The 54,441-nt window shown below is 43.0% G+C and overlaps 2 protein-coding genes across 3 annotated transcripts; one reads left to right on the top strand and one right to left on the bottom strand.

The window, feature by feature from the left end:
* The first annotated feature begins 1,323 nt into the window (after window positions 1-1,323).
* Window positions 1,324-17,138, top strand: dpf2 (double PHD fingers 2). 2 transcript variants are annotated; one of them, XM_056284521.1, is made up of 12 exons: window positions 1,324-1,371; window positions 6,025-6,185; window positions 7,150-7,257; window positions 7,506-7,684; window positions 8,054-8,146; window positions 8,248-8,326; window positions 8,881-8,922; window positions 12,130-12,267; window positions 13,028-13,159; window positions 13,300-13,412; window positions 13,526-13,607; window positions 13,953-17,138. In XM_056284521.1, exons 1-12 carry the CDS (start codon window positions 1,340-1,342, stop codon window positions 14,033-14,035), a joined length of 1,242 nt encoding a protein of 413 aa, XP_056140496.1. In that variant the 5' UTR covers window positions 1,324-1,339; the 3' UTR covers window positions 14,036-17,138. The 2 variants fall into 2 exon arrangements, with proteins under 2 accessions (XP_056140496.1, XP_056140497.1); XM_056284522.1 differs by lacking the exon at window positions 8,881-8,922.
* Window positions 17,139-25,931: 8,793 nt separating this feature from the next.
* LOC130116528 (sodium/potassium/calcium exchanger 3) lies at window positions 25,932-53,219 on the bottom strand. The gene is made up of 17 exons (XM_056284452.1): window positions 52,755-53,219; window positions 48,327-48,437; window positions 39,619-39,695; window positions 39,411-39,485; window positions 39,154-39,238; window positions 37,241-37,344; window positions 37,019-37,093; window positions 36,877-36,902; window positions 32,970-33,023; window positions 32,704-32,846; window positions 32,292-32,452; window positions 31,896-32,148; window positions 30,566-30,732; window positions 28,826-28,940; window positions 28,555-28,667; window positions 27,899-27,964; window positions 25,932-26,203 (listed from the first exon to the last, which is right to left on the bottom strand). Exons 1-17 carry the CDS (start codon window positions 52,855-52,857, stop codon window positions 26,093-26,095), a joined length of 1,839 nt encoding a protein of 612 aa, XP_056140427.1. The 5' UTR covers window positions 52,858-53,219; the 3' UTR covers window positions 25,932-26,092.
* Window positions 53,220-54,441: the final 1,222 nt, after the last annotated feature.

Raw genomic sequence — 54,441 nt, 5'->3', positions numbered from 1 at the left:
TTGTTAACTATATCTAAGTTACAACTGAAAGCTCTTATTTTTGCCCCAAAGAGTGAATAAATGCTATAATGCAATTTAAAATGCAGTTTCTACTGTTTCTATCAAATTGCAACCCCCCTCCCCCAAGATCAGGTGGAGGGGTCCTCAGGGTAGATCAAAAATACGCAGGGGGTCCAGGACCCCAAAAAGGTTGAGAACCACTGCCCTAAAGGTCCCCTTCGAACGTCCGATAGACGTCATTGTGTAGGATTTCCATTACGTCACAGGTAACGTCCCGAGGACATCACAGGGACATTAGGGGAAGGTCCTGTAGACGTCCCCGTTACGTCACGGGGACGTTATTGCGCGACGTTCAGGGAATGCCCCGAGGACACTACAGGGGCGTTAGGGGAAAGTCCTCCAGACGTCCCGGGGACGTTGAGAACGTCCTGAGGACATTACAGGGACGTTAGGGGAACGTCTACTAGACATCCCCGTGACGTAATAAAACCCCTACACAATGACATGTAGCGGACATCCGGAGAGGCGCTTTAGGGGACGTGCTGGGGACGTTCTGTTGTTTGCTGGGTAAGTCCTGCAGCTACTGGATGCTAATTGGGCTGAATCGTTTACATGTGTACTCAGAAAAACGATATTCAGTCTTCAAAAATACTTATTTTCTCGCCAGTGTCCATCACTTCCAATAAGCTTTGAACACAAAGTTAAAACAAAAACAGCCGTACGATGTTGTCCAAGCACAGTCAAAAACTGTTTAGCCTGTTTCCAGTTTGCAAAACCTCTGATTACTGGCGTGAACTTCAATTTCCTGTGGCCACGCCTCAGCCTCTACCCATACGCTACCTGGTGCTCGGAGGACTATTACACTGAAACACAAATCAAATACATGGCTCCTACACAGTCTATTGGCAGACTTGTGTTGTATATATGTAATTACCGGGATACACCTTCTGTATACTCCCCGGATATTTTTCAACTTTTTTTTTTAAATTGTAATCTTGTTTTATTCTCAATTTATTGTTGTTGTTGTTCGTTTCTCTTGTTGCACGGTTTTGGAGTTGCCAAACAATTATTTCACTGCTTACTGCACTTGTACATGAAGTATGTGACAAATAAACCTTTGAATCTTGAAATCTTATCTGCCATCTGAGAATTTAATCGAGAATATGTTCTGACTGAACGCGACCAGGAAAGGGGTGTGTGCGTGTGTGTGTGTGCGTGTGTGTGTGTGTGTGTGTGTGTGTGTGTTTGTGTGTGTGTGCGCGCCTTCCAAGAAGCCTGCGAGTCAACACTCAGGGCTAAAAGAGCCCCGTGAGCGGGTTTCCCATTGTATTAAGGCAAGATGGCAGCTGTTGTTGAGAATGTTGTCAAACTGTAAGTGTTCCACTTTTTCTACATACGTTACGCATCGCGGCGCGACGCGGCGCAGCGGGACTTTAAAAGCCGTCACGTCTCGGAACCGACCGACGTTTTTACCCACTCGCCGAAAATTGCCACTCGATTTAACGAGCGTTAGTAAACGCTGGCGGAGCTCCGTCACGTCTCTCTCTACATCCTGGTCTGGAACTGGAAGTGTTACCAGTCAGAACTACCCGCACACACGTAGATGACATTTATATGTTTCCACATCTTTAAATTTAATCCGTTTCGTGCGTGTTCTGAGTGTGCCAAACACGCGTTCAAGCGAATAAGTGCCAAAGTTGTGTTTTGTTTTTGTTTTAATTGTAGCTAACTGGCTAGCGTTACCTTGCTAGTTACTGGGCGAGTTTTAGTCAACGTTAGTTGGGGCTTTGCGTGCTAACGTCACGACATTCTGATTCCGGCTAGCTTTAGAGCGGTGCGCGCGCGTCACCCTGGTTAGCGATAGCGCCACGCTGATAGCGCCAATCGCCGAGAATGAATGAAAGGCTGCTCGTAAACACGAACTTCACTCAATCCCGTTTTACTACAGACGGTTAATTACGTGTTCGTGGAGAAATCGATGCTTTGATTGGCGGAAAGCCTGTGCCTCGCTGGTATAACGCAGTTACAGTTCTCACAGAAGTACCCCCCCCCGCAACCTTTCGTATTTGCTTCAATTAAGATTCACTTTTGATTTGTTTTTCTTTTTTTTTTACGGCAATGTCAGCCATGCTGTTAGCCAGCCGTTGTTTCCTTGTCACTATGATAACTCGTTTCTGCGCGGTTCCCATGGCACCGGGGTTGACGTGGAAACCAATGAAGGTTTACTTGGTTTGAAATAACCCGGTTTCTTTAAAACCCAGGTGTTGCCTACGTTGCTTTTTATGTGTCATGGCACTTTCTTCCACAAAACTCTTGTCACTGGCCGATACTTTAAACAGCACAACAGTGTGGAAATTAATAATCTTAATCATAAACATAAATAAAGGCATTGGGTAATTTTTTTTGGTCAGGCTTTCAATTTATTTAAACAGACCGTCATTTTATAATTGCATTTTTGAAACTGCACGAAATGAAATGCAGTGGCAGTATCCATGAATCCAAACGGTTAACATGTGAACGACTTCTTCTTCGACTTTTACCACAGAGCCAGAATAGGAAAAGACGTGGCTGGAGAAAGGCAGAGGCTTCCCTTGATGGTTTTCAACATTGGTGAAGTGAAACGCTTGAAAAGGTGTTAGGAATGATTGCAGTCAAGAAACAAGACTGCACAGTGTTTTGTTGGTTTAGTTGACAGATTAATACAAACCTACATTGTGTTACTTCCTGATTACAGAGAATAATGTACCCTGTTACTGGCTACTCAGCCCACTTGGTATCCTGTCATTTGTTTTGTGATAACAAATTTGTGCACGTGTAGAGGTTAGATCAGAAATCCCCGGGGTTATATTTGTTTAATGTGGAATCCATGCTTCCACCTCTTCTCGTAATGGATGCTTTTCTGGCAGCTTCACAATTAAATAATGAGTAGTAGTTTAGTTTTAAACAGAAGAATAAGGGTAACATTACAAACAAACAAAAAAAATCTCTTGGGCAGTTCATCTTTAAACTTAGATTTATTATATTTAGGAACAGTTTGAGGCACATGCTCTTTTTTCATAACCACCTAGCTGCACAAATGGGAGATAACCAGGACAGCTACAGATTTTCAACCTTGTGTAGTGGTTATGGGGATACATAATTCCCCTTATTGAGCTAGTAGGAACATTGGTTTACAGCTGCTGTTTTCTCAGTTCGGGTTTGCAGTGATACACTTTCGCTGCGCGGGTTTTTGTTGTTGTTGTTGTAATGGTGGAAGGAATAAATGGTGCACGTTGTGTAGCCGAAAGAGAAAGTTGTCACGACTCCTGCTTGAGCTCCTCTACACTTGGGTCATTTTGGCTTCAAACTAAAAGTGCACTCAGTAGAGTGCCGCTCTCCACCAGGCGTGTCTCCCCTTCTCTGGTGCTCGGCACTTGGCGACAAACCACCGCTTTTTTCACCTAGCAGGAGAAGAGAAAATATGGAGGCGCTGCCTGCGTATCTCCCCTTCTCCAGTGCTGGGACTTAGGCAAAAATCCAGCTGAGGAATTGGCACTCGATTGCAGTATAAAACAGGTTTTTCAAAGGTTTTGAATCACAGCAACCATGAGAGGTCCTTGATCATACAGTCATAACTGCGCAAAAATTATTAGGGTAACCTAGCACTTCGTGAGATTAGCACCAACTAGATACACGCACACACAGAAGTCCTTTATAAGACTTTTGCACGGCGTCCACGTCGATTGAATGGGAAATATGGGGAAAAAATGTTTTAATATGCGGCGCTCAAGCTAAAAAACTCTACCCAATAAAAACGTTTTGCCTGTCAGTCTGTGGATGTACAGCCTCCTAGGCAGACCCTCGCACAAATGCGACCAAGTCTAATATGAATTCACACTTTCCAGAAGAAAGGATTTGCTATGTGAACATTTTGGTCTAACTCTAACCCTGTCTTTATTTTCATAATATAACAAAGCTGAGTAAACCGTCAACACTTGCACATACGTGACACATTTACATTTGACTCAGATCGGCAGTGAAATTAATATGCAACACTTCCTTTTTTGACTGCAACCTAGAGGAAGTTGTTCCTTTTATAACTTTCGCCCTTTTTTAGATTATCAGAATTCTTTTAATAACTTTTGATCATGTCGCTGCTTATCTCAGTCACCCGTAGATGTGAGTTGCACATGTGCGAGCGTAAGCGGTTTACCCAGCTTTATTATATTATGAAAGTAAAGACAAGAGGTTGTTATTTTTGGTTCATCCAGTGCTCTTCCAGTTCTCCTGTGCTGAGATCGGCAGTGAATTATTTGCTGACTTGTGAAATACAATCAACTTCTCGTTTACTTTCAAGACTCGTACCCGAATACATGATGTTTTGACACTATTACTACCCAATCTAAGTCAACCGTACGCATGCACAACTCACATCTACGGTGGACTCGGATTGGGCAGTGACAGAGCAGCATTGGTCGAGTGAGCTGGAGAGTGAATGAAGAGAGGGAGCAGTGGTAGCGAGAACAAACATTTTTCAAAGGTTTTGAATCACCGCAACCATGAGGTCCAGTAGTATGTGAGATTAGCTTTGGACAGATGCATACAAACACACGTGGCCAAATGCATAATCCTTTCCAGTCTACCGCCTGGCAGCGATAAAAAAAAAAAAACTTCACTTCATATGGAGGAGTGTAATGCAGAAGTACAGACAACTGGATTGCAAGTTCTCCGTGAGACCTGAGCATAGGTGTGGATTTAATGATGCTAATCAACTTGTTCAGCGCTTTAGGACACGCAACAAAGTCCTTGATAATACAATAAAGGCAGAATAATGACGTGTGAAAGAAAGAGACAGGCATCACACTGACCAAACAAATTCAAGTGTCATAGGTGAGGCGCGTAAAACAAACAAAAATCGAGTGCCATAACCTACTTCACTCACAAACACCCCACTCGGATTTCCCTAGGGATTTGAAGAAGTAGCCGTTTGGAAAAGGGCTCACTTCCCTCAACTGTACGCCATCGGCTCCCCTTTGTTCTCGTGAAAGTAGTTATCACAAAAATGGGGAAGCTGCAGCGTTGTACTGTATTTTTGCTTAAACTACGAGTCAACACAGCAGACGTGCGAGAGCATTCTCCACAGTGTTTATTGCAGTGATGTGCCACTGCCAATAAAAGGACGCCTGCTGTTGCATTCCCAACAGGGCACAGTGACATTATGGGCTGAGCTACTTCTGTGCTGGCCTGTGCCACAGAGACAACCAAAGGAGTTTAAAGCACTTGTCGTCATCACTTATTTGGGCTTTTAACGATAATTTCAACTCATACGTAGAAGTGCACAGTATCAAAGTGTTGATAACCGCAGGTTTTCATTGGGCTGGGTGATACTGACAAAATCAAATAACACTCTTATATTTTACTTGGTACCTTGATATTGATGTGACGATATTTTGGCGATGATTGCTAGTGCTTTCGTAAGACGTTATTTACACACAAGAAAATTCGGAGAAATTATCATTAGTAATGTGGGTATGACGACCAAGCAGGTAAAGGCGTACATTGTTTATTTCACTCAGCTAAAACAGTCTGATATGTTCAGGAAATTGTACCGCTTTACTGTAATGCAGCCTTTCAAACTGGTGAATGACAACATCGAGGCTGAGTTATTTCCCAATAATTACAATAACCAAAATCCCAGGTAATATCTACCAGGGGTGGGCAGTCTTATCCAGAAAGGGCCGGTGTGGGTGCAGGTCTTTGTTCCAACTAAGCAGTTAGTCACCTGTGTCTCCTAATTGAGTTCCTCAGCAAAGACTCTACTGGTTGATTAGTGGGATCAGGTGTGTAACTGCTTAGCTGGAACAAAAACCTGCACCTACACCGGCCCTTTCTGGATAAGATTGCCCACCCCTGATCTAGACTCATCATGATGTCGATATTACTATCAAGATATTGCCCAGCTTTAGGTTTTCATGAACAAGCAATGAGATTCTTTGTAAGGTGGGCTAATGAGTATTCCCCGTTTCTGGTTTTGTGTTGACCTAGGCTGGGAGAGCAGTATTACAGAGATGCCATGGAGCAGTGTCATAATTACAATGCCAGGCTTTGTGCTGAGAGGAGTGTCCGAATGCCGTTCCTCGATTCTCAGACAGGTGTGGCTCAGAGCAATTGCTACATCTGGATGGAAAAGAGGCACAGAGGACCAGGTGATTTACTCTCTCTCTCTCTCTCTCTCTCTCTCTCTCTCTCTCTCTCTCTCTCTCTCTCTCTCTCTCTCTCTCTCTCTCTCTCTCTCTCTCTCTCTCTCTCTCTCTCTCTCTCTCTCTCTCTCTCTCTCTCTCTCTCTCTCACACACACACACACACACCAATACAGACATACGTATATCCACACAGGTTTCAAAGAGAGTATTTGAGGGGCATCCAGGTAGCATAGCGGTCTATTCTGTTGCCTACCAACACGGGGTTCCCAGTTCGAATCCCCGTGTTTCCTCCGGCTTGACACATTCCTACAGACACAATTGGCCATGTCTGCGAGTGGGAAGCTGGATGTGGGTATGTGTCCTGGTCGCTGCACTAACACCTCCTCTGGTCAGTTGGGGTGCCTGTTCAGGGGGGAGGGGGAACTGGGGGGAATAGCATGATCCTCCCATGTGCTACGTCCCCCTGGTGAAACTCCTCACTGTCAGGTGAAAAGAAGCGGCTGGTGACTCCACATGTATCGGAGGAGGCATGTGGTAGTCTGCAGCCCTCCCTGGATCAGCAGAGGGGGTGGAGCAGCGACTGGGACGGCTTGGAAGAGTGGGGTAATTGGCCGGATACAACTGGGGAGAAAAAGGGTGGGGGGAGTATTTGAAAATGCTTTGTATTATAAAAGTGTCATCTAAAAATGTTGATTGGACAGGGTACAGTGCAGCCATCTTAGTCCCTGCACATTAAGAATTTTGACAATATAATGGAGGTGAAAAACATTATTTTGATAGTAGTTAGGGGGTGTATGGGGAGGCAAAGGATGAAGAACAAATGTATTTGTTTTACTTCACGAGACAAAACACAGTAGTGAGGTAAAACAAATAGCCACCCAAAAGTCCATATGTCCCGCTATCCATGTTTATTTGGACATGGTGTCATGCAGAGGAATGACGTTGGTTGTTTTTCTGACGTTCTTCAGGCATGGCTCCAGGACAGCTCTATACCTACCCATCCCGGAGGTGGAGGAAGAAACGGAGAGCCCACCCACCAGAGGATCCTCGACTCATCTTCCCTCCTCTGAAGTCAGGTGCCATGGGATCTAGCTCAGCTCATACACTGTTCTGCTATGGCAAATTTTAAACAATTACCCATGAGACCACAGTTGATGGTGATTATAGAACAGCCAAAAGGCCTGGTATTGTGCCTAGTAACACCTACAGTTCCCAAATAAAGATTTAAGTTCATCATTACCACTGTCAATGGTGCAATGAAACATGCATATGTATGAATTTTTCTTGCTGTATATTCATTTGTGTGTTTGGTATTTATACCTAGAGCTAGATTTGGGGTTGAAGAAAGATGCCATGTTGTCGTCAGATGGCAGCAGTCTAGAAGCCCTGTTGAAGGGGGAGTCCTTGGACAAGCGAGGTTCCACTGAGGTCCGGGGGTCTGAGGAAGAACCCAACCTGAGTGACTATAGTGGAGGCCTGAATCCTGCGTCCCGGATCAGAAAGGTTTGTTCGAGTTCAACAGAGGTGCTTTGAAAAAAAAAGAAGAAAAAAATTCCTTTGCTGCTTAGAAGTACATTAATTAGGCTTCAGTTGGAGGCTCCTTCAGTTGTTTACCGCTGCTAAACAGGTTAATGAACAAGCTTCGTCATGTTTCCAGTGAGACATTTTTAACCCGAGGGGGAGATTTTTGATAGGGGCTGGGCATTGGGTTATGAAACGGTCATGAAGTTATCCTGTTGTCTGATCTGCCTGACAGTTCTCAATAGGTTTTCATTTATATCCGCAACATCCTAAAAAGCATACAAAAAATGACTTAATTTCCACTTGTCTAAATTGGCTTTTTTTTTTCTTCTTCTTCTTCTGTCGACGTAGAGAATTCTGGAGCCAGATGACTTCCTGGATGACTTGGACGATGAAGACTATGAGGAGGACACACCTAAAAGAAGGGGCAAAGGAAAGGGGAAGGTAAGAGAGGATGTGTAAAGCAATATAAACCAGTGAATGCAGCTTTTAAGAGTTCAACCTATATATGTGCGTATGATTTATAATGACTGCTTCCTGCCCAGGGTCGAGGAGTGAGTGGCAACCGAAAGAAGCTGGATTCAGCAGCACTGGAGGACCGGGACAAGCCGTATGCCTGTGACAGTGAGTTCAGAGGATGGTGAACACAGCATTGTGGGGTAGGGGTGGTGCTGAGGTTATTCACGCCTACGGGACCCAATAGCAGTTCAGACTTAGGTCTCTATAACCTTCAGTCTCCATGACCTAAGCAGCAACTAACCAAACAAGACTAAACTCTTTCTTTACCCCTTTTAATTCCTCCCCCTTTTTTTGTGGTCTTATCTTAAATTTCACTTTTTATTTTGAAATCTTTTTGCCCTCTGTGCTTATTTGTTATTATTTCTATGTGTGGCTGTGAAGAAGCCAACCCGTGTTTGTCATGGGATCACACATTACCTGACCCTGGACTTCCATTGCATAGCATTCAGAGAAATCCTTCTTCCCCTTCTTCGGTGTCGTCAAACTACGTATCTGTATCGCTTAATGTTATTTTCCTCTTTGTGAATCATTTTCCCCTTCAGCCACATTTGCCAGGTAGGTCAATGCTGACAGTCTGATTTCTCTGCCCGTCTATGAGCCTGTTTCTCTGAGCCTCTCTCTGTCTGTGCTCTTTTCTCTTTCTCTCTTCTCCTTTTCAGACACTATCAAACAAAAGCATATTTCAAAACCTTCTGAAAGAGGTATATTTCTCTCGTTTCCTTTTTACTCCAGTCTGCCTGTCTTTTGTTGTCACTGCTTGTTTCGTTTTTGTTTTTTCTGTCCCTGTGTGTGAAGTCATAGCACATTTGTGTTAGTCTATAAAATTTTAATTTGAAATAGCTTATTTGTTCAAGTGTCTCAGTCAGCCAAATTTAGAGTTCAAGACCATTATTTGTGGAGCCAAATGGAAATTGTGGACATTAATCACTCTTAATAAGCTGCGTCAGTTTGCAGTGAAGAGATTAGCTTTGGGTTAGATGCCTGTTTTTTCATCCTGTCAGTTTAGACCTCATCTCCTCATCTCAGTGGCTTCAATCAACTGTGCTGGACCCTGCAGCTGTTTTTGTTTGTCTCTCTGTGCTTTGTCTTGTGTCTTTTAATTTGGCGTGTGTAATTTTGACTGCGTCAATGTTTGTTGCCTTGTTTTTTTCCCCCTGAAGACATTTGCATTTTGTCTAGACGTATTCCCCATTTCATTTTCTTTTTCCTTTCTTTTTTCATTAGAGCGAAATGGTGCCTCTGCTTGGTTTTGAACCGGCGTGTGTGTGTGTGCGTGCACGTACGCCCTTCCAGAGCACTAATCTGGCTGCCACTTTACACAGCCACTACGCATGCGACCGGCTGCTTCTCGGGAGCCTGGGCTGAGACAGTTTGGGGAGAGGGTTGACCAGCAGAGCAACTGCCCTCCTTTCCTTACCGGCTTAAGCAACAGCACGTTTGCCTTTCGGGAAATGAGAACGATGGTTAGGGCGTGAGAGAGGAAGTGTTTTGTCTGTGGGTGTTGTGCCTCGTCTCGTGATAGACCTTGCACCCTCACAAGGCGAGGGAGGGTACAGTGGCACCGTCGTTGTCCTATTCGAATGATGAATTTCTAAGGTTTTCCATTAAATAAGTGTCACACACTTAAGGGTAGAAGAAGTAGGATTTGTCTGTTGCGGTTTGTAAACACAACATTAAAGTTGGCCTCTCCCCCCCGGCTCAACGTCACCAGAAGGACATGCCCCCCGACCTCAGTTGCCAGAACACATCCCCGGTGTACAGGCCGACTCCGCGTCGCTCTTCACTCCCATCCTCTCCTTTAGTGCTCGCCAGCGGGTGAAAGCCGACCCCAGATTCACTCTCGTTTTGGAACAAGCTTTGTCCTCTTGGCGTTCCGCCTCGCTATATCTGCGTCTTTTCGGCACTGTGTCTGCCATTGTTGTAGCGTCCTCTTGGATGTGTGCTTACAATCTCCATCTGGCACCTGGTCGCTGCGTTTTTATGGCGTCCCGCTGCCCCAAAGGTTAATGCCCAGAGAGGTCCCATACACACCAAAATAAGAAAATACAGGCAGAGGACAGGGTCTCAGCAGATACAGACACCGCCACATACATCTAGCGCAGCGTTTCCCAACCCAGTCCTCAAGGAACCCCTATCCTGCAGATTTTCATTGTAACCCTGCATAAGAAGCCCTGCTTGTACTTACTCAACCAGTCATCTCACAGCACTTAATTATGCAAGGTGTGCAACGTCTGACATTTATTGCTGATTGGTTGAATAACTACAAACAGGTATTCAGGGTTGCAAAGAAAATCTGCAGGATAGGGGTTCCTTGAGGACTGGGTTGGGAAACACTGGTCTAGTGGGTCATAAGTGATGATTGACAGGGATTATTTTTACATTGATTTTATAGGAGAATCCTACTCATTCTACCTTTAAGGCCTGTCTTACTTCAATCTGATGATTCATAAGGATATTTATTTAGCAGGACAGTAAATCACGTCGTGTTAGGAAAGCATTTTTTATTCTATTGGTAGATGGTATGATAAACGCTAAAGCCGGATGAAAGAGGGCAGGGAAACATTGATTTCTTTTCCTCAAACAAAAATTGATACCGTTGATTGCAAGTAGTGTAAGCAAAAAATAAAATCAGATCCGAGTTTTTTTGTTTGTTAGTACTGGAAAATGAATGATGCCTATCTATCTAAGAGCGTCTCTGTGGCTGATATCTCCACCGTGCTGAATGCTTGGCTGCCATTCAGCCCGTCCCAGTAACATGCTACGACAAACACACAACCTTGGCTGACAGCATGACAGCGTTCAGCAACTCACAGCTTTTGCATGTGTTGCTCTTTGAATTAAGTATATTATTTTAGAGTTCCAGTCTTTTGCTCCCCAAATGTAGAAAAACCACAATAGCCTTGACTGGATCCATAACTGCTGAGTTCCCTTAAGGGTTATGTCACATGTTTATGCTTGTCCGCACCAAGGCCCCTAAGCCATGGTGAATTTGTGAGGTTCAAAGGAGACTTTGTAATGATCCAGGAACGGTACAATTTGACCATGAAAGCTTGAGGTCAGGGGGCCCTCATGGGCAATTCTCAAGACCTGTTCACAGATTGTGCTACATGCAGCGTAAATCTGGATGAATATTAATTTTAATGGCGTTTTACCGGATGACATATAAGTAGATACTCTCAAGATTTGATAAAAACAATATAAACTTTATTCGTAAGCATTTTTCCAAAACAAAATTAAGTTTGCATCATGAAGCCAAACCAGAGATACAAGGTCAAAGAAGAAAAAGACAGCAGTAAAGATAAGAAAAAAGTCTACATTGTTACATTTAGGAGTTTTCCTGCTCCATTTGAAATCTGCCCCACACACACACACACACACACACACACACACACACACACACACACACACACACACACACACACACTGCCGAGCTGAGTCAGTCAATCCTTTTATAGTAACTGGAATGACATGATGTACATTTCCCAGCTATCATTAGCCCAGACTAGAACCAGTCTGTTGATAGCAAAAATACAGAACTACAAATTGTCTTTTTGTGGAAAGAGAAATGGAAGAGTAACCCAAAGATTTTAAAGGTCTGTGGGGTCACATAGCCATTTCAGTCTCACCCCTTTCCACTGTAATGGCTCAATTCTCACATAGTTCAAACCACTTGAAAATGTCCCCCCCTTTCATAAAAGATGACCAATGGGGGGGCAACAATTTTGATAAAAGGAATGCTACTTTTTATTTTTCCTTGAAAATTAGTACCATCTGTCCAGGAATCTGTATTTCATTATTACATCAATTCCTGTCACCCATGACTCTCACTACTGACTGAACATGCAGTAAGGAGGTTGCTCACCTCCGCTGTGTTTTCATACATGTTGTGTTCTTTGGTTTGGTGGCAGTCTGTGGAAAGCGCTACAAGAACCGTCCAGGTCTGAGCTATCACTATGCCCACTCCCACCTGGCAGAAGAGGAAGGGGAGGAGAAGGACGAGATTGAGATCAGCGAGCCTGCCCTGCCCCTACCCGAAGAACCTAAAAGTGAGTATTAGAGCCTTGGTAGAGGTCTCAGGCCTCCCAATCCATCACACAACTTGTAGAAAACCTCAAGTCCAGTGCCGTCTCAAATTCAACAGGCCATTTATTACTGCTGTTCTTTCTTAATCCTAATGATATACACACTACATGAATTTAAAGTCCTGGTTTTATGGTATCACACATGATGTGACCCAGTAGAAGTCTGTCAAACAATGCTTTTCCTAAATGGAGTGCTTATTTATGCTGTTTTTCACCATGGTTTGGCAAGCTAGGTACATTTAACTGTTAGAATGAGGTCAGCTACCTGCGTCATGTAGTCCAAAGAGGACTTGCTGCTCATGGACTTTTGGCAGTTCAGATTATAAATCATGTTATTTGAAATTATAGCCAGTACAAGTTAAGGATTTAAGAGTAACAATGAGCAATCATCTTTGTTTTTATTGGAGAGTCCAGGACAAGGAAAATATTATATTACAACAGTCAAAGAAAGTTGAATCTGTTCATCTGGATACATTTTTTGACAGATACCTTTCATCACTCATCTAAGTGACCTCTTCAGTCTAATTTTAGACTGTATCCAGATGAACTGATTCAACCTTCTTTTGATTTTCTTACCTGGATTATTGAGGATGCATAAAGACGTGTATTACAACAGCTTCATTTGATTCGGGAACCATCTCGTATTAAACAAGTGGTAGTGATGGAATGTGCTCTAATCACTATGTTGAGTTTGCTCAATTTACCTTTTCATCTCATACACCAGCTCCAAAGAAAGGGCCAGACGGTCTTGCGTTGCCCAATAATTACTGTGACTTCTGCCTGGGAGACTCCAAAACCAACCATAAGACTGGCCAATCAGAGGAGCTGGTGTCTTGCTCTGACTGTGGACGCTCAGGTGGGGACCGTCCTGTTAGCTACTAAACAAAAGGACTGCAGGGTAGAGAGCACTACATTAATTTATGCAAAAAGTGTGGCTAAGCACTGAAACTTGTCATATCACCCTTCTTCTTCTCCCATTAACTCTTCTCGACACAGGCCATCCATCCTGCCTGCAGTTCACGCCTGTGATGATGGCTGCCGTGAAGACCTATCGCTGGCAGTGCATAGAGTGCAAGTGCTGCAACATGTGTGGCACCTCAGAGAACGACGTGAGTTTACTGACATGACACGGCCCTGCAAACATCTGATAACCTGAATGAGGTAGTTTGTGCAGAGTACAGACGTCTGTAATGTAAAGTGTCTGTTGCCTCTTCCCCCTCAGGACCAACTTCTGTTTTGTGATGACTGTGATAGAGGCTATCACATGTACTGTCTCAGCCCACCCATGTCTGAACCGCCGGAGGGTAAGGCATTTCTCTTCCATTTCTAATGTGGTTTTTTTTTTTTTTTTTTTTTTACGGCCTGAGGAACGTGTGACGTTGTGTAGGTGTGTGTGTGTGTGTGTGTGTGTGTGTGGTATTTCTCGATTTAAGTGTTGGTTTTGATTGTACGTCATAGTTCTTTGAAATGAATCAGTCTCATTTTTAGTCACTTGCCTCAAATAAATAAATGGGCATAACCGTACCATTGGACTTGGATGCCTTGCATCACATGAGTTAGAAGTTAACCAAGGCGAACAGCGACATGCTGGTGGTGTCTCTCTAAAGCATGATGTGCACTGACAATGACCTCTGCTACTTGTGCAACAGGGAGCTGGAGCTGCCATCTATGTTTGGACCTTTTGAAAGAGAAGGCATCCATATACCAGAACCAGAATGCACCCCCGTCGTGATGGCTGCCCACCTGCACTTTTTTTCACCACCGTCCCGCCGCAGTGTGGTTGTCCTTTGAAAAAAAAACGATACCTCCCCTCTCACCAGTAGACTCAGGAGGGATGCATTGCAGAAGCGATAATAAATTGTGAAAAGGGAAGTATACCTTACCAAGCAGGCCTCTTTTTGCTTCAGATATGACTGTTACACAGTTCAAAGCTCAGATTAAGACCCAGAGATGTTTATCGTACTGTTTGCCATACAGCCATCTCAATCAGTACTAAAGTAGACCCATACTCACAGCATAAATAGCCAAACTATCGTTACATCTTTCTTTTTTTTACACACGCGACTGCTAAAATCCTGCCTCTTTCCTGCAGTGTACTGATTTTGCGACTAGAGCAGAAATAAAGCTTGTTGGAATCAAGTAGCATGCCAATGCTTGCTCATGGTAAAAGTAACATTTTTTTTTAAAATATTTATATATTTGTATAGCAGATAATGATGTGAACTATGTAGGAGTTGAAAAGAGAATAGTCATGTTATGGTCTTCATTATTAGTGCCCATCTTTATTATGGAAGAAATATTCCACCACCATATTCTCTACTGTAGCAGCGCTACTATACATAAACGTGATTAGTTTAAAAGAACTACGAGATCGCCTAAAACTACCTGAATGTTACTCTGCCTCGGCACAGTCACAGGCAACAGCCAGGTGTTAAACAGGAAATGGTAATAATAAACTTAATCAGAGTTGGCTCCAATTAACTGAAGGTATTTCGGGACACCAGGGGTCTCATTTATAACCGTTGTGTACGCACAAAACGGAGTCTGAAAGAGGCGTACGCCACTTCCCACGCAAAATTTGTGATCTATAAAAACAAACTTGGTGGGAGAATGTGTGCATCTGTACATAAATGCAGATGGTGAGGTGGTGAATTGAAGCCAGATTGTGTAATGATGCCTCTCACACATTTAAGTCCGATTGTTTTTTTGTTTTGTTTTTTTTGTTTTTTTGCTGCACTTCATTTTCGGCTTTTGTGCACACGTACACTTTTAGTAAGGCTCTTACGCACTGTTTTATACATGAGACCCCAGGTTAGCTAGGTAGCTACGACACTCTTACAGACTGGCAAAGGAACATTAGCGTGTTCAGTACTGGCTAAGTCAGTACGGCACAGAGCTGTCCTAAGCTTATGATCAGAGATCAGTGCACATGAATGTGCATTTATAAAGTCCTCTGACATCTGCAGCCTGGCCGTTCTTTGCGCTAGTCCCATTGAGCCCCATTGAATTGCAGAGTGAAAGAGAAAACTTGATGCTGATCCTGAAATGAAAAGCAGTGCTAAAATCTGCACACCTGGCCCTGCTTTGAGACAATGGAGAAAGATGATTCTGATTGTTATACTTAGTTTTACAACCCAACCAGTCAGGTCAATGAGACGTATCCTCGTTTAAAAATGCAAAACTCTCAGCAGTTCTGGAAGATAACTTCACACTGCTGACACCAACACACACACAACACAGACACACTGCATTCTGTCACTGTGTTGTATTAGTTTGCTGAGCGTGCTCAGTTTGACCATATCTAAAGCCTAATTTTTGTGTATCTGAGGACTATTGTGAGCTTTCAGTTGTACACTGGATGACAGTGTAAAAGCAATATAAGAGATGGGGTTATATGACAGGGACTGGTGTGGCAGTTTGTTGTTGCTATTTTGCCAGAAATGTGCTATAGACTTTTTTTTTTATTGAGGAAAATGCTATCAGAGATTGAGGCCTACGAAGGTATATATGGATTATTGATTCTTGATATGTAGAGTGTCTATTGTGTCAACATGTATGATGTTATGGGGAGGCACCTCTCCTTGTACCTGCTTTCATAGTTTCATTCTGGAAAGATTTTCCTCTGTGGCAGGGCTTCATGAAAATGGCTGGTTGAACTGCAAAGCAGTTATGTTACCTCAAACAAAAACAGTATTTAAAAGGGTTGATCCAGCTTGTAGACAGAAGGGGCGGAAGGGCAGAACAGTCATGACAGACGTAGCGTCTGCTTTAATAACAGTATAGTCAACAATCGGAGCAATGGTCTGCAGTCTCACGTGCGAAACAGTTTCGCCAGCGTTAGCTTGGCCAAGTCGTTAGGAAGTTTGGTAGTATAAATTAGCCGTGCTATTATGATATTTCAATAGCCAACTAACAGAATGGAAGCATTACTCAAGTATTACTTCATTTTCTCATCACATTTAAAATGTACTGTTATTTAGATTCCGTGGCTGTTCAGATATTTTTACTGTTTTTGGTTGTTTTTGTATTCACCAATATAATGACTTAGCCGACGTGGAACATTTGGAGACTTTAAAGGAAAACGCTTTCTGCTCAATGCTTCCTGTGGTCCTGCATAGTTTAGCTGATACTCGTGAAAGTAAACAAGTCTCTTCCACATCTAGAAACCAGAGTTGGAACTTTGTTGATGATAGCAATATAATGTCATCATCATCAGATGTGGAGCAGCTGAATCGACTATAAATCGGAGATTTTTGTTTTCTTCAAACATACTCGCTTCATTTCTTGTTAATGGCAGCGTTACAGTGACATGAAGCTCATTTGAAATGACAAGCTCAACCAGCGACTCAATGAGCCGGCAAAGCCTGTATCCCAACTCATTGTATGTGACCCCCCCATTCCACACTTTTCTTCTTTCCTAAAGACGGCATAGCTGGATGAAGTAGTCGGCACATCTTCAGACAGCCTTTTTAGTTGAGACGCAGTGCAGCAGTAAACCATAAAACAAGAATGAGGTTGATTCCACACAACTGGAAGGTCCTCACTGAAGTCCATTTATTAGCACAGAGTCAGACGCATAACTGCACCCATGAGCATTAAAGTGTTTAGAGATCGGGCCATTTTTTTTTCTTTTTGGGACGTCTGCTTGTGATTTAATCTCCGGGCCCGAAGGTTTATAGGGAATTGTTTGTGTCAGCAAATTTCGACAAACCCAAGATAATAGGGTGACATAGTAGGTGAACTCTCTTCGGGTGGACTTCCACTTTAATTTGGATTGCGATGGAATGTTTTCCTTATTGTATGAAATTGTCTTTTTCCCAGGAAAATAAAATACTAGGCACTAACCTGGTGTGTGTGTGTGTGTGTATTTGATATGTGCTCATGAGGGGACATGTCCATGGCCTTATAAGACCTGTGGAGTCTGCAGGGGAATTGAATGATTGATGGTGGAAGAGTAAAAACGTACATATTTTTTTAATCAAAAACATAGCACGCTGAAATTTTTTTTTGTAGCATATGGTGAAGTGCAAAATATAAGTTGACAATTTTATGTTTAAATATATTTAAAATATGTTTAAAATATTTTATTTTAAATTACAACCTTGGTAAGATCACAGTGCAAGGTTAATTAAGTCTTAGCAAAACCAGCATAGTTAGAATTTTAAGTTTTCCATTTCTAAGTGGGTCATGTCGGAGTTATCCTTTCTGAAGAGTTGCAAGGTTAATGCTCATTTATCACAAAATGACACCAATTTCAGTTCCAGGCTCACCATAGAACATGTAAAACGCTATAGAAATAACCACGTCCATGCATCCCTCCATATTTTTACTGTACAAGGCTGCATCAAGCCCAAGGGTATATCATCAGGTTTGTGTGCATGCGTGTGTGTGTGTATGCATGATACAATGCAGTAGTGAGGCTTGCATCTGCGTGACCATCCCATGGCTTCACATCATCAGAAGGTTCAGTTGGATTTTTAAAACATAGACCCCTGACTGCAGCCAAATCATTTTAAAGGGGCAGGGTTGGGAATGTGTTGGGGGGGGGGGGATTCCAGGGGGAGGAAATGAAGTGAAAAGCCATGCGTCAGACGGAGCAACGGCGGGTGAGGCAGTAGGGAGACGGGGGTAATTGAGGGGAATGTGCAGCATTTAAGTGATTATAAAGACCAACAGCATGTCCGCCGCTGCCCTTTCCATCATTCCCATTCCCACCGGTCTTTTTCCATCATTCCCATTCCCACTGCTCCTTTCTTTTCAAGAATTAAGAACCAGAACAGATGGATTCTTATTGCACAGATTTGTTTTTATTGCACTCAAGATACACTCATTGTCTATCATCAAAGACCATCTCTAAAGCAACAAATCTCCAATGTAAAATCTAGACCCTCCAATATCACAAGAAGCGAAAAAAATTTAGGAACAAGGCACACACACACTCTGAATGTGCATGACTCGAGTCAACACTACCTTCGCTTGGTGCCATTGTAATTGGTGCGTTGATGGCTGGCTGTTTTCATTTCAGACAGGCGTTGAAAACAGCGAGCGTACTAACAGTTCTGTGGGAGAACCAGTCTGTGGCATGGAGAGAGGAAGGCTGCCCAGTCCTCCCATCGCAGAGGACAAACACCCTGATGTAAATTGTTCTCAAAGAGTTGTCTGGCCTCAGTGCCCCAATGGTGTAACAGTTCTCTCAGTTCATGGTAAAAACACAGGCAACTTAAAAACAGAACTGTCCATGTCTTTACCCTTGGCTTGTCGGTAGTAGTACAGAGATCGCACTTCTAGCTCCCTTTCTTTTTTGAGCCAGGTTTTGAGGAATTGGATGGGAAAATGTATTGAGAAGTGCGTCCTCTGTCCATTTTTATGAAGTAATGAAATTATGAGTTTGTCTTTTGTTACTCTTAAATCCCTAGAATTGGAACCACATGTCAAACCATAAAAACAAAACAGAAAAAAAACTGTATATTGAACCAAATTTATAGCAGAGGAAAACTTTATTACCAGTTTATCATCAGATGGAGGAATAGCCTGCAACTTTTTTTTAGGGTTTGAAAACAACAAAAAAATATAGTAAACTGCCCAAAATTACTGACTAGTTAGTTCAATTAAAAGAGCTTTTTTTTCTCCCTTACAATATTGATGCAACTATTTTGTAAACTGTCACTGATCTTGCTCCTGAGAGCGAGTTTGTATTTTTCATCAACTTGTGCTTTTATTCATCTGACATCCTTCTATTTTCTCGGTATTCTACAGGTAATGGTCTTCTTGCAGTGTTTTCTCTGCCACAGTAAGTTGAATAAGGGAATTAACCAAACTGGCACCAGAATTAAGCAATATTACAGGAGAGGGTGTGCTTTACCATCATTATAGGCACAACAGTGATGCGGTCAGAGGACCGAGACGCTCGAGTTGACTTCCGTAAGCGTCACTGAAGCGACATGGGGTATGACGAAAACAATCAGTCATGTCAGTAGACACCTATGTAGTGAAACCTTAATAACCTTAATAACAACCTTAATAACGACTTAGAAACAGATGATTTTTAATCCTTGTTGAGTCAGCCAGCCAACTTGAGTGAACCCTTTCTAGAAATCCTGGGATTTCCCGAACTGAATAAATAGTAACACATACAAACACAAAACTGCCTAGCTAGCTCAATCTTGTTGTACCTAAGATATCTGCTGAAAAAAACAAAAATTTCCATGGACAGATTTAGCTACTATGTCCGCAAACTTCACAAGCATTCTTACGCTAGTGGTGCCGTGTCACTGACTCAATGGCACAGTGGCAGTTACAATGTTGCCATGGAAATATGTAAAGCTCTAATCAATGGCAATAATATTTAAAGTGATGAGGCATTTTTCATTTGAGCACAGCTAGATGTGCTGTCATGCTGATTTCATTACGTTCTAAATGTCTAGTTGACCAATCGGACCGCTTGGTCGGAACTACCTGTTGTATAAATTCAGTTGTGATATTGGGCCACACAAATAAAATTGACTTGACCTCTACAAAGGAACCCGAAGAATTGATGGGGTTTACTTTAGAGCCTATGGACCATTTATCAGAGGTCTTCATCAGCTCCACTGAACAAAGTGACAGATACTTTATAAAATTCACAAGTACGCCTACTAAATCTCAACTTTTATAAATATCAAAAACACCAAAAAACAAAACAAACTAGCGGCTGACACTTTTGTAAAACTATGAAAAATATTCAACATTTACAAGCAGTAGAAATTATTATCTTCTGTAGATAACAATAATTAAAAAGTAAAAATGGAGAGACGGTTTAAGTTCTATATCGCATTGTCTGAACATTTTCTCTCTTTTCTGTGCACTTGTGCTCTGGTGCATTGTTAATGTGGAGCCACTAATACTAGAGGTTTCTGACTTGTTAACACTATGAATTGTTTTAAACAGCACGTAAAAACGATAATTCAAACAACCGGGGGGAAGAAAAACACGACGGAGAAAACCCAGGGGTCAAATCATTTCAGTTCATCTTGAGGCGTCTTTTTTTTTTCTTTGCAGCAACAGTCTCATGACGTGGGTGTAAAACCCGAATCCATTGCGAGGACAGACTCCCGGATATAGAGCAGCAAACGGCCTGTGCCTATATCCTGTGCTACGCAGCTGCTATGACAAAAAGTGAAAATGTCGTATCAAAGTGAAATATCCCATTAAATGTGTACGGAAACTATACAAACATTGATTGTTGTACTGAAAATGTCATGAACTATTACAACAGACCCGCACTCATATTATCAGTAAGTTTGTGACACTCATGGAAACACAATACTTTTTTTTTTATGTTAGTACGACCTCTAAAATTTCTGTAACACTATATTAAAAACTTTACATACATTTAGTTGTAACAATAGGCTACTTGTTTAAAAGTAGTGAGGCAAAAGGAAAACAAACAAACAACAAAAAACTTAACAAAATCACAATAATGTGCATTCTGTATTAATACTGCCTATGCCAAGTGTATAGTGACCCCTGCATGTTGTCCCTTTGTGCGATTGCATCTCACCATCTGTTCAGACGTCCTCTGTGTGATTCAGTGCTGCCAGCTACATTTGATAGGTATTGCAAGTATGCGTGTCAGTGTTTCCACGCAAAACGATACATTCAGTACATTCAAAACATCCGAGGGGGTTTTCAAACATAAGGCAAGGAGATCCGATGCTTGTCAGGCGGGCCCCCTGCCAAAATAGTCCAAACCAGGAAATAATGGCAGATAAACGTGCCTCACGGGGCTGTCAATCCATTCTTTGAAAAGATGGTAAAGAATTTGAACTTTGTGAATGTGTTATAGTTGTAAAATCACTTTAAAGTCCAAGATGGTGACCAAATCTAAAATTATGCCAGTATTTAAAATGGGCCAATTTCTGTACTGTCTTCATGTTTATTTGCTGTCATCGGGTCTTGCCTGTTATGCTTTGGAAAAATATTTGGGGTGATTTCTTTTTTTCACCAACAGCTTCATATTTCAGCCCCTTTTCAGAATTTATGCATCATGTCGTCTTTTGAAAACTTTATTTGTTCCTCACTTTAGCTAAGTTAAAGAGCCCATATTATGCTTTTTTGGGGTTTTCCCTTCCCTTTAGTGTGTTATATTGTATGTAGGAGCATGGTGGCCCAGTGGTTAGCGCTGTCGCCTCACAGCAAGAAGGTCCTGGGTTTGAACCCCAGGGTCATCCCAAGTCGTCCTCTGTGTGGAGTTTGCATGTTCTCCCCGTGTCTGCAGTGGGTTTTCTCCGGGTGCTCCGTTTCCCCCACCATCAAAAGAAACATTCTCAGGTGCTGCACGGCGGCTGCCCACTGCTCCTAGCTACACAGCCAGGATGGGTATAATGCAGAGCATAATTTCCCCACAGGGATTAATAAAGTACATCAAAATCATGTAAAATGTCTCCTGCATTACAAAGCCCAAAGTAGTATATGCCAAAGGGAGTTAAAAAAAAAATACTGCTGAACTGCCTGAAACGCCTCATTTGTAGTCCAGCGTTTTCTTCCATTACTTATATACGTCACGATGTAACACATAGTTTGGCACATCCTCAAACAAAGCTAGGTAGAGCGGAGGCCGGTGTTACACCACAATCTGTGTCCCATCAGATAATGTGACCTTGCTGTTAAAAATGAACTATTTCAGCCGCCCCTTTCCTAACCTTCACCACTCCAAACCCACGTCTAAATTTAAATGTCTCCAATCTAATGCCTAAACTTAACCATTTCTAGCTTCTTCTTTTTTTCTTTTTTTTTTGGGGTGGGGCGATTTTCCCCCCTTTTCTCCCCAATTGTATCCGGCCAATTACCCCACTCTTCGGCGCCATCCCGGTCGATGCTCCACCCTCTCTGCCGATCAGAGGAGGGCTGCAGACCACCACATGCCTCCTCTGATACATGTGGAGTCGCCAGCCGCTTCTTTTCACCTGACAGTGAGGAGTTTCACCAGGGGGACATAGTGCGTGGGAGGATCACGCTATTCCCCCAGTCCCCCCCCCCAAAAAAAAACAGGTGCCCCGACCGACCAGAGGAGGCGCTAGTGCAGTGACCAGGACACATACCCACATCCAGCTTTCCACCCGCAGACACGGCCAGTGGTGTCTGTAGGGATGCCCGACTAAGCCAGAGTTAACAAAGGAATTTGAACTGGCGATCCCCGTGTTGCTAAGCAACCGAATAGACTGCCACGCCACCCGGACACCCCTAACCAGGTGCTTTTTGACCATAAAAACATTGTTTTTATGAAATGTTTGTAAATATGCAAGGAAATGAATAGATTAAACTGGGAAACAGGCATAATATGGGCACTTTAAGGTTTTTAACAGATGTTGTAACTATACTGGTCTGTGCCTAATTAATTTCCCTGTAAGGGGCAGTAAAGATACTTTGGCTTTGAATGTGCCTTCTGCAATAACTCCTGACTCAGACAGTGTAATGTTTGTGTTTATCCAGCTCAACAAGACTACATGTGACTCTTAAGAAGCAATAACATTCAAATCCTATTTTCACACATCTTTCTTTTGAACAGCTGGATTGGTTTTACGAGGGTTGATAAGAATCTGTGCGGATAGTGTACAGTGCAACCGACATAACACCTTAGGTGGAAAAAGACAAAGAGAGGTTCACTGTTAAGCCCGGTTTACACCAAAGATTCATGACGAGACGAAACCCTTTTAGAACGCTGCAGAGAAAAGTCGCAGCGGTGTAGACTACGTCGTCTCAGCTGGACTCGGCTGATGGAGTCGCCTGTGACTCAGCTTGTCAAGTCGCCAGTGGCTGGTTTTAGAAGGCTTCGGGAACAGACGGGAGAAACTGACAAGAGATTGGAGATCTCCTGTCTCAAGTTCATGGTATAAATTTGCATCAGGCTCCTGGCTACTCTGCTGAAGCATCCATGGAAGGCTCCAAATTCTCCACCCTCTCATGTTTTATGTTCTGGCTGTTTCCTCAGTACTAGAACTGCAACTGTTGCAAGTAACTCACTATCACTATCCTCGTTCATATTTTAAGATGCTACAAAGTGTCCAGCTAGAAAAAAGCCTGAGAAGCCGGCAGTTGGAACAGAAGTACAGAGGGTTGTTGCTATGGAAACAATACGCCGTCTCGTCTAGTCTCAACGGTGTAAATTGGCAGGTCTTAGCCCAGTGTTACTCTTTATGCGGCTCGTGAGCCGCATGCAGCTCGTGAGACTTTGTTTTGCGCCTCATAGAGATCCACTGATAACAATAAGAACATAGCTATAACTTACTTCTATAGGTTCCGATTGTGTCCCGTTTCAGCACATTGAAATGAATTATCCAGCAGATGGCAGCATACTGAAGATATGTCAAAGAACGTAGGCTACGTAACAGCGTGGGATCATGGGTAGATGTATAGCCTATGTGTGTAGCTTTGTATTTGCGAAATGTTTTGCAAGCTCTGTGGCTCTTTGAGGAATGGTCTTACTCATAAGGGGCTCTCCTAAGAAGATTAGTGAGTACCACTGTACTTAGACTGCTGCAGACCAGATTCTTTAGCAAGTAGTTGCAAATTTGAACTCGTCTCGCTGCGAATCTTTGGCGTAAACTCTGCTTTAGAGACGACACGTCATTAAGTGTAATTTACACAAGGAGGCGCTTTACTCCTGCAGCGGTGTAAAAGATTAGCTATTTAGCTTTTATCTAGCCAATTTGCCTTTTTCGCAACGAGACAGTGTAGGACGTAGAGCTTTAAAATTGCTCTCCTCTAACCTTTGCAGAAAATCTATTGCTTTTGCAGCGGGGCTCACCTTTCCGTCATCACACATATAGGCTACAAGAGAATTTGGCACAGCTAAATGAAAAACAAAAGCAAGTTCAGAAAAGTTGCTTCCACAGCAGTTTGCAGCCCCAAGAGGACATTTAAATATACTCACCGGCCACTTTATTAGGCACACCTGTCCAACTGCTCGTTAACGCAAATTTCTAATCAGCCAATCACATGGCAGCAACTCAATGCATTTAGGCATGTAGACATGGTCAAGACGATCTGCTGCAGTTCAAACCGAGCATCAGAATGGGGGAGAAAGGTGATTTAAGTGACTTTGAACGTGGCATGGTTGTTGGTGCCAGACGGGCTGGTCTGAGTATTTCAGAAACTGCTGATCTACTGGGATTTTCATGCACAACCATCTCTAGGGTTTACAGAGAATGGTCCGAAAAAGAGAAAATATCCAGTGAGCGGCAGTTCTGTGGGCGAAAATGCCTTGTTGATGCCAGAGGTCAGAGGAGAATGGCCAGACTGGTTCGAGCTGATAGAAAGGCAACAGTAACTCAAATAACCCCTCATTACAACTGAGCTATGCAGAAGAGCATCTCTGAACGCACAACACGTCGAACCTTGAGGCAGATGGGCTACAGCAGCAGAAGACCACACCGGGTGCCACTCCTGTCAGCTAAGAACAGGAAACTGAGGTTACAATTCGCACAGGCTCACCAAAATTGGACAATAGAAGATTGGAAAAATGTTGCCTGGTCTGATGAGTCTCGATTTCTGCTGCGACATTCGGATGGTAGGGTCAGAATTTGGCGTCAACAACATGAAAGCATGGATCCATCCTGCCTTGTATCAACGGTTCAGGCTGGTGGTGGTGGTGTAATGGTGTGGGGGATATTTTCTTGGCACACTTTGGGCCCCTTAGTACCAATTGAGCATTGTGTCAATGCCACAGCCTACCTGAGTATTGCTGCTGACCATGTCCATCCCTTTATGACCACAGTGTTCCCATCTTCTGATGGCTACTTCCAGCAGGATAACGCGCCATGTCATAAAGCTCGAATCATCTCAGACTGGTTTCTTGAACATGACAATGAGTTCACTGTACTCAAATGGCCTCCACAGTCACCAGATCTCAATCCAATAGAGCACCTTTGGGATGTGGTGGACCGGGAGATTCGCATCATGGATGTGCAGCCGACAAATCTGCAGCAACTGCGTGATGCTATCATGTCAATATGGACCAAACTCTCTGAGGAATGTTTCCAGTACTTTGTTGAATCTATGCCACAAAGGATTAAGGCAGTTCTGAAGGCAAAAGGGGGTCCAACCCGGTACTAGCAAGGTGTACCTAATAAAGTGGCCAGTGAGTGTATATGTGAATATATATGTGTGTATATATATATAAATTCATTGTGTCCATGATGGCCTGCTCATTTGTTGAGCATTTTTATCTACACCATTGATGGTTTCTGGGGGGGGGGATGCTATATATATAAAATAAATCACATTGGCAGCTGATGAGTGCGCGATGCATGAAACAAGCTTGTACTGCTATGTATTAAAAGTTTTTTTTTCATACAGAATATTTGTCTCATTTTACTTTCCGTATCAGGCTTTTTTGGTGTGCCTTTATGGAGCTTTCTTGGGGGGGCGGGGGGGGGGTCTGCTGACTTTTTAGTGAGTCTTTCTGCCATATCACTACATTTTGCATTAATCTATTAGCCATGTTTCATTAATCTATCAACCAACACTGTAAGGGATGAATCTGACTCAGAACTGTACAAATAAGAACCCTTTGTGCTACGAACAAAAAAAAACCAAAACAAAACAAAAAGGTTTCAGTATGTGTTTGTGATGTCTTCTGAAGAATATCATCCTAGTGTATACTAAAATGGAGCACATAACCTCTAACCTAGTATACACAAAGCAGGTATCCCTCTTTTTTTGGCTTCAGGAGAGATTATGAGGGAGGAAAGGTACTCATCGTGGTATCTGACAGGAAGACCCAACAGGGTTGACCTTGGACTGTAAGGCCTCACATCTGCCCAAAGATGATGGCGCAGACCAGGAAGATGGCATAGAGAAACATCAGACCCAGACCCAGCCGGCGATCCAACTTCCAGTGGTTCAGATGTACGCTCGCCACCTGAAGGAGGCAGTTGGAGGGAGAGGAAGGTGAAAGGTTGCCAGGTTTTAAAGACATCCTAATGATAATGTGCTTATACTTCTACAAAAACAAAATCACTGGTAAAGCATTCCAGAAAGTGACAAATGGTTTTTGATATCTACTACTTTTGTGTTTTGATTGATTGACAGGGGGCTCCATTTTTCCGTCTCTTGGTCAAAATGTGTTTATATTTTCCCGTACATGTATCCAAACAAAACAAACATTCTTCTTTTTTTTTTTGAATTTCCCCCTTTTTCTCCCCAATTGTGTCCGGCCATTACTGCAGACTACCACATGCCTCCTCCGATACATGTGGAGTCACCAGCTGCTTCTTTTCACCTGACAGTGAGGAGTTTCACCAGGGGGACGTAGTGCGTGGGAGGATCACGCTATTACCCCCCAGCCCCCCCCCCCCCCGAACTGGTGCCCCGACTGACCAGAGGAGGCGCTAGTGCAGCGACCAGGACACATACCCGCATCCGACTTCCCACCCGCAGACACGGCCAATTGTGTCTGTAGGGACACCCGACCAAGCCGGAGGTAACACAGGGATACGAACCGGAGATCCCCGTGTTGGTAGGCAAAGGAATAGACCACTACGCTACCTGGATGCCCATCAAACAAAATGTTCTTGCCAGCGCTCACGAGTGTGTGTTGATAAATATCAACCCCTCATATCGAGATGTGCGTTCATCGCACAACCGGTTAATATGAAGTGATGCTCATGAAATCCCATTTAAGGGAAAGAGGGCAGGTTTCTAATCCAATAGCGGGCAAAAATGATGTCCAAACAATAGAAAAGTAAGACATTTTCAGAGTCCCAGCTTGACATTATACTGCAGTCTGATACACTTTAGAACCCATTTTATTCAGCAGTGGCATTACTATGTCAGAAACACAAAAAATCTGGAAGGAAATACTGCTGCACTGGAGAGCTACTACGGTCATGGTTCAACCTAAAACTGATCGAGATGAGATAAATCTGCCCACACACAAAGCAGTTCATCTGTTTATGAATAGTGAGTGATACCTTTGCCCGTTCAGATAAAGCCAAGGTGTCTGTTAATGGAGTGTTACACACACAAGTGACAACCTATGGCACCAATAGTGCCAGGGTAGGCTGGTAAAGTTAGAAAAGTTTATTTCGTCGGCACATAATATAACCAGTAACTATCAGCAAGGTTTGCTGAATAAATGACTCATCCTCCGAACTCCCCCACACTTCTGCAATCAAAAACAGAAGCCGGACCCGCTGACTCGTTCACATTTGCTGTCCTAAGCCATTTATGCAGGAAGTCCAGCAACTGACGGCATTTGAAAATGGCAGATATCAGTAGACGTGCATTGTATCCACTACATTACCTTTTGAATTTGCCATGCTTGCTTTGAATTGGTTTTGTTCACATCACTACACAACAGAGGTCAGTGTTCAAACAGAATTACACTAGCATGTGCCGTCTGCCTTTAAGAAGGCTACACAACTGACAAGTTAGGAGCCATTTTGAGGTTGTTTTTTTTTGCCCCAAAATGATTATCAGATCAAAACTCCTACCGCTGTTGTTGGTGAAACCAGCGGAACACACACACACACACACACACACACACACACACACACACACACACACACACACACACACACACAACACAAGCTCTCAGTCTGTCTATCTCTCTCACCGTCAAGAAGACAGAAGCCAGCAGCAAGATGACGGAGTACACCAGTCCTTTGTTATTAATGGAAATCTGTTGAAAAAGAGCAGGTGTCAGACCTATTCAGCCATCTCATATGTCCCAGAACCATCCAGTATGTCATCAGAACCCTACTGCTAGGCTTCGTCTTCTCTCCTCATCTCTCTCCTACGAACACGGACACGTAAACCAAAAGGATCCAGGGAGAGCACTGCTGACATGTACACTACAGTAATTAACTGTATTTAATATCCATTAAATGCATTTATTTAAATGTGATCGGATGAGATTTACTGATGATGAACTTTTGAACATCTGGACACATTCGTGTCCTAAACTTGTCAAGAGTCATGAACAACTCACAATATGCATTTCAACACATGAACTGTAAATTGTAGATTTGTAAACTTGACATCTGCCTACCTGTGAATCTGTTAACAAACACACAGTATCTTAATCTATTTATTAGTTTTTGCCCTTTTACTATATTTATATATACATATTTTACCCTAAGTACTCTCTTTGCTCTATACATACTTACTACATGCTATTATTTGCTGCGGTGATGTGCCTGTTTCGCTGTGGGGGTCATTAAAATTTCATCTGATCTAAATACAACCTAAGGTGTCACAGTGTGTGCCTACTGTTGATCCGTGGTCCACCACGAGAGTGCGCAGAGCCCAGGGAAAACCCAGACCCAGCAGGATGTCAAAGATATTACTGCCTATAGAGTTAGACACCGCCATGTCCCCCATGCCTGAAACGAGATGGGGAGACAAGCTGGAGAGATGCTCACCACAAAACCATCTATGGTATATAAACAAATGAAACAAACAAAAACAACCCACTCGTGTTTCAAAAGAGAGCAATGAAAAAGTCTGGGTGAAGAGAGAAACAAAGGAAAAAGAGAGTTACCTTGTCGAGCTACAATAAGGCTGGCCATGCAGTCCGGCACGCTGGTACCTGCTGCCAGGAACGTTATGCCCATGATGTAGTCTGGGATGTCTAATGTGTGGCTAATGATGGTGACCTGATGGACATGAAGAAAACAAAGCAGAATGAAGTCCATGTGCTTTGCAGACTTCCAAACAAGCAGAACGCGAATCATAACCAAGAACATAACAATGACTGAAAATTGAAAGCCACTTTATTTTGTCATTGTACAGGTTACAATGAAATTATGTGTTCTCTGCATTTAAACCATCCTATCGTATAGGAGCAGTGGGCTGCTGCAGCATCCGGGGACCAACTCCAGTTCTTCTTTCCACTGCCTTGCTCAGGGGCACAGACAGGAGTATTAACCCTAACATACATGTCTTTTTGATGGTGGGAGGAAACCGGAGCACCCGGAGGAAACCCACGCAGACATGGGGAGAACATGCAAACTCCACACAGAAAGGACCTGGGACGGCCTGGGCTTCAAACCCAGGACCTTCTTGCTCTGAGGCAACAGTGCTAACCCAGTGGTTACTGGCTTCTTTTTGGAGTACATATTTTGCATATTTTACAAACAAGCTTAAACGTAAGCTAAAATATGTAACTCTATCCTAGAAACTGTTATTTTTTTTCCCTTCGCTGGTGTGCCTGATGGCAAAGCCCAGACAATCTTTAGATTACATAAAAGATAAAAATATAGATTTGTATTGTGTTTAAATTGGATTAAACTCTATGAAGGACCCACACATCGATAGAGATCAATAAATATGATGTGAAAACAGGTTGTGTCTCAGGAACTATAAAGCCCTCTTGTCTGGCTTGGTTCACTGTTTTGAGAGACAAACAGAAAAGATTGATTTTGTCATCAAGATATCCTAATCAAAAAGCTAGTAAATCAACAGCATTGGATAATACGGACTTTTCACCAGCACCAACTCTACAAAGATGGATTGGGTTCTTTGAGACTGTTTTTATTGTGAAATGACGGTAAATGCAATTTTGAATTACTAAAGAGACAGATATAGATTTGAAGTGGTCAAAGCTTTTGTAATGCAACTCCTAAACGGTGAGCCATCTGAAGGGAGCATTTGCAAAGATCTTTCCATGTTTAACAGTCTCTAAATTTCTACTAGCAGATTCCATTAAAGGGAATTTTCACCGATTGGTTTTGTGTACGTGCAGTCGGTACTGATGAGTAATGTAGTCTGATTGAAGCAACAGTGTCCTCACTGTGTGACATATTGACTGAGAAATCAGTGTTATCCTGCTCAGTCTTTCCCACAGTGCCTACATGTACCAGCATGCATTGCGTGTATCGTCATCCATACAATCTTCTGCGCTAGTGTTGTGGGATGTCATTTCCACTATCTGAACCGTAGCTTGGTCAAGATAATGAGCATGTGTTTTTTGAACAGCACGCTTAAAGTAGATTAGAGTAGATTAGAGTATTACAAAGTCTGCTAGGCTGTTAATCCGGCTACCAACTGACGTCACGATACGTCACTTGGCGGACGGAAAAAGACTCACTGCCACTCCGGAGATGCAGAAACGATCAGGAACAACTGCAGGTGTTTTTCATGTGCTATCCCTGTTGCAGATGGACAGAGATAAGGTTGAAAATCGGTGAATTTTCCCTTTAATGTGAAACAGCTTGGCCGGCTTTTACCCCGCTGATCAAGCATAAAGCATTTCAAGCTGCAGTGGGTGCTTCATTCTTACCATCCACACCATGAGGTAGGAGAAAATGGCGATCCACAGGGTGGAAACCACAAAAGTGACCATAAACCAGCGGTGCCAGCATGGGCGCACACAGTTAGGCACAGTGCAATAGAGCAGGGAGCCCAGTGGCCAAGAGATCACCCATTTCAGCCGCGCACACCAACCACCTTAGATATACATGAGAACATAATATCAGTCCAGCTCCACAACAGACACATAGAGCTATTCAATTTGTCTTTGGGAGAAGATTTAATTACAGCCTGTTTCTATAGAAATATATGAACTAAATCTCAGTGAGACCTTTAAAGATAGACTATATAAGATTTTAGTTCTGATTTGATTTATTCCTCTCTCATTTTGTTTGCTGCTATTCCTTGCATTTTGCTCAGGGATTTTTTTTCTGGTTTGCAAAATAGCTCTTCCCCTATGCATCAAACCTATCCCACCCCTTGTAAACGTCCAGGCTCACCCATTCATCCCAAAAGGATGGCTGGATTGTGCAAAATACAAAATATGTCAAAGGAGCAGCCAGTTTTAGTATGGATGTGTAGTTTAGCTGTGGACCAGCTACCTTTTTTTTTTGAGGGGAGGGATTTTTCCCCCTTTTTCCTCCCCAATTGTACTTGGTCAATTACTCCACTCTTCCGAGTCGTCCTGGTCGCTGCTCCACCCCCTCTGCCGAGCCAGGGAGGGCTGCAGACTACCACATATTTCCTCCGATACATGTGGTGTCGCCAGCCACTTCTTTTCACCTGACAGTGAGGGGTTTCGCCAGGGGGGATGTAGCGTGTGGGAGGATCACACTATTCCCCCCAAGTTCCCCCTCCCCCCTGAACAGGCGCCCCAACTGACCAGAGGAGGCGCTAGTGCAGCAACCAGGACACATACCCACAACTGGCTTCCCACCTGCAGACATGGTAAATTGTGTCTGTAGGGACGCCCAATCAAGCCGGAGGTAACATGGGGATTCAAACCGGCGATCCTCGTGTTGGTAGGCAACGGAATAGACCGCTACGCCACCCGGATACCTGAATCAGCTACCTTTAAGGCAGCTACAGTATACAGGTGTGGCAATGGAAGGCAAAAAGGGAATTGATGAAAATATTCACACACTTTCAGACTTTAATACTCTGTGTAATCTTAAAATCAGTTGTCCATTCTAAACTAAGGTTTCCTGTTGATGATTTTATTTCAAAAGAGAGTGTATAGATGATTTGCACTGCTGACCACTTAGGCTATAGCACAACAGCACAAGTCAATGTCAAATATTCCTATTAAAATCTACAATTAAGCGAATACAAGCAAAGACAACTGCACAGACATCCCCCACCTGGTATATGAAGAGGACTAAAAGGTCCATCTTCATCTTCCTCTTCTTCTGGCTGGGAATCCTCTACTCCTGGTTTCTCTCCAGAGTCTCCATCCACTATTCCAGCTCCATCAGGGATCTGCCTCTCTGCACCACCTCCATTCTCTAGGCTGCAAGAGCCGTCCTTCATATTATTATTGACTGATCCTTCCCTCGGCCTGGCACTGGCCTCAACATCCAACTGGTTCTTGGGATTCCTAATTAACCTCTGTCGCTATCGTTGAGGAAGAGAGCAACAGTGGGAAGGGAATAGATAGATGATGGAAAGACAAATTAGAATTATTTTTTTTTACTTTCTCTCTGGTTCACTTTGTCAGCCATATTGGGTTCTTTGTGCCTGATATCTGTGTCAAATACCTCGCTGATGAGCACGCGTCCTGCCATGGACAGCCTAGTGCGAGGGGAGAAGTGTGGACTGATCATAACACGCAAGCCGGCCTCAGAGAAGGAGAGTTTATGGGGGTTGAGAATGAGCAGCTCATCCACCATCATGACTGGGTTAGGCTCCTGAACATGGGCTTGACCTGCGCAATGGAGATGCGTTGGTAAGTTTAAAATGCGACAGGGTATGCATGAACACAAGTAAGACAAACTTGTGGAGATCACTGGCACTACAGAATAGACACACAACATCAAAGGAGAGATTAATATGTTAAGTCTTATCTCGTAAAGAATGTGAAATAATAAACTACAGATAGCCACAGCCTCGTTGGTCTGGGTATCGTGGTACACTGGAACCATTGGGCGTAGTAAGGACGCCAGACTAGACCTTTACTGAGCAGCACCATGGAGGTGTTGCAACCAGCTGCCTCATCTCCCAACTTCTCATCTCGGTGGACCTCTGAGCCAAGGCAGCACTGCCTAGGACCCCTGAGCTGACGCATCACATACCCAAGGATCGGGGAGTTGAACCTGTAACCAAATATCGACCACTGTTTAGAGGGAATGCAATAGACTGGACTTACCCTTTAGTATGGACATATTTGGGTTATGACAGCTAATGAAATTTTATATTTGATATTTGGGAATACTCACTTCATGATGATAATGTATAATCCATACATGGACATGAGGAGCAGGGACTCCCACCTGCAAACACAAAGAGGACATTTGGATAAGACATGTCTTACACATCCACAGCTCCAGCTGAAGATGCCTTAGAGAAAACGAGATCTGGAAAACTAAATGGACCACAGTGACGCAGCTCACTGACTGATATCTGTATGATGTTGCCGGTCTCGCCCTTGACTCAAATCCCCTTTTCCTCAACTCAGCCGGACTGCTCTTGAAAAACAAATGAATAAACAAATAAGTAAATAAATAAATGAACTCCTTCTGCCATAAATAATAAAAAATGTAGTTTCATATTCGTTGCCTTGCTCCCTGACTATTGCTAACTGTCCTTACTGTTGGATGACGGCAGTTTTCAGTGCAGGAGGCTGAAGTTCCTCTCATGCCTACTCTATGTTGCTCTGAAAAAAATGTATCATGTCTTGTTGTGAATGTCTAAAATGTAATTTAATGTAAAATACCAATCATTCAAAGTTACTATCCTATAGGCAGAGGCATGGGTGTGCTATGGGTTCCCCAGTCTCACCTGTAGTGGCCAACTCGTATGTGGAGGAAGTGGAAAAGAGGGCCCTGATGTCCTATCCAGACCACCTAGCCATTGGTTCAGATTTGTGGACGACACCTAGGTTAAAATTAAATCTCAGGATGTACCACATTTCACCGACCACATTAACTCTGTGGACAACCACATCAAGTTCACCAGGGAGGATGTGGAAAATGACCGGTTAGCCTTCTTAGACTGTAAAAGTGCAATTGGTGATGGGGGACAGTTGATTGCTGATGTTTATCATAAACCAAGACATACTGATAATTATTTAAGGTTTGACTCTCATCATCCACTGGAGCACAAACTAGGAGACATCAGGACACTGTACCACCGAGCTGACAACGTCTCCACTGACACAGCGGCCGGGGAAGGGGAGAAATCCCACATTAAACAGGCCCCGGTTAAGCGTGGTTATCCTAACTGGGCATTTGTCAAAGCCAGCAAGATGCCCAAACGGTACACCAGCCGATCGAAAGGAGGAGAAGGGCAACAGCTGCCTAAGCGTAAACCAGTGGTGATTCTGTATGTGGCGGGAGTGGCGGAACAGTAGAGACGCTTCTTTTCCTAACATCGCGTCTCAGCTGCTTTCAAACCCCAAAACACGCTGCACCAGAAGTTGGTCCACCCCAAGGATTGGGTCCCCTGGCATAAACAGAGCAATATAGTGTAGCTGTTAAGTGCCAGGTGGATTGCTGTGACTTGTACATTGGGGAAACCAAATACACACTGGCCAAGAGGATGGCACAACACAGAAGAGCTACCATGTCAGACCAAGACTCCACAGTCTACACCCATCTACAGGTCAGTGGCCACTCTCTTAAGGATGAGGATGTGCACATCCTTGATAGGGAGGAACGCTGGTTTGAACAGGGAGTCAAAGAGATCATCTATGTGAAGAGGGAATGACCGTCCCTGAACCGGGGGGGGGGGGGGGTGGCTAAGAGTACATCTGTCACCATCTTACAATGCTGTGATTGCAACCATTCCCCAATCCTCTGTGAATAGTAGCACACATGGCCATTGTAACTCTAGTTAATTGTCGTGGCAACTTGCATATAAACAGGTTGGTTTCAGTTGTTATGCCACTGTATTGTTTATAAGGGTGGGGATACCTGCAGTCAGTTTAGACTGAAGAGGTCACTTAGATGAGTGATGAAAGATTTCTCTTATTAAAAGTTGTGTCCAGATGAACTGACTCAACGTACTGGGATTTCCTTACCTGGATTATTGAGCATGCATAAAGACATATCCTGAAGAGTGTCTTGTTTTATTCAATTTACTGGCAACAATTTTGATACTGGGGAATCCCGGAGATCAGTTTGAAACGCAACACTTTCCCCGCCATCCTGAAGATGTAAAAAACCATGTGCCTAATCGTTTTTCCGACCAGCCAGTAAATATAAAACTACAGAGGCGTTTATATTTTGGATATTTGTGGATTAGCTATCGTTTTACAAGCCAGCAAGAGAGAGAGTATCAAAAATGACATTTGTTGGCATGTTAAGATCCAAAATGGCCTAAAACAAAATAATGGATTATGAACAGGTGGCCATTTGATTCTTTCTAAAAGTTTTCTCTGGTTATTGTGTCTACTTTTTAAAACTAAGTGCAAATACAGCACTGGCAGAACAAATGTAACAGCTAGAGGAGAAACACATGGTACTACATCTTTAACGCTGAAATGATTAGTTAATCCACAGAACCCAATCATTATTTCGGTAATCAATGAGTCATTTTATTCACTTATTAAGTGAAAATGCTAAACATATGCTGCTTACAGCTTCGCAAATGCCAACATGTGCTGGCTTTTCTGCAATTCTGATCACGCATTAGAAAATGAGATTTCAGGGGATCATTCTGGGCTCTTTGAGCTCGTAATGGGCATTTGTCATTATTTCTGGCATTTTATGGACGACATGATTGATTGATTAAATCAAAATAGAATAATCAACAGATTAATGTATGATGAAAATAATCATTAGTTGCCGCCCTGTAACTGTTCAAACTGAACTACAGGACTACTGTGCAAACAGTCATTATTACACCAAGGACGGAAGGACAAGGACGTTATGTGATTGCACTATGCTGTCCCTGCACCCATTTCAGCGTGAAATCAGTATCCAGGTAGCGAGGAAAACACTTAGGAGATGAGACCCTACAAAGTGCCTGTGCTCAACAGCTAGGATCAAATCAGCTGAGCTCGCCTCAAAACTGATGAATGCATGGACTCCTACTACATCTTACGTGAGCTTCCATGAATAAATCTACATTCTGATTAAAACCATTAACAAATGAAATAATGGAAGGCACAGTTTACAAACGAGGTGGCCCAAATATAGAAAGCATGCTGAGAAGAAAAAGAACGGTACGGCAGCGTTAAGAGTACTTATACCATGGTCACGGAGAATACTGGTTTCTGATTGGCTGGAGGGTGTGCATTATTGACAACACTTTATTAGAAGGATAAACCCCTTGAGATGAACCATCTTGTTTTCAAGGGGTCCAAAACTGTATAATGCATACGTAGTTCAGCGTACGTTTACTCACCGTTCTAAATTAATGTAATGAAACTCCTGTACATTATTCCTTGCATAAAATCTACCTGTTAAGAACACCAAATGGAAATAAAGGCACACCATAACAAAACAATGACAGCTCAACATCAAAGTTTTCCATAAGGTTAAATCATTGTCTATGTGTTGGTACTACACCACTATCACAATTTGTAGAGCTGTAACCAAACAAGTGAACTGTTTTGAGCAGATTTTTGGCTTTTTTTTTTCCTTTTCTTTTTTTTTGTTGCTGATTGCGACTCTCCCCGCCTGGCATGACTCAGTGCTGTTGGACCTTAGCTTGGTTTCCACAAAACCAGGTATTCAGAGAGAAAAAAAAGGGCAGAATCCATCCATTTTGATTGCAATGTGATTATTTTAAATGTGTGTAAACAGTTAATTCAAGGAGTCAACTACGCTCATTTTAGACAGCTCTTAGAGCAGAGTTAGCCGTTTTGCTGTCGATGCATTCAGTGTCAGGATTAGAATAACAGACCTGAGCTCATCACATAAGAGGAAATCAAGAAAATACCTTTTGCACAAAGAATACACAAATCTCCTTCAGCATATTTGAGTCATTCAAAAGTCATTCATACACAGTGAGCCTTTAAGAATTTAATCTGATTCATCAATTTTAAAATAATAAGTGTAAAGCATATTTTATCATTGTGTGTCAATAATATCAAGGGCAGAGTGCTATTCCAATGACAATATCTATTTTATGCTTTGAGGCATAAATAAGTGTAAATCAATCCACCGTGAATAGACTTACCAAACTACCTTAGCATCGTAGATAACCTGGGGGGGGGTAGCGAGAGAGAGAGAGAGCCTCCTTAGAACAACAAAGCACAACCATTCAAACGGTGTCAACACAGATCTATATATTCTTATTATAGAGGCAGAGCATTTCTCACCAGTATGAGAGCCAGCACAGCGAGAATGTAGTAGGTGGAATCTCTAAACAGGGACCACCATGTCAGTACTATCACCTGTGAGAGAGAAAAGCATGGGCACAGTGGCTATAGGCTTTCTAGTTTTGATCTTTGAATATCTTGCTAAGTCTGAATATCTTGCTGAATTTGGGTATGCACAGTGTGAGTGAGCATTTAAGATGGGAGGTCTTGGGAATTTTGTACCTGGCCTGCAAAGATCCCACTCAGACCAATGATGACCAGGATGTTGAAGACAGCCGAGCCCACGATAGTGCCGACTCCGACATCTCCTTTAGTGATGAAAACACCTGGGGGGGGGGGGGGTGTCACACAGGGAAAAAGGACATGTAAATTGTGATTAAATGTGTTCATTTTTTTATCGTTTGGTAGGCCTTTAAGAACCGTATTTGATTTTGGTTACATTTTAAGAATAAAAGGATCATTAGATAGATCCTTGCAGCCTGTCAATGAGTAAACTTTTACACAAACACGCGCACGCATGCACACACACATGCTATCTAGTTCTGGAATAGCATCTAAAGACAGTATATACAAGAGCATGTTCTTAATCATATTACAAAAATGTGTCTTTGTAAAACGCTTAATATTTCATTAAAAAAAAATAGGCTGAAGTCTCTTTTTAAATTCATTTGACTTGAAGGTACAGGGCAGATTTTACTTTTTTCACACTTGAAACAGTTTGTTGACTCTGGTCACGTTTGTAAAACACTTGTGATGTAAATCAAGTACTATATTTCACGCTGCAGCTGATACTGCATAACAAATTTAAAATTACAAAACAAAAACAGAAAAGTAATACCAAATATAGTAAATAACAACAATAAATACCCAAAGGGGGGGGGGAATAATTTCATCCTGGATTGTGGACATAATTGAAAGTCTGCTGACATCTCATGGATAGTTTTGGTATTGCATGACTGAAAAGGGAACAAACATTCAAAGTGGAAGTAAAACACTTTTTTTGCTTTAACTGATCATTATGAAGTAAATGCTGATAGCACAGTGTAATGGCTATAGAATAATGACACCATCGGTGTTCAGATTGGTTCTCCATAAGAAAATCGATCGGCAAATCGGTTGACGGTACAGGAGGTGCGTCAACCATCCAGTAGCGGGAAGGCAATGGCGGACGGTTGTCGGGATTCCGGGTCGAATCCCCGCGTTACCTCCGACTTGGTCGGGCGTCCCTACCAACACAACTGGCCGTGTCTGCGGGTGGGAAGTCGGATGTGGGTATTTGTCCTGGTCGCTGCACTAGCGCCTCCTCTGGTCGGTCGGGTCGCTCCCCGGATCGGCAGAAAGGGGGTGGAGCAGCGACCAGGACGGCTGGGGGTAATTGGCCAGATACAACTCGGGAGAAAACCGGGGGGGGGGCTAGCGGACGGTTGTTAGCGTAGCGGCCTATTCCGTTGCCCACCAAGACGTGGGTCGGCGGTTCGAATCCCAGGGTTACCTCCGGCTTGGTCGGGCGCCTCTACAGACACAATGGCTTTGTCTGTGGGTGGGAGGCCGGATGTGAAGCGTGGGGGTAATTGGCCAAGTACAATTGGGGAGGGGGGGCATTTTTTTTTTTAAATGGCGGCTGTAACGACGTAACTGGAAACTACCCGGCAACAGAAAAAGAATCGAGTCGACCGGGGAGGCGGAGAGGGAGAGAAAACGATAAAACAAGCGTGAACCTCGGACGGGATGGAGAGAGCTTCCGGGACTTGAGAGGGTTCCAACCGACTTTCAGATGGCATTATTTCCACTGTACCAATAAATAACACAACCTACATAGTATTTATACTACCGAATGTTTTATTCTGCCTTTATCATAGCACTGCGATCGGGGTTGCCAGTTCAAATTGGGATTCCACGGTTGTTTCTTGCTTTGGACATTAGCCAGACTGCTGATGAAACGGAAAGTGATACGGTTGTCTTTGCGACAGCGGCGCAAACAATAATACAACTCGGAAACACGGGGGGGGGGGGTTAAAAGTTGTCTACTTCCACTTTAACTGAGAAAAGTAAGAACTATGAAATTGTGGATATACCTAGATTGGAAAAACCACAACTGGGACATTTTAGAGGTGCAGACAGGCTGAGATACTGACCAATGAGGGAGGTGAAGAGCTCCGGAGCAGAGCTCCCGGCAGCCATAAAGGTTGCCCCTGCCACATCTTCGCTGAGCTGCAGGTTCTGAGAGACGGACAAATTAAAATAAAGAAAATAAAGAATTGTTACATCTTACCAAAAACTCACGTTTGTACAATATAATCAGATGAAGCTAAGATTGCACGGCCTCTGGCAAGTGATGAGAAGTTGAGGGTAAATGGCAATACTCGAAAACTACAGGTGCTTTGTTTCTCACCTCGGATATTTTCTCAAGGGAAGGGACGAAGTAGTCATCGCAGACAATGGCCAGGGCGTAGAACATGTAGATAGCCTGGGAAGCACAGTGATGTACAGATAAGAAACTTGAGAAACAGATTGTTGTGAAATAAATCTGCTACGTGGGTCTGAGTTTGATTATATGGTAATAAACAGCAGGCTTTCTCTGATGAGTGTACCGTACTCACACAGAGCACATGCAGCAACACAGCCCCGTTTTTCCTCTGCTCCTTAGTAAAGATGTCCTCTGGAAACTCATGGATGGCTTATAAAAGGGAAGGACGAGAAGGTATTTATAGGTATTTATAGGAGCTCCATTAAACCTGTGTACATGTTTGTATGTGTGTGTGTGTGTAGTCAGGATGTGTGCGTTATGGATAAAGTTAACAACAAAACAACAACAGATAAAATCATTCACATATTCACCCTGGGTCCTGTGTTTTTCTTGAGTAATTAGTAACTTTGCAATGAATGTCTATGGTCATTTTTGTGGTATTAATGCTTTAGCAGTCCATGGTCATATATGATGACCACTACAATGTGCAGCGAAAAGCAACTGGAATATCATGAAAACAACATTGTGAGAGGTAAGTAAACGAAACTGTAAGCCCTTGATGCGAAACACTTGTATTTAGTTCTGTTGAAGCACAGCCAATGGACATTTTCTCACTTGAAATACAAATTCTATTTCCTAAAGCCACTTTTCTAATTCATCTTTTAATGTCGAAACAAGCATTATGTACACACTGCAGACAAGAGTCCCACCTTAATGCATACGGAAATTAAATTAATCTAAAGGAAACAAAAGGTAAAATGAAATATCAGAGGAGTACATGCCATTCCAGTTAAACACTCCTTTGCCCCTCCTACATTTACAGTATAGTTTTAAAGTGGGAGCTCAGCCTCAACCATTTACCTGCAGCCCCTCTGAAAATGTCACCTGTGTAGTGGAATCCACCACAGCTCCCACATCCAGCGACTCTGCAGCCTCTTTGCCTCCTCCCTCCTCCCCTCCTGCAATCCAAATCCATCCCCCCTGTCTAATAAGGTTTAAACCAAATGTTGACAAAGTGAAACAACCCCCCCCCCCAAAGCAAACAGTCTTCTGCCAAAACACCAACCTAAGGCCATAACAGAAGCCATTCAAAAAAAAATTAAGGAAGTTGGCAGTCTACAGGTGTTGTGGAAAGTGACGTCAATGCAGTTGCCATGGTTACTGACTCCCCCTACCCACCCCCATCCCGACCTTTCTGTTCTTCCATGAAATTAAGTTTTCGGCATGTCCATACAACACAAAGGAGTCACTAAAACGAAACCGCAAAACCACGTCTGGGTCCTTAGGTGAGAAAGAGTTTGCTGATAATGGAAACGGTTAGACAGGTGTAAAAAGCTCATCCACAATTGTCACATAGAGCTGAATGAGGAATAAAGGTGTAAAACACTCTGGAATTAGCTCAAGTGAAAGGTTTCTCTTCTGAATGCTGCAAGAGCCCCATTTCATTTTCCCCCTGAACATTGGCTCTATGTCTAAGTTTCTTTTTAATTGCTATGAAGCTTGATGTAAGTCTTTTATAAATTCTAGCTTGTTCCTTTTGCATGATCATCTTCATTTTTCATTTACATTTCCACTGCTGTAGGACTATATTACTTGGTTTTATTTTCTATAGGAATTTTCATATTTTTCAGTTTCTCACTTCATACCATTTTATTGACTGAAATGTTCCTTTAATAAATATTTTAATTGCACCATTGCTTTTCTATTTTTCATCACTAAGTTGAGCCTTAATTTTAAAATTTATGACGCATTAATTTTTGAACGCTTTACATTTTTTATATTGACGCATTTTCTGTGCTTCATGCAGTTACTTTTGAACTATACTTGAGTGATTTTTGAACTGATTTCTAATTTTCTACTGACGTATTTTATGCCGTACAACTTGAAAACGATTAGCATTTTTGATTTATTCTTAAAATTGTATTTGTTTGATTGCAGCCTATGCATTCGTGCATTTTTTTTAACACATCTGTGATTCTGTGAATACTTTCGTGCATTTTTCCATTTTTGAGACTAGCATTTCTTTCTGTACTTCGCCGTTTACTGCTGGACGCCTTGGATAATACCAGTTCTTCTGGAGGAATACAAAGTACTTCAGTACAATCTGAGATAACTTCAAGGTAATACGTGAGTCTACACTTCCCTTGTAATACCATTGCATGCTTGTCATTATAATTAAAGTGCATAAAAGGCACAGAGAATTTTGTCTGTTTTTGTTATTATAGTCCTTTGTGTCAGATATTGCATAAGTCTTGCTACAGGATAAGAATACAGGCTCTTGATGTAGAATTATAAAATAAATCTGACTTGAGGGTCTACTACATGATAAGGTGGCACTGTACTGTATTTGGCTGTGCAGCCCTATATGCCGCTTAGAGCATAGGGCTTACAATACCAGCACAGCAAGTCACCTTTTATAACACAGATACACAAAATTCAAACAGTATTGTTCCATATTTTGTCATATTCTTATAATACTATGCATGACCACAGTGTTTCAATGCATAGTATTACCATGAATATAAACTACATCATCTCACCATGCTGAAGCCAGTTATTTCAGAAATACTACAATGACATAGAGTATGGGATATACAGAGCAGGGATTAAAACAAGTATAAGACAACCTCCTGAGGGGACTGTAGGTGGAGAGCCCAAGGGAAATTTGCACTTGGTTTTAATGCCATATTAACAGGAACGGTGCGATCCAACAACAGCCACCTACAAACACATGGACTAGTGGCTCCTTGCAAGCAATCATCTGGTCAACATCCAGACCATACACTAAGAAGCAGGGCAGGAAGTGAGCTAAAATCAGACATGGCAGCTGCTTCCTTCTCCTTCCTCAGGTGTCAAAAAAAAAAGTGTTAATGAAAAGCCTGGATTCCCTCGGTCCCCCCCTGGCATGGCGAAAGAAAGCCTGGAGAGCAGAATGCAGCTTCAATTTACAACTCCATGCAGGGCAGCATGAATTACTGGGGGAACCTGATGCTATTAATAGCTCCTCTGCTGTGAGAGAGAGAAACAACTGGGTAAACAATCGCACAATTGGCACGCCACAGCCAATGAGCACAGCACTGGGATGACCCAGCAACTGGACAACACGCTGCGTGGATTAAGTGAACTCCACTTGTGAGTTCGGATTTAATAGAATTTGATCCTTGACACAGCAGTGTTGGGAAGTGGGCCATATGGTCCCAAGAAAGGGACACGAACTGGGTCTGCTTGGCCACGTTTCTCTGGAATATGTAAATGTTTGTGAGTTCATGTTTACACAATTGTGTGTGCGCGCGCGCCGTGGAGTGTACGTTCGCCTGTCTTAATATGGCATCAAGTGTGTGTTTTCATGCCTTTCCAATTATCGAGGCCAAGAATACCAGTGAGTGTCTCAGGATCAGTACTGGCCCACGTCGCTTGGTTTTCCCCCCCGTATCTAACAGGACACAGAAAGGAGAAGGAGCTTATTTTCTTTTCTTGCCGGCTGTTACTCTCGGGCAGTACGTGCGTGCTAAACCATCCCATCTGAGCATGTCGACATCTTTTCGCGAGGAAGCGCGAGCCTGAATGGCATCTGTGCTCTCTCTCTCTTCGCTTCTACTCCCGCTCCAGGTTCCCCACACTGAGCATCCTGCCTCCGCGGACGTCCCGACGCCTGTAAGTGGACGTCTCAGGTTTAGCCGTCTGTGGAAATCCAGCAGCATGCAGTCCACGGCGACGCTTGGAGGAGAGGCTCTGGTGAAGGCAGTTGCTATGGAGACCCTCTCCCAGGGGGCAGCTTGCTTCTTTTTTTTTTTTGATGGGTGGCAGTTGGAAGCCAAAGGCAATCGCGTGAACAGTGAGAAAGGGGGAGGTGAATATGTGTTTCCCATGGTTTTGGTTCATGAAAAATGAAAAAAAAAAAAAGAGAGAGAAGTGACAGCAGCTCTGAACTGCAATGTCTAAAAATATTTATTTTTCCTTACAAACTCTCTGGAGAGGTCTGAGAGAGTGATAGTGAGGAGGGGAGAAGAGAGAAAGAGGGGGAGGGAGAAAGTGCTATATATATATAGAGAGAGAGAGAGAGAGAGAGAGAGAGAGAGAGAGAGAGAGAGAGAGAGAGAGAGAGAGAGAGAGAGAGAGAGAGAGAGAGAGAGAGAGAGAGACAGAAAGAGAGTTTACTGGAGAGTGTTGGTCCATGATTTTCTTTGTTTAACTATCGAGCTCATGTCACGGTTTCGCAACACAAGGCCACAAATTAGATGACCCACGCGTCTCCCGCTGGATTCCCAAAACTTGTATTTGTGCCAGATGGACATCAGCTCTGAATAATAATGATTAAAAAAGTCAACAGTTCTGTAATCAGTATCAGAACTCCACCAACGAGCACTTTTCGTCAGCCTGGCTGCTGAGGGACTCCTCCTCCTCCTCCTCCTGTCTTAACAAGTTCCCCTATGCCCAGCTCTCACATCTACATCTTCTCGCTCTCTTTTTACTGGTCTTCCCTTTACAGGCCTATGACATACTTCAGTAATCTCGGATCTCCATGCCGGGCTCAGCTGCCTGTCACTCTTCACAGTGGTTATTTCTGTCTTTAGTTTCCTGTGATCTGCAGCATCCGACTCCAGCCCATGTGGAAGGCAGAGTTTGGCATGTACACTGTGTGATGTCCAGAAGATGGCGAATGACCACATCTGATCCATGTTGATATTGTGACTAGAAGGCTCCATGGAGAGTAGTATGCCCCCTGTCTGCCATATTAGAGGCCACGTTGCACTGTGTTCAGATTTGGCTGCCAAGTTTTTGGATTTGGACATGCCAGTACTGGTATATCTGATCAGCTTCGTGTTTAGCTGGCATCGGCTGACAAGTTAGCTAGCTAACCACAGTACCTTGTACCCAATGGATGCTGGTCATTAACAGCTGTGACTGTTCTGTTTATTCATAACATTGCAAGTATATCTACCAACAAGGCGAATAAATAATTGACCTTTTTTCTAGCTGTAGTTTTAATGTGTTACATTTGATGGCCTTATTTTCCTTAAATACATATAATCAGGCATCCATGCATACTTTCTTAACATTTTAATAAGGTGATGGCATGAATGGGATTTCCAAAACTGCACAGCATGGAGAGGCTTTCTGTGGAGAGATGCAGTTTGAGTGGGCAGACTCTCACTGTGGCACAAAATGCCTCTAACCCAGAAACACAAACCACTAAGACGTTTTATCTCTTACAATGTTTGGATTTATACAGTGAATCCAAAAAATATATATGTCCAATATACAACTGATGATTGCTTATTGACAGCTGATGATTGCTTATGGGCATGAAATGGGCTTGTACGTACTGTCTTAAAGAATTTACTTGAACCACTGGATTATATGTCCAATATGTCCGTCCGGTATACTGAGTGGTATGCTGTATGTAGGATATTTCTGTTGTTATTGGCAATCACAAAACACCAGTCTGAGACAGTCATTTGAAACAGAATTTCATAAAACAATTATTTTAGTCTCTAAAACAAATGATAAATGTCAGATACTCATTAGAATAACATGCAGGTGTGTAGATGCCCATTGTGACTATGTCCAGGTCATCAACACCCTGTACATCTCCATGTATTGATGTATGAAGTGCTGCGTGAAATATAAGTAGAATCCCCACTAAATGAAACGGCTGAAGGTGTGAGGAGCTGAGATCTCTATATGAGACCGAATGACAAGCACTGGGAAGCAAAGAGTAATATTATTGATCAGAAAGCCTGCAGGTTGTCTCGGAGTCAAGCTAAGCATATTGATTGGATCACAGAGTAAAGAAGTACCGTGCACTAACAACAACAGCATCGGGCACACACAAACCAATGCAAGAACCCTGCATTTTTCATGTGGAATCAAAATAAATAAATAAATATTTAAACCAGGTGTGAAATGTAAATTCAATTATGCATTTGTTCTTTGATATGCTTTTGCTGCGAGGCGGTGTCAATACATCACTGATGAACTAGAGGTCATTTTTAATGTTTTATTCAGGCACGAGCAAAGGCGTGAAAACAACAGCTGGGCTTAAATCCAAACCAATCACCCTGGGAAAGCGTAATGCTCCTAATGGAAAATACTGCACATGGCATGGCCCTACTGTAACTGTACTGAGAGAAAATGTAAACCTCTGGTGGGGTATAGTTTCATGTCTCAGGTTGACCATATCGCACCGTCCATCACCATTTCAGCTTGGGTCTGGTGCATGGCGAAATAAAAATGTGAAAACAAAATAAAGCAACTGAGAGACAACAACAGATATCCTCTACTACTCATCCTCTAAATGACTGTGGAGAGGGTGTTTATGATAATCCTCCTATACAGGCCCCTGTCAGTTCTGCATAAAAAGCCTTAACATCTATCTTAACGTCCTTATAACCATCATACCATGATGGAACATGTCTTAAAGGGGGGACAAAAATGAGCGAATTGAAGCCGAGGATTCATTCAGTATTTGACAGCGTTGATTGATTACTCCCCTGTCCCCAGTAAAAGTCTTTGCAAAGAAATTTTGTACCTGCCAGCTTCATTTTCAAAGTCTTCCCTTCCTATACATATGGAGGAATCTGTAAATCTGTGGAAATACCATATCTTGAGCCAAGTACCAAAATAGACAAATGTCTTAACATACATCTTTAGCCGCTGTCATAATTTCCAGTTGTGGAAATATACAGACTTCTTGCTTTTTTAACCCATGGTCTATTTTTAGCTCTTTCCTCTCTTGCACTTTCGATGCTTGAAAGACAGAATTGTCTGGGTATCAAAATTTAGCATTCAGTTGCTAGGCAACAATGGTCTCAATGGCCTGTCAACTGGAGGCAGATCATGCTGTCTCCCATCTTGTTAAACAGTGGAGGGATGAAAAGAGATGGAGAGAGCCTGGGGCTGGAGGTTACTGTGCAATCCCCAAGATGATATTCCTCGATGTCCAAGACTTTTAATCACACTACAGATTGTGTAATTATTATCAGTCGGCGTATTGTGGAGTAGAGAAAAGGGTGACCATGAGGAAGGTAACATGAACTGTGCAGCCCGACTAGCTGGTTTAGGTTATAATGCGTGGCCAAAGACAATCCAGTCTCTTATTCCCTTTTATGTCTATTGTATATAAGCACAGTGGAGAATCTTCCTACGGTATGATAGGGTCTTTGTCGAACACAACATGGTGGATCTATTCACAACCTTTAAATGAAGGAACTTACCCAATGAGGGTAAATCCTATCAGGTGGCATGACAAATAAATGCAGCGTGACATTGCACAAATCCCATTCATATTGTCCACAAATCCCATTCATATTGTCTATCAAAAGTGATAGAAAAGCATAACCAAGGAGATCTGCAGAAGTGCCACAGTTACCCTGTTTAGGAGGTTTGTGGCAATAAAAAAGCTTAATATGGCTCATTAATAAATTCACATTAGATAGGATCTAACTACTACCACGATTAGCAAGATCCCTGATGACTTCACGGTGCAGCCAAATTCAGGAGCTCATCCCAAACAAGCTGGCTGGTTGTGAGTGCACTACTTGAAAGAGACATTACAGCTTAGAAAATGAACATTATGGTGCAACCAAGCTATGCCGATCGTTATTTCACATGGCAGAGAAGAAGTCCTGCAACTTGTGAAAATGTCTACTGTATTTATATTTTGTGCCACCGATGCTATCGAACCTGCACTTACTCCGCAATTCATCTGTTTCCTTGAGACTTCTGTACAGATTCCTGACAAATAACACTGCTTAGTCCACATGACCTTTGAATACACCTGAGGGGAAGGATTGAGCCCTTGGTACACACTGCCCTTCTCGACTATCCGCCTACACCAAACATGTGAACATACATTAGACACAGCATTTATAAGAAGAAGAAAGAAAAAAACAACACTCTGGGTGTACAACCAAATGGTTGGGAATTTTTGATAGATACAACTGCAATCAAAAGACTGTAAGGGAATCCTCCCCTGTGTCTTATACGTAGATCCTAAATGCCCAAATGGAAACCACAGCAACTTCAATGGTTCCCACTCTTCTTAAGAAATAATTTTCAAGGATGTTTCAAGGACATTTTTATGACTTTTGCTTGGATATACATAACAACCATTGCTCACAGAAGGTAATATTATTCTGTATGAATTATCAGTGGAAGCCTCACTGTAATCTCTACAGACAGATGGACAGACTGACTGACTGACTCACACACACACACACACACACACACACACACACACACACACACACACACACACACACACACACACACAACTCCTCAAACAATTATCACTTGGTCACTGAGTTTCACTGAAATATTTTCATTTCTAACTTCATATTTCTCACCGAGTCAGGACAGAAGACGCTGACCGTGGGATACGTTCATGTGGGTGTAACGCTGTGATATTTGACACCACAGCGTACCGAAACACAAACAGTCTCTGAATGGATGGTCCAACTTTCAAGCACTGATGTGCAATCTTGGTGGTTAAAAATATGGCTAAAAAAGATGCGATCTCAGCTAAAAATCATGCTAAAAATACACAATCTCAGTGGGTAAAATGTCCATTTTATAACCAAACTACAATTTTCCATGAACTAAAATAACACTTCTTGGACATTTGGACAACCTTGTTATTTTCCATGTGTGTCTGTAAATTTCCAGGTTTTCCAGGATGCGTGGGAATGCCGTTTAGTGCTTCATTCAAACCATTGCACACTAAACGGTGAATCTGGGTGTGGGGGGTCCACCCTGTGTGTTGGTCTGTCAGTGTGTCACAGAGGACATCCCTGAAAGGTGGGGTGATGAGAGGAGTCTGGGTGTGTGACGCTGACTCACCTGCTCTGGGGTGATCCAGTGTCTGGTTTTCTGTATTCTCCTGCATCAGCCTCCGCACGGAAGCCAGCTGCCCGCCATCGGCGTCCAGCCTAAGCCCCGAGGACTCTGTCTCTGATACAAAAACAACACCGTTGTTAACGTTTAGTGCTCTCATCTAGCTATTACACCTAAAAGGCACTGCCAGTCGGTTTACAAATAGAAATGCTACTCATATGCCCTCATTTACAACAGTCCGGCTCTCCCCAAAATCAATCATCTAATAAAAAATACGAGGACTCCCTGTGGGAATTCATAGAGCCTTTGGCTGAACATAAAAATTAAAAAAAATTAAATGTTTATCCCATGAGGACTGTATGTTTTAAACCAGAAAATAAACCCTAGTCACCAGCAAACTGATATCATCAAATTTTCTATCTTTTTCCTTTATGAACCCTCAAAAGAGCTCCCGCCTAAGTTACCCTCCTGAGCCATCTTGGGCCATCGGTGCAGAAAACTTTATAGTGCAAATCTGTCTGTTTATCGCTTTCCTTGGTGGCTTATCGCTATAAGGCGTTCAGCATTTTATTGCTTTATAAGAGCTATAACAGGGGATAGTCTCACATTCGGCTGTCTAAGCCTCTCCCACTCAAAAAAAAATAAATATATATATATATATCCCTCAATGGCACCCAGAGAGCTCTATCCAGCCGTGACAAGGAAGACTGTGGCTATTGTAGTCTGCATCAAACACAATCCTGTTATTTCAGAGACGGCTTGGATTCAGCGTCTGGTGTGTTTCATGATCGCCAGTGTCTCTTTGTGGCACACAGTTCAATTGAAACAGCGGCGGTCTAGGCCGGAGCGGATCGACACTGGGGCTTTCATGTCGAACCATCAAGAGGAGCTCAAGTCGTATGAAATTCAAATGGTACTGCGCCCCAGATGGCTCTGTCACCATTATCCCATTAAAAACCGGGCGCAGGCTCCAAAACTTACACCGCATATACACTGGTATACTGAGAGGGAAGAAGATGGGAGAGGAGGAAGAAGAGCCAGCGGGGAAGGTGGAATGTGAGGATAAAGAGCTGAGAAGGGCGGAGGACGAGGAGGAGCGGCAGAACAAGATCAAGTCTGCTTCTTTGTTTTTTTATGGGAGGATTCTAATCTCCAGCTCCACTCCTCAGCATAAACTCTCTGGTGTGATGCAGAAGTGTAAACAATATAAAAGTCTTTTCTCTCAACATCAACAATTTGTTTTTGGGAATATCTAAACTGAAGCCCCGTATCACCTCTTGCCAACACATTGATGCTTACGGTCTGTTCTTGACTGACTGAAGAATGGGTCCTAACAAGAGCTTCAAGTTAGCAGCAAGTCGAGGCCACAAGAAATTTAGATTGTGGAATAGCCCAACTCACACGAACCTATCTCGTCACACAATTTGTCCTCCTCACACCCAACAAAGACCAAATGGTGTTAACTGTTGCAAATAACCAAAATTGTATTATTGTAACTTCAAAAAATTAAACTATAGGGGGCGTCTAGGTAGCGTAGCGGTCTATTCCGTTGCCTACCAACACGGGGATCTCCGGTTCGAATCCCCATGTTACCTCCGGCTTGGTCGGGCGTCTCTACAGACACAATCGGCCGTGTCTGCGGGTGGGAAGCCGGATGCGGGTATGTGTCCTGGTCGCTGCACTAGCGCCTCCTCTGGTCAGTCGGGCGCCTGTTCAGGGGTGGGGGAAATAGCGTGATCCGTCCATGTGCTACGTCCCACCTGGCGAAACTCCTCACTGTCAGGTGAAAAGAAGCGGCTGGCGACTGCACAGGTATCGGAGGAAGCATGTGGTAGTCTGCAGCCCTCCCTGGATCGGCAGAGCGGGTGGAGCAGCGACCGGGACGGCTCAGAAGAGTGAGGTAATTGGCCAAGTTCAATTGGGGAGAAAAATGCAACTATAGATGTTTAATTACCACTTGGGCTATGATTAGCATGAGGCTCCAACCCCTATACCAGTTGATATTGAAGAGTGTGGGTGGGGGTGGGGGGGTCATAACGTTTTGTGATGTCCCAGTAGATGGTTTTAACCAGGTTACCACTGCCAGCGGTGGCAAGCATGCAGTTTTGACTCACTTGTGATGTACTTCTTGTTACTTTGTTCAAGTACAGGCAGTGTAATATTTATAATTTGGCACAGCATTCAGTTTCCCTGCACCATGGGCCCTGATGTTCATCTCTTACTGTCAGTAGCTGTGCCTTTCAGTTAGTCCTTGATAGGGAGGAACGCTGGTTTGAACTGAAGAGGGAATGACCATCCCTGAACCGGGGGGGGGGGCTGCTAAGAGTACATTAGTACACATTGCCATTGTAACTCTAGTTAATGGTCATGACAATTTCCATATGAAACTGATCGTTGGTTTCGGTCGTTATGCCGCTGTGTTGTTTATAAGGGTGGGGATACCCGCAGTCAGTTGAGACTGAAGAGGTCACATGAAACATTTCTCTCAATAAACGTCGTGTCCAGATGAACTGCTCCAACTTTCTGTGACTTCCATTTAAGTTTTAAATACAGATAAAGAGCTAAAGACCGCTCACGTGAGCCGGTAGTGGAAATGTTATCTGGCATGGTGAGCTGCTTGCATGTAAACATATGACCACTGAGGCTGATGCGAAATCCTTATCGTAACTGGGTAATCAGCAAAGAAAGCAGCTGAAGCTTAAATTACAGTTAGCCTTAGTAAGATGGAAAATTAAAATAAAAAGAGTTAACATCTCGCTTGTAAAGGTGTGCAAGTACTTGTCTGCTGAATACTCGTGTGGGTTTTGCACTGAAGAGCCCTCCGCTCGGTGGATTGTTTCAGCTGGAGCGAGATACACTTCATCAAGGGGGGACAACCTTTTTCATGCACTGCTGCCATTTCTACACAAGGCCTTGTTGGTTACCTGTAAATACAACATTCAACTGCGCCTTTTATTCATCTGTGAGGCTCTCCTTGACAACTTGCCTTTTTTAGGAATGGCTTATAGAAGCACGGCCATTCAAGACACTATAACGTGTAAGATTTTTTCCGCTGATGTGAGAATAACATGTCTGTCACCGTTACACACAGCAGATCTAATGTTCTGATTTCTGTTGAAAACAGCAATATATCTCCCCGGGGTATGTGGAACGCTGGTAATTTAAAGGGGTATTATAAATATTCATGGCGTAGGCTCTATACCAGACCACTCTGCACAATGGCTTGTATGTGACAACGAGATGAGAAATACAATGGGAACCAAACACTTCACGAAACAACAATTTAAATTCGGTTAAAGCTTACACATATTCCTCCATTCGAATGACATACTATGAAATACTATTTTTTTCATTTCCTAGCTAGTTGCCCATGACGGATGCTGACAATTGAAGAATTGGCTGATCATCCAAGATCCAGAGGACATAATGAGCCGGAATAGAAGAGATGATGCTTAAGGCGGGAAAACTGCAAAATGACAAAACTTGTAACTCGCAGTTAACTATTATGAAATAAAGAAGAAACATTTCTTGGTTAAAACGACGAGTGAACTGCAACAGTCCACATGGGATGGGGCAGGGAGTAAGAAATGGATATGTACATTTTTATGCAGAATTAGTGCATTTGGAGAAGTGAATACATTGACAAATACAGATCTATAGATACGCCCGGCTGTGTATTTTCCCTAACTAGCTTTCTCTTATCATGATGCCTCACAAATGGTCAATGATGCAACAGCAGATAAGCAAACCGGTGTGTGTTTCAGTCAGGTCTGTCAATGGCCAAAATCGTGGCATGACACTTTCAGCTGGGACACCGTGCGAAGGAGGGAGACGGTTTAAAATTCTTGATAGCAAATAATAACAGCTGTGGTAAACACAAGACACTTAATATGAAGCAAAGCAATAAAATAAAATCGTTTCTCCTCTTGGTACACAACAGTTCACGACAGTAATCAACTTTAATTAAAACCACTGAAACCCAATTCACAGCCAGTGATGCACCTGAGTTCGACCGCCGTCACGGCATGGGATATATTTCATACTTTAAAGTGACGCCTGGAGCTCAACGTGTCAACAGGTCTTACCCACTGATCTACAGTAACACTTTGAGCGAAATCTTAAATGGAGGGGAAACAGATTTGGTCTAGCTGGGTTGCTGTTGGTGCTGCTGTTGCTAAGGGCCACAAAAAAAAGAAAAAGAAAGAAAGAAAAAAAGATTTATGTTGTGTGTGGGTACTGCTTCCACAACTGATTAGAAAAATTCCAGAGCTGGTTGCAACACACACACACACACACACACACACACACACACACACACACACACAACAATTTCTCAATCAACCTTAAAATCTTATTCATTTCCAAACTGCCCCCCACCCCCCCCTGTCTCTCCCTCTTTCTCTGTCTTGGTCTCCCTCCCTCCCTCTCTCTCACCTGGTACGCGGGTGACCTGGGCGAGCCAGATGACCGCAAGCAGCCCGACTCCGCAGCAGCAGAGCCGCAGGAAAGGCCGCCGTCGCCTCGCCGGTGCTTTCATTCCGAACTCGGCTGCATGGTCGAGAAAAACATCTGTTGCAATTTGCAGTCTGCTCTCTGACAGTTGTTGCTGTTGTTGTTTTTTTTTTCTCCCCCCCTGACGACTTTGTCTGAAAACACCCGCTGACGGTCTCCAACACCCCTCTCTCCGCCCCCTCAACCTCGCGACTGGACTTCCAAGTTACTCAACAACAGTGCTGCTACAAAAATATATAGATATACATGGATATATAAAAATTCCGTATCCGCTCTCGTTATCTTACTCTGGCATACCTTGCGGTAACGCGGAAGAGCTAAGTAAGCCTGTCTGTCTACTTCTTCTTCTTTTTTTTTTGTTTTAAATATGGACAGATCGACGGCAGATCCCAAACGGGGGAGAGGCAGCAGGCGACATGGTCCGTGTGCCTTGACACTCCGCTCATGTTCTGGCTCGGCTTGAGTCGTGCCGACCAACCCGACGTCGTGCTTTGCGGGGCACGACCGCTAGGTGGCGACAGAGTCACCGAAAGATTACAACCACAACAACAGAAAGAAGAAAAGAAAAAAAAGAAAAGGAAAACCTGTTCCATTTATCCAGTTTGGGATCAAACTGGATAAGGTGAGATGTGAGGTGAATATGGGACAATATATTCGTTTCACATATTAAAACATGTTAAGTCACGCGAGCGCCTGCCAGAGACAGAAGGACCTGTAGGTTAGAATATGCCTCTCTTTCTTGAATTCCTTGTCAAAATCTGCCATTTGCCAGATGATGAAAGAAGAGAGTAACTTTCAGAGACACATTTTGAAAAAATGATTTCTTCCATGCACCAGCTAAATACATGTATCAAACCAATGCACTGGGGCAGAAAAGAGGGCATGTGGGTTTGAAATGTGCATTAGTAAATATAAGATGTGGCCTCCGTTTGAGCTGGGTTCACAAGCTATAAACAGGGTCTGTGTCAAAATATTTGTTATTTTTCAAGTAGATCTCTTGAGTGCAGGATATTGCTACTTTCCAAACCCTGCAGATATTTCACATGTAATGAGTCTGAAATCTGACTTGTGAAAGCTGTTTGGTTATCAACGGGGCAACAGTGCAGACGAGGCCTGCCTTGTTTTGCACAGGGCAGTAATAACCATTGAAAATCAAGAGTAATATACAGTTCTGTGGATGGGGAGTCTCTCACACACACACACACACACATATACAGAACACACACCAGCACATGCCATCTATATTTACAGAACATGGATGAGTCAAACTAGCGTTAAGCCCTCCAGCTATGTCTGACACTTAGCTCCTCGTGAAGATTCAGTCTTGTGCTCCAACCCCAAATAAAGACATAAGGCCAGTGCATTGTTGTCATCAGCACTCCTCTAGGTGTCAGGACAAGGAAGATAAAGCGATTTTCTGCGGCTGGTGTTTAGGAAAGCTTTCCAGAGGACAGAGGCCTGGAAAATGTTTGTATTATGTTGTCGCACTGTATTATGATTGTGGAACAAGACTTGGAAAATGTATTTGTCTTACCCCGAGCTGCGTTAATTCAGGGAGACAGGAATACATCCTAACGTTATTCCAAGCAATGTTTCCATCACTTTATCT

Source organism: Lampris incognitus, chromosome 8, assembly GCF_029633865.1.
Source record: "Lampris incognitus isolate fLamInc1 chromosome 8, fLamInc1.hap2, whole genome shotgun sequence".
Lineage (NCBI taxonomy): Eukaryota > Metazoa > Chordata > Actinopteri > Lampriformes > Lampridae > Lampris > Lampris incognitus.
The sequence above is the reverse complement of the archived record's forward strand: the minus strand, read 5'-3'. Positions and strand labels throughout refer to the sequence as shown.

Coding starts and splice junctions, on each gene's coding strand:
- dpf2 (XM_056284521.1), top strand. CDS start 1,340: ATGGCAGCTGTTGTTGAGAATGTTGTCAAACT. Junction 6,186..7,149: donor AAAGAGGCACAGAGGACCAG/GTGATTTACTCT, acceptor GACGTTCTTCAG/GCATGGCTCCAGGACAGCTC. Junction 13,608..13,952: donor CATGTCTGAACCGCCGGAGG/GTAAGGCATTTC, acceptor CTTGTGCAACAG/GGAGCTGGAGCTGCCATCTA.
- LOC130116528 (XM_056284452.1), bottom strand. CDS start 52,857: ATGAAAGCACCGGCGAGGCGACGGCGGCCTTTCCTGCGGCTCTGCTGC. Junction 48,438..52,754: donor CCAGGTCACCCGCGTACCAG/GTGAGAGAGAGG, acceptor TTTTTGTATCAG/AGACAGAGTCCTCGGGGCTT. Junction 39,696..48,326: donor ACTGGATCACCCCAGAGCAG/GTGAGTCAGCGT, acceptor CCCTTTTATAAG/CCATCCATGAGTTTCCAGAG.